The 72,089-nt window shown below is 35.4% G+C and overlaps 2 protein-coding genes across 4 annotated transcripts; one reads left to right on the top strand and one right to left on the bottom strand.

Annotated features, from left to right (window-relative positions):
- Positions 1-12,089: 12,089 nt before the first annotated feature.
- Positions 12,090-45,773, bottom strand: LOC142348397 (uncharacterized). Of its 3 annotated transcripts, none has more exons than XM_075399745.1 (7): positions 45,613-45,773; positions 45,032-45,273; positions 40,530-40,654; positions 40,259-40,387; positions 39,364-39,738; positions 18,460-18,628; positions 12,090-12,498 (listed from the first exon to the last, which is right to left on the bottom strand). In XM_075399745.1, the coding sequence occupies exons 2-7, from the start codon at positions 45,207-45,209 to the stop codon at positions 12,230-12,232; spliced, it is 1,245 nt and encodes a 414-aa protein (XP_075255860.1). In that variant the 5' UTR covers positions 45,210-45,273; positions 45,613-45,773; the 3' UTR covers positions 12,090-12,229. The 3 variants fall into 3 exon arrangements, with proteins under 3 accessions (XP_075255860.1, XP_075255870.1, XP_075255852.1); XM_075399755.1 differs by having other exon boundaries at positions 45,032-45,247; positions 45,609-45,773; XM_075399737.1 differs by having other exon boundaries at positions 12,091-12,498; positions 45,032-45,247.
- Positions 45,774-54,315: 8,542 nt separating this feature from the next.
- Positions 54,316-67,723, top strand: LOC142338200 (transient-receptor-potential-like protein). Its single transcript, XM_075387849.1, has 3 exons — positions 54,316-55,295; positions 59,015-59,556; positions 66,279-67,723. Exons 1-3 carry the CDS (start codon positions 54,526-54,528, stop codon positions 67,604-67,606), a joined length of 2,640 nt encoding a protein of 879 aa, XP_075243964.1. The 5' UTR covers positions 54,316-54,525; the 3' UTR covers positions 67,607-67,723.
- Positions 67,724-72,089: the final 4,366 nt, after the last annotated feature.

The following is a 72,089-nucleotide window of genomic DNA, read 5'->3' on the forward strand; positions in this document are numbered from 1 at the left end:
TACTTCAACGTAATCTCGATAGGGCGATTTTTTAACAGTTTTTAGTCTCGGATGAATTTTTTTCTATGCAAAATTTATTGGCAACCTTTATTGTTCCGACCCCAACTTTAGTGGGGAGGGAGGAACTATATACTCAAATGGGTTTTTTTGTATGTCAATTTTGGCCGATCGATATAATTATCGTAGAGAGTTGTGAGTGGTATCATTAGAAAACCAGTCCAGCGTAGAATATGGATTTAAAAAGATTTTTTTTCAATTTTCGTTTTTTATAGGGAGTTATCGAGGGTTAAAGTTTTGTGAATAACTGCTATTTTTATTCACATTTTCAGTATTTTTGACCATATTTTCGTCAATTTTGCTACAAAATGTTAAAATTGTTTACTGTAATATTATTGATTTCATCTCTAAAGATAGGGAAGGGTTGCTGAGTTGTTTGATCCGGGTTATTCGGCTAGAATTTTTAAGCTAAATTTTTCAAAAATCGGACTTTTTTCTAGAAAAATGGGACCAGATTTGCTTTTTTTTAGCCTACTTGCTTTAATTTTGCTGGAAGTAGACACCTTGAAACTGCGGCCGAATTCTTCTTAAGCTCAGAAAAGAGCTAGATGTAATCCCGCTGGCTTTAAGAGTTTTCCGGATCATTATTTTGCGAGTTTTTTGGAAAATTCAAACTCGATAATTACAAAAAAGCATTATTTATTTTTGACAAACTGAAAAATTTTGTTTAAAAACTGATCTATTTAGCAATCATTTGAACAGTTGACTTTTTTGTTAGGCCCGCAGCAATATCTGGGCTGATCTTGATCTCATTGTGGATCCCTACGATAAAAAGTTTTTTAGATTTAAATGGGGTGCGACCTTTTTTTCAAAACATTTCCGCTATGTAAATGTTTATGTAAATTACTGACAAGAATCTGAAATCAGGGCTCAATTAATGACAGATAATTATTACAAAAAAGATGTCGAATGAAATTATAACATGGTTTCAGAGTTAAGCTCATGGTTTTTATGGCTTTGACCAATTGTTTTCGTAAAATTTTTGAGTTTCGCTTGAGTTTTGCTTTCATTTGTTATACTTTTTGTAGCCAAATGACTTAGTGTCCCGAATCAAAGATGCCGTTAGCTTTTTAAGAGACATAAATGAACCTAGACAATTCTTTCAGTTGTTATCTAATATCTGTTATGACTTTGAATATTTGTTTTAAGAAAATATCGGTGAATTTTTGAACTTTGCCACTGTTTTACCTTTTTTCTCTCAACTTCGGGCGCAGCCTCAGTAAAAACAGGCAGAAACCTATTTTGTTTGAGTAATAAATTATTGTTGGAATTGGTTTTATATTCAACTAATGTTTTTCTTACCTTGATGCTACGCGTTTCAAAATAATTGTTATTTTTGAGCATAATCGCATTTTTTATGAGTGTATTTGGTTTCCTTTTCAAATTATCAAATTGTTGGAAAATCTATTTGAAGTAAAGCTTAGTAAGAAAAATGTACAGCTTTGGAAAAATGCGTATCTGTATTTGTTAATTGTTTTTGTTGAATAGTTAAAGCTTTTTGGGCTGAGACCAAGTTATCTCGCAAAATTTTATGGGTCTTTTGTTGTTTTTTTCTCTGTTTGTCTTTCTTGTTGTTTGTGTGCGCGAAATACCTGATAACGATAGTTCTCAATGGCTTCCCCAGGACGTATAAATCCACCTAGATAAAGACTTCAGTTTATAACTGTTTGTTTTAATGACTTTCAAATTAATGTTTTTTAAAAAATGTTTTTTTTTCACCTTTCTCCCTTTGCTTTCAATTTGGTCACCATGTAACTCAATCCCACTAAATAGAAGAATAAATTTCTTTTGGTGATTTTTATCCATTTTTGTCGCGCTTTGTTATACGTTGTAACTGATTGCTTCGACCATTTTTTTTTTCAAAAAAGTTTTCGAGATTTCAATAGTGTTCAATTTTTGGGTTTCTTTTTGTTGTCGTGTCTACATTGTCCTTTTATAGGGAAAACTGGTTGAAATTAGGAGGAGGAAAAAGAGATGATTTACAGTTTTTGCAGGTAACATCTTATAAGCATAGTGCCTTGAATAGTGTGATGTCGTAAAATTATTTGAAGTTTTGGCTTCCATGTGTTTGTTATGTATTTGTTTTGTGGGGTCGTGACGTGGTCTCATTATTAACAGGCCCAATTGGCTTCCTGAGGTATTGCAACTTAGTCCATCGGTTTTTGTTGAAATCTTAGATCTCTTATGACTTTAAGAAATATTTGTTTTCAAATCATTTTTGGGTTTTTGACCTTCGTCATTTTTTAAAACAGTTTTTCGGTCAAATTGAAGCTCAGCCTCTCACAGGTCACACAGGTCATAACCCGTTTGCAGTGCGCTATAAATAAACCTTCATAACGTTTTTAGCTTCAAACTTTTGTTTCTCGGCTTTGTTACTTCTTTTACTACGAGACTTCATAAAATACTACGAGACTTCATAAAATTCTCGAGATTCTGTTCTCTTTTTGGTTTATATCAATAACCGTGAGTCCCATTGGCTTTAAAATTTTGCGCAATTGAAGATTGGGTTGTGGCATGTCTCAATTGCTTCCTATGGAGATATAAATGAAACTTTCAGTAGTACCAGGTGATATCTAATGACATTAATAACTGTAAAGTTAATTGTTTTCAAAAATAGAAACGTATTTTTTAACTTTGCACCTCTTTGCTATTTTTTCTTTTTTTGTCGACCGGTTAACCGGTAGCACTGAGAACCGGTCCCATATCTTTTCTAATGAAATATAGGTTTAACTGTTTTGTTTGGGTTTTATCTGATGCGAGTTTGATTTAATGTTTTTTATTGTAGACATCGAATTGCGTTCGTAAATAATTTTTGTTTTTTAGTTTTTAGTGGTCTTTTGTAGTAGTTCTATTATAAAAAACTTTCATGGGCCCTCGAGCGTGGAATTATTGTATTCCTTTGGTTGTTTATTGAACGATATGTATGTTTTTAATCTCTTCATCATTTGGTAGCCAATTAAGTCAAGATTGTGGATGAGCGGGGTCGGAACATTATGTGCGTACGCACATTAACGAGCCTCCTTGTTCGGTTTAGATTGGACAGTGAAACATTATTCTTCTTTCTGACCGACACAACTTTTTCCACAAGAGTTCACATTTTGTTGACTGATATAGGTTGCTGTCATTCAGCAACTGTAATGTTTATGAACACAAATGAAACTTGTTTTAATTTAAAAAAGTACTAGGTGTCAACGGCTTTGTGCGTGGATGCTTTAATGATTTGCATATGGTCATCGATGTGAAACAGGAATAGAAACAACAGATCCCAGAATTTAAAACTGCTGCTCACTTAAGACGGAAACTCTCGAAACTACTGAGTAAAAGTAGTTTTTGATTACCTCTTATTATGTTAACCTGAATTTTACCTGAAAATTACACTACAATAAAAGTTCTAAAACAATTTTTATTTCAATGAGACAAGTGAGAAAGGATCAACGTGTATCATATGATTGATTCACTCATACAAACTCAACGCAGATAGTAACAATTGACGTTGGGATCGCGAAAATTAGGCTGATGAGTGGTAGAACTCGCCGAGAAGTGTTGCTTCTGGATTTTTTGGCTTGAGATCAAAAAATAGAATTTGATGAACATGTTTTAACCCAGCTTGTTATATATCAGGCTAACAAAGTTGCTACTTCAAGAGAGCTTTGGTGCAAAGGTAGCATGCCTGGCCGCGGTTCTGAAGATAGTAGGGTCGAATCGTCTAAGCACTAATTTGATAGCAGTGTATGAAGTTAGCTACCACAGCTCTGTTGTTACAAACAGAACTCAAATTTAATTCAAAGAAATTTTATTGAGAAACTCAACACTAGACCTTGACCGAGCTCTGAATAGCCAATGGAGGGGGGCCATTTTCAAACAAAAGTAAGTTCATAATTTGAAACCGTGAAAAAAAGTCATATGAACAACCTATCGTTCTTATCATGACCTGTTTTGGCTTTGACCACCAGGCCATTGGACCTTAAACTGTGTTGTACAAATTGCAAGATACCAAAATGCAGGCAGGAAATAATTTTTCTATACCAATACTTTATACTGGTATTTAACACAATATTTTTTTGCATTTTGTCTTGAAAACGAAAATCAGGTTTTGTTATTTAAATCGTAAAAGATGTCAAAGTAATTATTGTTCCGACCCCCACTTAAGTCGGGAGGGAGAAACTACATACTCAACTGGTTTTTTTTGTTCAGTCAATTTTGTCCGATCGATATATTCATCGTAGCGAATTGTCAGTGGTATCATTGAAAAGCCCGTCCCGCGTAGAGTATGAATTTAAAAAGATTTTTTCGATTTTCGTTTTTCACAGGGAATTATCGAGGTTTAAAGTTTTGTGAACATTTCTTTTTATTCACAATTTCAGAGTAATTTTTGCTAAAATTTGTCAAAATTTTGCTAATATAATTCAAAATAAGTTAAAATGTTTAACAGCAGAGTGTTGTTGTTACCGTTAGAGATAGAGAAGCGTTGCTGAATTGCTTGATTGAAGTTTTTTGGCTATAATTTTTGATAAAATTTCCAAAATTCAACTTTTTTCAACAAAAATGACACAAAATCTGTTTTTTGGTCCACTTTGTTAAAGTTTGCCAGACTTAATCAACTAGAAACCTTAAAACAGTTTCAATTAGGCGCCATATGAAAGTCTTCTGAAAACAAATTGCCGTTTTTTGCAGATTTAACTCGATAATTATACAAAATCCATCGTTCCTTTTTTTAATATTTGAAGAATTCCACCCAACAATTGGTCTAAATCACAAATACTTGGAACACTTGGTCGATTTGCTGGGCGCCTGACAAAATCAGGGCGAGGCTCGACAATACCATGGATTCTTAGAATCAGAGACATTTTGGTTTTTATTTTGTTGCTGCCTTTTTTCAAAATAATTTGCTTTTGTTTTTTTAATGTTAATTAATGACAATATATTTTATTCACGGCTCTGTTAATGACAGCTCCAATTTACCTAACTTTAAAGCCGAATGTAGATACAGTTTGTTTTCAGAGAACCAACGAGTTTTTATGGCTTTGAGGAGAGTTTTAGTAAAATTTATCTGAACTCTTCTCTTTTGCCTTCAATTGTTGTTCTTTTGGCAGTCTGATTTTTAAATTTAACCGCTCAAACAACTAAATTTCTTCCTCAAGAGGTGCAAATGAATCTTTTCTATTCATTTGGTTGTTAGCTAATGTTTCTTATGTTATTGAATGTATTTGTATTAAGGAAATTTCTGTGATTTTTTGAACTTGTCAATTTTTTAAATTATTTTAGTCAACATGTTGCTTATTCCCAGTAAGTACAGGTCAGCCTTTCCATAAAGAATTCAAAGCAATTTTGTGGCCGCTTGTTTTAACAGAAGGTTTTCTTGCTTTTGGTACTACGATTTTTCATACAAAATTGTCTGATTCTTGTGCATAATTTCCCATTTTTGCTGTTGTTTTTGTTTCTTTTGTAAATTATAACATTATCTAACAATCTAACTGAAAAAGTTTTACATTATTTGAAACTGAACATATTTTTGTGTTTTCATAACATAAGGTTTGAAGGGCTGCGACACAGTTCTCTTGCAGAAATTGGTAGAACTTTTTATTTTTGTCCTTTATTTGTTGTTAATTTTTGTCGTCATTTGACAAATATTGGGTAATTAAAGGTCTCAGTGGCCAACTGTAGATTAAAAAAATGAACTTAATACCTAATAATTTTAAATAGCTAATATTTGTTTCGACTTTCGAATTAAATTTCTAAAAAAAGAGTGATATTATTCTTCAACTTATCCCTTTTTGTTCTGGTTTGCGTTTTTTTCTTATTTTACAATGTTGTATCATTTTCGTAAATTAGCGTTATCATTTAGAGCTCCTTTTAATTTTTTGTTAAGTCAAACAATAGTTTTTCTGTTGTTTAAACGTTTTAAATGATGTCTTCAAGGTTTAGACAATTTGTTTCAGAAGAATTTTGTGAAGTTTAGATACTTTTCAGTTTTTGTGGTTCCTTTGGTTGTCATTTTGTGATAGTCGTCTTACAAAAAGACGTTATGATGGTCATAAAAGACGCAAGTGAAGATGTTATATCCTCTCGGTTAACATCCTAAATATTTAATAAACTTCAAAACTTCAAAACTGGTTTCGTAAAGTTGTTTGTGAAACTTATTTGTTCAGCTTGTATTTAATTTTAATTTATAGTCTTATGATTTAGTCTCATTAATAACAGTCGCAATCAATTTTCCGAGTAGTTGAAAGACAAACTGTCTACTCTTTCAGTCGAAAGGTTTTGGTGGCTATGAATTTTGAAAATATTTGTATTTAATAAAAAAAAGAGATAGATTTTTTGAGATCTGCCAATTTTATTTCTGTTAAATTGTAGCTAAGCATCTCTATATACAATTCACATCATTAATCTATTGAAAAACAATTTGTTCCTCATAACGGTTTTATTTTCCTCAAATGGTCTTTCTTCTTGGAACAACCAGTTTTCATAAAACCCACTTTCGTGATTTTTGCATATTTGCCCCTGTAGGTTTTTGTTCTCTTTTCACAGTATCACAATAATGGGCGTCATTTGATTTACAAATTTTGTTGCCTTTAAAAAAAGCAAACGACGATTTTTATTGTTTTTAGTGATCATCCTAATATTTAATTGATTGGGGGGACATCGTTTTCAATTTTTCGAGCAAATTTTTAGTTTTTGCCTGTATTTGTCGTTCTTTTGTGGTCGTATGACATATCCTGGATAATGAAACGCTTCCGTTGCTCTCTAGTGAAGTATAAAAGACTCTCGACTCTCTCAATGATTTCATTTAATGCTTAATGTTTCTAATCAATTCGAATTTAATTCTTTTTAAAAAAAAAGCAATGTTTTGGTAAACTTTGCCCCTTTTGCTCATTTCTAGTCGACTTGTCGCCAAGTCCCATTGAAGAAAAGTCCCATGTTTTGGTCCAAAAAAGTGCCAGTTAATCTTCTGAGTATAAATTTTATGTGATGCCATTTAGATTTGGTTATTAGTGGTTTTCAAAAAATGGACAAGAAGTTTTGGTCGTAATTAATATTTGTAACTATTTGGTTTTGATTGCCGTCTTTTCAGGTAGTCATATTTTGGTAGCCACAGGTTTCATAGGCCTTCTAGAGTAGATTGTTTTATTCTTTTAGTAGTTTGTTGAACGATATGTTGATATGTTAATTTTTTTATCTCTTCCTCATTTGGTCGACAATTAAGTGAAAAATGTAGATGAGCGGGGTCGGAACATAATGTGCAAACGCACATTACCGAGCCTCTTTGTTGCATTTTCACTTCAAATTGATTGAAAAAAAGTTAAAGTTCTATTCAAAACTTATTTCACGAAGCACTGAAAACTGTCTCTCGTTAACGTTTACAAATAAAAACGAAAAAGTAAGGCAGAAACCTTGTAAAGGATCAAAAGTTTACAAACACCTGAGTACTTTAATGTTTTTTTACTATCAGGAAAATTCAAAATCTGGCACACTGCAATAACAGTGAATTGAAACATAACCGACTTAACGTCGGAAGAATTGCTCTTGAACGACTAGTGGGAGCTCTAATCAATTGCAGCCTGCTTCAGTCGGGGGGGGGGGGGGGTAGCCTAAATGGGACAAAGAAGTTCTATAGTGGGCATCAAATAACCACATTAGAGGTTAACATTTACAACTAATAAGATTCAAAGTGAAAATTGGCACCAGTTTCAGCGCACTTTTCATTTGACTTTCAGTATTAAATTGCCACCAATTGAGTTCAGCTGCTTGAAATTGTGATTGAGAGAGAATTTTAGATCACGCGAAACACAAAAATTCAAAGGCGTAAAAGTCACTCGAAAAGTCAAAACAGTCGAGCGAAAAAAAGACAGAAAATTGCAGAAAAAAGACACACACGTTTACAATAATTGCTTCTCTACGAGAGCAATTAAAAACGTCTATACAACTAGCCAATAACTTTTTCACGACCTTTTAAATGATATCACTCCTCTAAGTCTCCACAAAAATCTCAATCTATCAAAATGTGGTTTTAAAAAGCCTGGCTAGCTTTAAATTCGTAATTCCCAAATAAAGCAGGAGAGTTCAAATTGAGGGTGGAATGGAAAATGAGAGTTTCAACTGCGTTCAAGAGCAATTAAAAATGCATACATCTTGATCTTCACAAAATGGAAGAAAACATCATATTATTGAAAAATATAATTTAAGTATAGAAAAATTGCCAATCCAGAAAATAAACATCAATCACAAAGCGCCAAATCAAACAAACTTAAGTTTCTATAATGCAGCGTTGCGGAACCACAAGGAAATAAACTACTCTGAAAAAGTCGCTCTTTAAAAAACATATTTCAGCTCCCTTTCTGAAATGTCCTTACATCTATCTATCTTGCCTTCCTTCAAAAATGTAATGTGGCATGAAAAAACCATTCTCTTTCCCTCCATCTCACCCTCTCTCATTTTCTCTCTGTCTGTATATTTCTCTTTCGCGTTTTTCGTCAAATTTGTTCAGAAATTTGACTTAAGCTCTTTGTTTTCATGTGCGGAGTTTCGGGTTTCAGTGACACTCGGACAAATTGATCGATAAAGAAAACGGTGTGCTCCTTTTCGTGGCGTAAAAACAATGCTTCAAAATAGTTCTAATTTTTTGAACAATAAAAATACCATCAGACTAATAGCCTTGCTATTGCCTCGTGACTATTTAACACATGATAAGTTTGCTTCTTCTCTTCTTCCCGATTGACTGAACATGGCTTATCTTTACCTGATATCAGCTCACACCTCTACTATTTCTCCCGCAAATTTGTGATCAACATTGCAAGAAGTTTTCCCATAATTAACCGGATAAATAAATCCCACATTCGGTTGTGACAGTTTCACCAAATCCCGGGCAGCTGTGATAGAGGAGGAAATGATAGAGCAGTGAAATAATTCGGGCGAAACGCTAGGGGCTTAAACTAATAGGGATGAAAGAGTGGGACACTGGTAAAGTTAGAGAATTAGGTGGGCACACTGAGCGGAAACGTAACTGGAATCAAACGTTTTCCCAATCACCTGATTTTTGATCCTGCCACCTTTAGTAGGGGAGGAACTATATGCTCAACTAGTTTTTGTGTTCAGTCAATTTTCGCCGATCCATCCATTACTCGAGTTGTGAGTGGTATTATTAGAAAGCCTGTTAAGGGTAGAGTATCATTTTTTTGTATTTTGCTTCTTCCGAGGTGCTACGGGGGTGCAAAATTTAATGAACGTAGCCTCAATTTTAATTTGTTCCTATTTATCTTAAATTTTGCTGGCATTTTTTGGATCAGTTCTGCTAAAAATATGATAAAATTATAATCAATATAGTCTTATTGGTTCTGAGTTAAAAAAAATAAGAGTTGCTGAATTATTTGAACCGACACTTTTGGTGAAAAATTGAACTAAATTTTTCGAAAATTCAGCATTCTCTCATTTTCAGTTCAAAAACGGCACTAAATAAGCTTCTTTAGGCAACATTGCTCAAACTGACTAGTAGAGTAGACATGAAAACTGCTGCACAATGTTTTCTTACTCAACTTTTGTACAATTTTACTTCCGGTTACAGAAAAAGTTTTTTGGAACCAGCAATATGGCGGCCTTTTGCTAATTTAAATCGATGCTTATCAAAAAAAAACTCATTTAAATTATGCATTTTATGATTTTTTTGGCCATTTTTTCCTACTCAACTATTTGGAAATATTAAGATTTAAACAGCGGCTCAGCTATTGCGAGACCAGTTTTGGTCTCATCTTTTATTTTTGCATTGAACAAGGATTTGTATTGTAATTTGGCTCTGTTCCTTTTCAAGTCATTTCGCTTCTTTTCTGTTCACAATTGCAAACTTCTCTATTTTCATGAAAAAACTTCACTACTTAGAGATCCTATTTATGTTCAAATTAGGCCCAATGAATGAACATAATGCTTTCTGAGTGAACCTCATGGTATTTATGATTTCAACCAAGTAATTTCGAACAAATTTTTAATGAGTTCTTAATGAGTTTTACCAGCAATTGTTGTTATTGTTATCATACGACAGTCTAAATAATAAGTGGTCTGAGTTGCTGTCTGAGGAAATATAGGAGAAACTACACAATGCTTTCTTTTAATTGCGAATGATTTGGCGGAACTGTATCTCAATAAATATCCCATATTCATCATCTATTTGTATGTTAAATTTTTTCTTGGTCAAAATAGTCCTAATAACATTTAGAATAATTCAATGTCTTTTTTTGTTCGCAATTGAATGTCAGAACCATTTTTGGTTCAATCATTGAATTTTTAATCTAAAATTTTGGGGACTGTAATGGGACGCTGTCTGTTTTAGGAATAATTATAGCTTTTTACTTTTTAAGTTAAGTACAGATCAGAATGATTTCGAATCCAAACTCATTTATCCACAAATTGATCTAACGTGCAAAAGAAAGTGTTCAAGGTCAACATACTTTAGAGTTTCGGTGAATTTGTTATGTTTTTTTGTTTTAACACCATGTTTGCCTAAACCTTTTCTGCATTTTTGAGTTTTGCTTGTAATTGTTATTAATTTTCAATCGACATAGTTTTTTCAATTGTCTCGCTAAGGAGAAGATAAATTGGCTGCTTTGTAGGCAGCTACAAGGTAATCTGTTTCACAGTTTTTTTTGTTACCTCTAAGCGCGGTGTCAGCTGAGAGAAAGATCAATTCTTCTTTCAATGGAAGCCAAATTAATCTGTTTTTGCTGATTTTTCTTTTAAATATTGGTTTTTGGCTCTGATACTATGTTTTTCAACTTCATTACCAATTTTTGGACAACTTCGTTTTTTGAGGATATTTTTGCGGTGTTATTATTTTATCACACTAAGGACAAGTCGCATATCACATTAATAAATTTGAAAAAAGCACGGAATTGGTTAAATCTAATGTATTTAGGGGAGATAATATTTTAACGGCTTCGACACTCATTTAATGCAAAATTTTGTTAACTCTATATTTTTGCTTTGTTCTTTTCGTAGTCGTATGACATTCTGGATCATGACAGGTCTCAATGACTTCATAAGGATGACAAAATGAAGCAATTTTATTTTTTTTACTGGTCAGTTAATGGTTTTCTTGACTTAACGATTGTCTTCATGAAGTAGAGACTTGTCGTTTAGTTTTTTAAGAAAATAGATAGCCTTTGAGTTTTGGCAAAGACTAATACTTTTTGTATTTGTTTTTGTTGTCTGTCTTGTCCTTTATTCTTGTTAATGCAGGAGTCATCGCCTCTCTAATTCGGCATTATTTATTTTTTCAAGAGGTTTACGTATTAAGCGATATTTTGAATGGACACACCAATTATTTTCGAACAATATACAAATTTTTGAAAGTTTTCTATCTCTTCGTCATTTGGTAGATAATTAAGTCAAAAATGTAGTTGAGTGGGGTCGGAACGTTATGTGAGAACGCACATTACCGAGCCTCCTTGTTGTTCTAAGTGCTCTTTTTTATGCTGACAATAAAAAGATTGACCAGGTTGAGTCACTTCCTTGTTCAAAAATTCTGTCAGTGGGGCAGTAAACAACAAATCCTGTTGCGACTATACATGTTTTTGGTCGCAGACACGACAATTAATGTCATGGCTAACCTATAACGTCAAAATTTGTGGTTGCTGATGCGTATCTACAAAAATTTATCAAAATATGTTTGAAAACAACTTCTGGATCCTTTTTCATCAGGTTTTTCTTTTTAAAAAATGTTAAATCACCTTTCCATTCGCCACCAGTTCTGTGTTTAATAGGAGATAATATAATTTGACAAGCATAGGCCCTGAATATAGGAAGCAAGACATGTGATTTCGTAAGCATATGCTTTCTTTGGACGTTTAATTTTTAAGATAAGTTGAAGTCATTAAAACTATAGCATTTCAATACCCACAAGCAAAGACAGTTTTTCCGACTATGAATTTTCTATTTAATCAGGTTTAAACGGAATCCGTCCAATGAAATCTTAGTTTTCACATTTAATTCTATAAATTTATAACATTTTGGAATCTTTTCTGTCAATGTCCTCTATTACGTTTGGCCACGTTTGAACTGATCGACCATCAAGTACATAATATTTGTTGGTGCATTATATGTACATTAATATTGGTTTGCAATTATTATGTGAGCTATGACGGTGATGGTCACTAACGGAAAAGATTCCATGATTCCATCAAGACATTTAGTTGTCTTGTTTTTGTCCTTGATCTTCACAATTATCCTCCAGTACATCTCTCAACCTGTTAAACTGTCTTTTCCCAATCAAGTAGTCTTGCAACACCAGCATTAGATTTCCATGCTGAGAGTTGAACAGTTTCATCTCTGACTGGTCCTGCTCAAGAGTCTTCTTCCTGCTTTCTCTAAAAGCCTTGTTCGCCTCATAAACATTGTCCTGTCTCTGTTCTAGTAAACGCTTCTGTCGTTCCAGGTCACGGATGTCTGTCTCAAGATCTGCTCAGCGTCAAAACAAATTTACATGACTAAACATCAGGTTTTATCAAAAATATAATCAAGATGAAATATAGTGCGGCAATACTTCCGAGCAGTTAATAATTCAAATTCAAGTATTAAAAAAGGATAAAACGCAAAATAATAAAAAATAGAAAATAAACGAGGCAAAACCAATTACTTATTTTTAGCGAGTTTAAAATGCACCTAAAAATATTTGCGCCGAAGTCAAATTATACATAAATTTGAACGTTGTTGCGAGCGCATGAACTTTAGCTCAACCCATGAAAAGACTGTACCTCGACTTGAACCAAGTGCTGGACTGTGTATCTATAGTCAAAGAGCCTTCCCCCCACCCCCCCCCCCCCACTAGAATTCCTAAACCTGGGAAGTATGATCATAAAAACCTTAGTACTGAGAAAAGTCTTATGGTAAGCTCAAATTCTAGAAAGAGCTGAATGATCCAGTAAGATCAGGAACCTTCTATTGCTCACAGACAACAAATGGAGAAAAATTTGTGATGAAAAAATCAAGATTATCACAATTGAAAGCGCGATCGTAACAACTCATCACAGTGTTGTGTCAACTCTAACTTTTCTGAAAATACTCAAACGGCTTTATCGGAATTTACTCTTTATGGCTATCCAATTTTTCGGAGATTTTTGTGTCAGAGTTTGTAGGAATTATTGATAGTTTTTTCAAAAAGGGCAAATTAAAAAATAGTCCATTTCATTTGTCGACTTAAATTGAACTAACTGATTAAGGTAAAAGAGAACTGCGAGCGTAAATACATATAGATTTCAAAATTGTAGCCCAGAAAGCATGGACAGTAGCTCAGAAGCCTCTTTAGCAAACTTATTGGACAGAAATGATAATAAACTCGGATAGTTTTAAAGATAGTGTAGATATACCCAATCAACTCCAGACGTTTTCTTGTAGACAACCGTATTCTATCAATGATTTAGTTCATTGCACCGTTATTGAAAAGGCGACAATGTTTTATAGCCAATGGTCTCCCTACACAATTGAGATGCAGAGCTAAACAAAATTTTGTCAAAAATAGCGACTGATATTAGATCAATCTAGTTGTTAAGAAATTTAATACAGCTCAAATTAAGAATTATGCTTTTCAAATCACTAGTCCTGTCTCGTTTGAATATCAGTGCGAATATCAGTGCGAATCGTTGTTAGTTTCGTCACACTGAGCAAAAATAGACAAAAAGTTGACAAAATTGAAATTGAAAAAATTGACAAAAAAAATCGACAAAATTGAAAAAATTGGCAAAAATAGACAAAAATTATCAGGGTTTGCTATATGCGCAAAAAATTTGATAACGGAAGAGATCCTCTATTGAGACTTAAGAATTTACCTGTAGAACTTTTTATTAAGAAAACTTCGCTTCAGTTTTTTAATTGATTAAGCACTACAAAGAAAGCACTGAAATATCCAAAAAAATTTTCAAGAATTTGGGAAAAAATTAGATAAGAGAAAACTATCGAAGTGTCCATTTATTGCCAAAAACTTTGTGTCAATGAAGAAACCGATCACAAATTAGAAAATTTTCTATAAAGTGTAAAGACGTACCAATAAAAAAAACCGGCAAGAAAAAACAAAAAAAAAACAAATTTAGGAGGGAGAAATTAATTAGACAACTGATTAAATTACATGAACATGTTCGAATAGATAGACAAGTACAAGGTGTCAGAACTTATCTCTACAAGTAATTTAAGGACCAAACTATTATATGTTTATAATTTGATCCCTAGAATATAAATGTTTAACCAACCTTTTTGTCATGGATATAAAATATTTGAATTTACATTTCATAGGTTTTAAAAAAGATGATTTATGTTTTTTAATGATGAGGTTGTGCACTCCTTCTTTAAATGTATTAGATGTTGAATATGGAATTTTAAATAATGCAACATTTTGACCGCAAGGGTCTTGCTTGTTATAAAAATTTGGTGAAGGGGGATAATTCTTCACCAAGTTATCTCAGAATGACATTTGAATGATAATTTTATATCATTTCCTTCACTTTATCACCAAAGTTAGACCATTTTACCCAAACAATTTAAATCAAAAGATTCTGTGAAGATAACGAGCGTTTTTTGGAGAGTTAAAACAAAAGATTTCAGTCTTTCGCCGTATTAATGCTACAAAAACAGATGGTCCGGGCAATAACTGTTTTTACCAAAAAAGTGATTAGAGGTTCAAAGTGTTTTGGTTTATACCATTAAAAGGAAAAATTTTTTAGATAAACTTGTATCAGCTCATGTGGAAACTGCCGGCTAATGCAAATCAAATGTTTTGTTTGAACAGCCGAGAGGAGGGCTGTAAAAAGGGGATTTTCTTTGTATGAGTGTGTTTGTGAGGGGGGCGTCGAAGGAGGGGTGTCAAACTCTTAAAAACTATCCTCACAGCATGAATTTGTCTCTCCTCGATAGTTTCGGCGAATCGCACAATTAGTAAATTAAAACGTAAAGCTCTGGGAGAACTCGCTGGAGATTTAATGCCCTCCGGGATTTACCCATTTGTCCGTTTTTGAAGACAAAAAGTTAAATGATCGGACAAAATAGACTATCAGACAAATAAAATGGTAGCACAAAAAAGTCGCATAAAAATGATTTAAACGACTAATATAGTCGGAAAAAACTTTGTTTGAGAACAATTAAAATCAACTAAAAGCTCAAATATAGCTCATATCTGTTATTGTAGAACATGCAAAAGATATTGAGTTATATTGAAACAACAAGAAGCCAAGGTAGCGGACTTCAAGAGAAAAATTTTGTTCTGCCATCTGAACATGCATTCTATGGAACATTTCTATGCATTTGGTTGGAGACAACAATTTGTTTGGAGATATCGTTTTGCAGGTCTGGAGATCTTTTTCAAATTGAAAAATTTGTTGTGTATTTTCCTTGTCAAAAGATCAATCATATGAAACAGAGCCGGCAGATTGCCGGAAAATATCCGCGATAGACGCTTGGAGATTAGCTGGAGATAGACATAGAGATTAAAGAGATTCGATAGACAGATCGACCACCACTCCTTTAAAAGACCACTAGACTTTTTGGGTCAGCTTTGGACTGTCATTTTTATGAGGCACATAATCTCTATAAGGAGAAAGCCCTAATAGGGCTTTGCAACATTAGGATTTTTTCCGTTTGGCCCCCTCAGCTTAGTTGGAGCATATTAATTGCACCCCTCAGATGCACGTGCAATATTTTTTACATAATGACTTACTATGTAATGGCACGTGTTTTGTAACTGGGGGGCGCATAACGTACTGGGGGCACAAACGGAGAAGATCGCAAAATTAATATTCAAAATCAAGACTCTAATAGTCAAGAATGAGGGCATATATGTTTGGCACTACATAAATGGACACTATTAACCTTTAACAAGTAAATTTATATAAAATTTACCGTTCCATAAGTGAGTTCAGAAGTCATTTCTTTGAGTGAGGAAAATCATTGAAAAAGTCAATTCCAAGAAGTCAGGGTAAGACGAAACAAAAATCTGTTAGACGAAGTAAAAAAAAACACGTACAATTCAAAAAATTTGCGTTGACTAAGCAGAAAACTAGACCAAAAACGACTATGAATGGATTGAAAAACCATTTAGAAAAAAATCCGATCCAAAAAATTGAAAAAAGTAAAAATCAAAGTGAAATAGCCGCATGTGAACAAAAAACCACTAGCGAGAAAGCGAATTTCTGTTCAAACACCGTTTTATTACTCAATTTTAAAATTAGAGCACAACTTATTAACGCCGCAAAACCACTCGCTTTTTTGCTCCACTTCCTGTTTCGGTATGAACAAAATCAGTACTCCAATTTGACTTCAAATATCATGAAAATGTGCGAACAGGTCCTAAAAAAACATAGCCGGAAGAATTCCGGAAACGACTCGAAGGAGTAAATTGCCCATACTTATGACTAAACAATTAGAACGACTATTTTGAATACTGAACCTCCAGAAATGATACAAAAAATTTGAGGAACATTTTGAACATTCAAAAACAAATTGAACAAAAAAAATAGAAAAACCTAATGAGTTTTCTTATGAGTACAAGGAAACATAAAGCCGAATAAAATTCCTTTGCAATTAGATTAACTAAAAGCTCACATAACAATAGGCAAGTCATAATAAGCTAAGAAACTTGTCTAAGATTGCAAAAGGAAAAACTGCAAAACAATATGATGAAAAATGGTTTAAAACTTTTCAATTTTTCTGTCAACTTCCCTAAGAAAAAAATGATTCCTACACAGAAAACCTTAGTCAATTGGTATCTGAATATTTCATAAGTAACAAGCTTCTATTCAAATCACACTTAAAGCTTTTAAACAAAAAAAAAACAGGCAAAAAATTGTTAAATTTCGTCTAAAAATCAGAAAAACTGATCAAAAACCTCCAAATTAGCATCAAACTCAAATTACTACTTGAATCCTTCAATTCCTATCGAAACAAGCCTAAAACTAATAAAGTATCGTAACCAAACCTGATAACCATCAAAAGTTGCAAAAAACTGCTTTTAAAAGCCGTACGTGAACAAAAAAAATTTCGCTCGATTCGAGAAAAATTTTTCACTCATCAATTTTTCGCTCTCTCAAAAATAGCGGTATAAACAAAAACCACTCTCCTTTTGCTCCGCTCTTCATTTTTGTTCAGCACCAAAATCACTTCAAACTTTTTCACGCGTTTCATTTCCTGCTTCAAAAATCACTCCAATAAAATTGATTAAAAAAAAGGACTTCTCCAATGCTCCTCTTCGAGTCGTAATAAAAAAGGACAGCGCCCCAATACAATTCAAATTCTTTGAATTGCAAAAAACTCTCGGGCGACATTAGCAGGTAACTTTCTAAGTGTTGTTCATAAAGAATATATATACAAATAGACTTGACTCAATTGGTGTAACTTTGAGTCATTTTTCTCTATTTCATTTAGAGGGTGAAGGGTCATTTTTCAAAAATTTATTTTGCTTGTTATTTTTACAAAAAAATAGCAAAAAAATGAAAATGGTTTCAAATTTCTCAATTTTTCTGTCAATTTTCCTAAGAAAAAAAATTATACCAAGAAAGCTTTAATCAATTGGCATCTGAATACTCCTTAAGTAACAAGCTTCTAATCCCACTTAAAATTCCACTTAAAGCATTAAAACAAAAAGAAAACAGGCAAAAAATTTTTAAATATCATCTAAAAATCAGCAGAAACTGATCAAAAACCTCCAAATTAGCATCAAACTCAAATTAACTGGTTGAAACATTCAATTCCTATCAAAACAAGCCTTATACTAATACAATATCATAATCAGACCTCATAACCATCAAAAGTTGCAAGAAAAACTGCTTTTAAAAAGCCGCACGTGAACAAAAAAATTTCGCTCGCTTAGAGAAAATTTTTTCACACATCAGTTTCTCGCTCTCTCAAAAATAGAGGTATGAACAAAAACCACTCTCTTTTCGCTCCACTTTTCATTCAGCTTCAAAATCACTCCAAATTTTTTCACGCGTTTCATTTCCCTCTTCAAATATCACTCCAATAAAATTGATTTAAAAAAAAGGACTTCTCCAATACTCCTCTTCGAGTCGTAAAAAGATAGCGCCCCAATACAATTAAAATTCTTTGAATTGTAAAAAAAAATTAGGAGCGCTATACTAGCCGCCTGGAATTGAGGACGCGGCTATTAAAAATTAACAAAGACAAAGTCGAGTTGAGGGGGGTATAATTTCCATACCTTAATAGCATGGTCGCGCACACTACTAAAGTCGACCCATTATCTTTCAATAGGTCACGCACGGTATATTCATACCCAATATCGGTCGACCTATTAGTAGTGACACGTCTCTTCATAGGCCGACCTCTCAAATAGGGTTTGCATCGATAATTGTATAGATTGAAGGAGAGAGAACAAACACTTCATTATTGTGTACTGCTGTACACACGTGGCCTAAAGCTAACCTTTGATTTGGAGTGCTAGTTCCTTCGTATCACTGTCAATCTGCTGTGCCTTCTCGTTTCCCAGACATTCTGCCGCGTGGAGGGAACATTTGAGGATGTCAATACTTCCCTCAGCCTCCTGTCTAACTCTCCCCAGAAGCAGACCACGTTCCGGCATGTCTACAGTCACCTATATGTGAAACGTTTCCATTTTAGTACTTGTTTATTTCTGAATCTTAAACTGATTCAGGTCAACTTTTGGCACTTCCCTTAGCGATGAGTGATAAGCTAATTTTCGAACGTAATAAAGAGGTGTTTTTGCACAAGTGGTTTGATGAGAGGTTAGGTTTGCGCCATTTGTTGAAATGGTCCTGTCGGAGGGGGGTTTGAGAAATGTCAGTTTGGGTGATGCATATTTTCCGATGGCAAACACTAGGTAGGAAAACTGGGAGGGGGTCGAGTTGGATTATGGGTATGTGGTAGAAAGAGGGTCCGCTAGGTTGAGGGTGGAGAGGGTAGCATTGGATGGGATGAAAATTTGCAAGACTCTGGCAAAATTGAAACTTCTTAAACTGAACTTTTAACTTTGAAAATACTAGCGTTTACAAACATAGTAAGCTAAACTCTGCATATATTGATGTCTAACTTAAGATTAAAGTAAGTCTGCATTCAAAAAGAAACAGGAGCAACATTTGCAGCAGACACATGTTACTATGACACAGGTTACTTTGACTATGATAAAGTGAATGGGAAAAATGTTGCAGTCGTCAAACACGTAAGCTGTTCGAGAGGTAGGTCACAATTTGGCAATGACTTCAGAGCATTAATGTAGCCTTGCTTAGAAAAGTCACGCGCAAGCTTAAAAATGCCTGCATCCACAGCGCCAGATTCGAGAAAGCCACTTTTTATTATATGCAGTACCAGATTTCAAATATTACAAGTTTTTTTTTCCAAGCGAGGATATTCTGACATACATCTCAAACCGCTACGTGACTCTAATCGAATACCATGTTTTCTCGAATCTTAATTAGTTCTATGTTCTTTCTATGTTCATTTGCTTTTGCCTTAACGTTGCGAAAAAAGTTGCTCGATCTCGACTTACACATTGAATTAAACAATGTTCCGATAGACTGTTTCAGCTACAACATGCATAGTTTTTTGAACAGTTCTGGCTGCCATATCAGCTTTAAATAACTAAGCTGACGAATGCTTGGATACACACTGGAGAGATTATGTAAGATTTTATCTCAGAATGAGAGATTAACAGTTTAAAATTGAAGTTAAATTGTTCAACCAAAAATATTTAAATGGAAAACTTCCCTCAATTTTGGTCAACTTCATAGCTTAGTTAGTAAACACCAATATTTTTCTTTATACATTGATAGGATAAACGTTAGATTTTTTGTAAAAAAATTCAATAAAAAATTATCGAGCAAACAGTTGGAATTATTGATTCCCATAGTGATGATAACTCAATCGACAAATTTGACAAACTTTTTATGTGGAAGGAAATGTTTGAACCTCATTATATTCTCACTTTAAAACAACTTATCAAAAATGGTTTATCAAGCTGCGGTGCACTTGAGCAGTGCACCGGTGACTTAGAATAATTTTTTGAATCATAAATGTGGTAGCCATTATGGGGTGATAATTTTTTAGACAAAATTTTTCACTTTTTTGCTTAGATCTATTTCACTAATACAGTGGTCCCTGTTTTTTCCAGACAAGTTAGGAGATAGAGTAAAAAATTTCCATCAGTAAACTGGATGTTACGATATTTATAGCATAGAACCAATTTGGGAGTAACTTTCAAAATTGGAGGAAAAAGTTGATTCTTTTTTTATTAATCATACGTTATGGTACGACCACCAATAATTGTTTCCTAGAAGACACAAAAATGCAATCAGAAACAAATTGCCATCATGCCCATAAGATTGTCAGTGAGGGCTTGGCAATACCTCTTCTTTCCGCCCTCAAAGATGAGGGTTGTTTACTGCTTTTGTTTGCTTCGCAGTGTTGTTTGTTTCGTATCTGTGGCGTGATAGCCGCGAGGTAAGGTATATGGTCCAATGATTGAGAGTTCAATCCCCTGCCTCCGTGAACCTGTCTATGTGAGGATGAGCTCTTACTTAACCATAGCTTCAGGTTGACTATAGCCTGACCAATGCTGGCTGCAATGATGGTACCACGTGAAAGTTTCAGACGCAAAAAAGTGTCTATCGTCGCCAAAAAGAGCCATGCTGCTCAAAAAATAATCAGTTTGAAATGTGGGGAATAATAAGAAAAAGGGCAGCTGAGAACAGACCACTGTAGGCCTAATGCTGTTCGCTGCGATTACGCAGAAGCCACAATTATTATTATAAATTAATTAATTATCTACTGATATCAGACAAATCAAAACAAAATATAACTGGTCAACGTCATTTGAATTGCTCTCAAGTGACGGGCGGTGAGGGGTTGGCTAGTCACTAGCTTAACCTAAGCAAGTCTATCTTCATTGGTCGGGGAGAAGATGAGATGAGGTTGAGGGGAAAGAATTGCCCTATTAAATAATTGCTCTGCTGCTGTTGGAGAACTGGGCCCTGGGAAAACACATAGACCTCAGGTCTTACCAGTCAGTTTATCCAGTGTCTCAAAACAAAAAGTCACGAAAACTGTTGGTCAGATAAAAAAAAATGATCAGAGGAAGAATCGGCTGTGCAAAAACTGCATTGAAAGGAACAAAAGGACGGATAATTCGATAAAGGATTTCAACCTAATGCTACCTAGAATCCGGAATAAACGATTTAACTTCTTCATTTGTAAAAGTCAATTGGAAATGGTAGAAGAAAGTTTTTAGGAAAAATTTCTAATACAAGGACTAATGAATGAAGATTGGCTTTTTTGCTTGGGATAGCTATGCACCAGAGAATGTATAACTTTTATAACGAAATAGGAACTTTTACACAATCGATTCTTCAAATCTGACGTCAATGAAACTTGTAAATCAATCCAATCGTGTACACATAACATTAAGTGAACATTAAGGGAATATTTTTTTCCGCTTTCCAACAGTTGATTGCTTTTATACATGAGTTAAATCAGCCAATAACAGACTGCAGAGATAAGATTTCTGTCGAATGAGATGGTTGTGCTGTTATAGGGCTGTTCTTATTGTATCATAATATTTTGATTTTCTGGAACACAACTTATGGAACACAATTTTGTGTTCATAAATTACAAAGAAGACCGTAATTGACAAGATGCGGATTTTGTTAAACAAATCTGCAATTTGGTCTGCTAGACAATAGTTGTGATATAGATTGCGGAGAACTTTAGTTAAAAAAGAACACCAAGACTGAACACAAAAAAGATGAATGGGACTTTGATTTCATACTTTAAACTTATTTTTAAATCAAAATTTTACACGACAATGTCTTTCAAGAAATATAGCTTCATAAAAATTCAGTTTAATTGAGCTATGTTGAGTTAAGAGTTCACTTTTTCAATTTGATTGAGGCAAATAGTACACGATCAAAAATTTATCAAACGGTTGACCTACAAAATGATATCAAAGAGAGTAACGAATGACCCTAAGCACACAAATTCAGCGGCAAAGTAGAAGAAGTTAGTAAGAAAATGCTTTTTGACTTCTTGAAATGTGTACAAATGATCGCAACAAAAAAAGAAAGACGAATTAAAAAAAACAAAGCATGACAAAGAATTTTCGTTGACTAAACAGAAAACTCAGAAAACTAGTTCCAGAACGAGGTATGAATGGATTGGGAAAACCATTTAGAAAACAATCTGATCCAAAAAATCGAAAAAACAGTAAAAATCAAAGTGAAATTGCAGCATGTGAATAAAAAACCACTAGCGAGAAAGTGAACAGATCTTAAAAAAAAATAGCCGGAAGAATTCCGGAAACAACTCGAAGGAGAAAATCGCCCATAATTATGACTAAACAATTAGAACAACAACTGTTAACCCGGCCCTCCTCAAATGCCATCAAAAACTTAAGGAAGAATAGAAACGGCTTTGAAAAACAAATTGAACAAAAAAAACTAGAAAAACTTAAGTTTTTTTAACTTGAGTTTTTTTAATAGTACAAGGAAACATCAAGTCGAATATAATTCCTTTGCAATTAGTGCAATGAAAAGCTTGCAAAACAAAGGGCAAGTCATAATAGGCTAGGAATATTGTCTAAGATTAAAAAAAGAAAAACTGCAAAAAAACATGAAAAGTGGTTTAAAGTTTCTCAATTTTTCTGTCAATTTTCCTAAGAAAAAAATGATTTTTACCAAGAAAGCTTTAGTCAATTGGTATCTGAATACTCCTTAAGTAACAAGCTTCTAATCAAATCCCACGTAAAGCTTTAGAACAAAAGAACAGGCAAAAAATCATTAAATTTTTAAATTTCGTCTGAAAAACAGCAAAAACTGATCAAAAACCTCCAAACTAGCATCAAACTCATATTAACTAGTTGAAACCTTCAATTCCTATCAAAACAAGCCTAACACGAATCCAATATCATAATCAGGCCTCATATTCATCAAAAGTTGTTAAAACTGCTTTTAAAAAGCCCCACGTGAACAAAAAAATTTCGCTCGCTTAGAGAAAATTTTTTCACACATCAGTTTCTCGCTCTCTCAAAAATAGAGGTATGAACAAAAACCACTCTTTTTTCGCTCCACTTTTCATTTTTGTTCAGCTTCAAAATCACTCCAAATTTTTTCACGCGTTTCATTTCCCGCTTCAAAAATCACTCCAATAAAATTGATTTAAAAAAAGGACTTCTCCAATACTCCTCTTCGAGTCGTAATAAAAAAGGATAGCGCCCCAATACAATTCAAATTCTGTGAATTGCAATAAACTCTCGGGCGACATTAGCAGGTAACTTTCTAATTGTTGTTTATAAAGATATATACAAATAGACTTGACTCAATTGGTGTAACTTTGAGTCATTTTTCTCTATTTCATCTAGAGGGTGAAGGGTCATTTTTCAAAAACTTATTTTGCTTGTTATTTTTACAAGCATCAAAAATCAATATTATAGAAATCGACTTCAGAATTTGCTTGTCATCAGTCAAAAAAAGGAACGACCCATTTTTGAAAAACAAAAATTGAAAAACATAGCCGGAAGAATTCCGGAAACGACTCGAAGGGAGAAAATTGGTCATACTTATGAGTAAACAACTAGAACAACAATTTTGAACCTTGACCCTCCAAAAATGCCATAAAAATTTACGGAAGAATAGAAACGGACTTCAAAAACAAATTGAACAAAAAACTTAAGTTTTTTTATTTTGAGGTTTTTTTTTAACAGTACAAGAAAACATAAAGCCGAATCAAATTCTTTTGGAATTGGAGCATTGAAAAGCTCGCAAAATAATGAGCAAGTCATTTTGCAAGTCATAATAGGCTAGGAAACGTTTGTAAGATTAAAAAAAGATAAACTGCAAAAAAAATATGAAAATGGTTTCAAATTTCTCAATTTTTCTGTCAATTTTCCTAAGAAAAAAAATTATACCAAGAAAGGTTTAATCAATTGGCATCTCAATACTCCTTAAGTAACAAGCTTCTAATCCCACTTAAAATTCCACTTAAAGCATTAAAACAAAAAGAAAACAGGCAAAAAATTATAAAATATCATCTAAAAATCAGCAAAAACTGATCAAAAACCTCCAAATTAGCATCAAACTCAAATTAACTGGTTGAAACATTCAATTCCGATCAAAACAAGCATTATACTAATACAATATCATAATCAGACCTCATAACCATCAAAAGTTGCAAAAAAACTGCTTTTAAAAAGCCGCACGTGAACAAAAAAGTTTCGCTCGCTTAGAGAAAATTTTTTCACACATCAGTTTCTCGCTCTCTCAAAAATAGAGGTATGAACAAAAACCACTCTCTTTTCGCTCCACTTTTCATTTTTGTTCAGCTTCAAAATCACTCCAAATTTTTTCACGCGTTTCATTTCCCGCTTCAAAAATCACTCCAATAAAATTGATTTAAAAAAAGGACTTCTCCAATACTCCTCTTCGAGTCGTAAAAAGACAGCGCCCCAATGCAATTCAAATTCTTTGAAATGTAAAAACATCAGGACAAATCCTGAAATGCAGTGCAAAAAATCTTATGAGCTGAACATCAGCTTCTTTTCTGCAACAACAAAATTAATGTGAGCTTACATGCGAACGAAAAGACAGAAAAAAAGGGAAAGAAACGCAAGGGCCTCACACCGAAAGAATTGCTATCGAAGTCTAGTGGAGCTCTGATCTAATTGAATTGCAGCATAGTTCAGTCGGAGCTGAAGGGAGATGAAGTAGCGTGGAGTAACTTGTTCACAAAAAGAACCCATTTTTGGAAATGTATAGTATTGAAGAAAGGAAAATAATTATCTCTGCATTGTAAACATTATTTAGATCAATTCAAGCCTGATTAGCAACCGTTGGAGGATGCTGCGATTGAACTACAGTTTTGAATAGCCATTTTAAAAAAATCTAAGTATTTTTTAATAATTTTTGAAATTTCATATTTTCATTTATAAGAAATTAGATATTTTTTGCGTTGTTTCTGTTAGCAAATAACCTGAATTTAAACAAGGCTTTCCTCTGTTGAACTTGAGTCGTTCATTTAAAGCAACCATTGTTAGCATGAACAAGAACAATGCTAATTTGAAGTGAATGTGCCATTTTATGATTGTCTAAAAGCTTAAAAAATAAATAAAAAACCAAGTGAAGTCGAACGAGCGCTGAGACGCAAAACCCGAAATAGCATTATTGTTTCATGACAACAAATGGTAATAAGAATTATACGCTATCAACTGACAACAAGACATATAATCGCTAATACCTCATTAGGAAGACAATTGGGAATGTCATTAGCGAGGCCAAGTAGGAAATCAAATTGAACATAAATATGAGCAAAAATCTAAATTAATAAAATCTTTTAAACACAAAGAGTGTGTGCGTCATCAAGTCCCTTAACTATGAATTCAAACCGGTAATTGTTTCTCACACATGGTACACAAGCAACCGTTGGGACTGTCATAACTACGACAAAGTAGTATGGCAACATAAACAAACCTGTGAGCACGTTTTATTACATCTGTTATTTGTGAATAACAGGCAAAAAATGAAAATTAGAAGTCCAATTGTCGCACATTTCTCCTAGAAAAGCAAAAACCAGCTGTGGTGGCTTAGCTCACTAATTCGATAACTAAATTGAGTGGCGCTACAATGCCATTTCAGGCATTAAAGCTAGAATAGCATGATAAGCGAAATTTAATGATACATTCTATCGAAGCCATAGAAATTTGTTCACTTTGTTCAACATTTATAATTAGCAGCTATTATTACAACGCAATCGCCATACATGAGGTTAAACTGAAACTCAAACTCGAACTAAGCTATTATTGCCACGTATTCAAGTGTTGACAATCAAACAAATTGAGCTCAAATGGAGCAAGAGATAGCCAACTTCGTAAGCTAGATTCGATGAATCCTGCAATATTCTTATCAATTCAGAGAATGCGGGCACCGTATGAGATATCTCAAACCCCAATCGCAGTATATTCAGAGAATCTTAAAACATAGTGATCTACAATCAATCAGAGATGCAGTTTTGACATGTACGGCAGAATAAATAGAGCATGAAAAACTACCAAAATTCAGTTGAAATTCGTTAATTTTGTCCTATTTTATTTGACATACCGTCCATATTGAAGCACACTTTCCTGAGCGGTAAAATATTTGTTATAGTGTTTTGTTTCTTTAGATCATTTTAGTGATTTTACAGTTTTAACTAAACTTGGACTTGTTGAACAGGGAATTAATTTTGAATTTCCCCAAAACTTTCTTTCTGAGGAACAAAGTTCCTAAGTAAGAGAAACTTTGTGCTAAACACGAGGTCAGTTGCTCTTACTGGTTTTAACGAAGCCTACTATAGTTCAACATTGGTGTTATTGAAACCAATAGAGAGACTTCCTAACTTTGAAGTTAGAAAATTATTACCACTTTTGTCAGATTTGCAACTGGTAAGAGAGCCCGTTTAATAGCTGCTATCTGAAGCAGGTTGAAATTTTGCATAGTTATAGCTACCGACCAAATTATAGGGCTACAGTTTGTACGAACGGGATTTCCTAAGCTCCTAAATATATTGAGTTATGAACAGAAACTCAACAAAAATTTGATTGTTTCAATTCGAATTATTTTGTTATTCTAATAGAAATAGGTTCGTTATACAGCAAAGCTGAGCAATTAGTTATTAAAGTTAATAGAGCTAAAAATAATGCAAAGGTAATCTACAGTATAGCGGATAATAGAGTTCACAAAAGTTAAATGCAAAAGCACAAAATCCGGACAGATTTGAAACTGCTGAAACGAACTGGGCGGTGTAAAGTTTTCCTTGTCTTCGATAGGAGAGCAGCCGTTACATTTGGTCCGCTGACCCGGGCAGTGGAATGCAAACTGCTGTCCAGTCTGATGAAGAGATTTCCAAAGGCACCCCCAAGGAGAATCAAACAAATCAACAGCGCAACGCCAGTGAGGCAGAGCGAAAATTGTGAGTGCAATTCACAAGAGACGTTGAAGAATTAATCTTGCTTAAAAGGAATAAGCAATGCCAAATCAAATAGCAACCAAGCAATCGAAGCACAACCCGTAGAGAGGAACTTCAATCAAGAGCTCAAAGATACGACAAAAAAGATTTAGTAAAAGAAGTTAAAACTAAAACAGGGATTGGCTAAAAAAACAATTGAAGATTCAGATCGACCCTGAAAACTAAATGTCCACTACCTACAGACTGTTCACCTTCTAGAGGAAAAAATACCCAAGCAACTGCAGCGTCGAAACAAACTTCTGCCCTACCAAGCAAATTTTGTTGAAGAACATATGAAAGAGGCAAAGAAGTGCAAGGCAATATTGAGCTATAATTGGCTTGCATACATAAGCAAAGTCCCGCAACCAACAATGAATGCAGAGGAAAGCAACGCAATTCAAGCAGTGAACGACACCGAGAGTAACAGCAACTACCCAGCCGACAATCCAGTTGCACAAACAGTGCAGAGTGGAGCAACAGCAAGTGGCCTAGAGACGGAGAATGTTTCGGAAAAATCTTCAGCAAGCAAAGGCGCGAGGTAAGGATGATGAAATTTCATATCTAATTCGAAATCAAGATGAGACTAGAGCAGGCACGGTTCGAGCCGAGGAGGCTAGAGCTGGAAATTAAAATGGGGGAATTAGAAACCAAGCATCACCTACTGGGGGAAGAGCATGAGCTAGAGCGCAAAGTGAAGAGAACAGCATTACAGAAAGATGCTGTTTGTTTCCAGACAACTAGTGCTCGAAACAAGTCACCCTTCAACTGGACGCCAAAGACAAGAGAGGTCTCCGACTGGGCCAGTAGGATCGACCAACTTCTAACACCAGATCGATCATCAGCTCGCTTCGAATTAACCCTTGAAATGAACAGTCATAGTCACTTCTCAAGATATTGAAGTTCACGAGACCGTTCCTCGAGTGTTGAAGACCCAAAAATTTCCCCCAAAGCCGGTCAAGGATACAGAATTGGCCATTCAGGTAGCAGTAATCTACCAAAGCTGAAATTGAACAACTTCGACGGAACACCTCTCGAATGGCCGGATTCGTTAAGTATGTTCATTGCTACAGTGGACCAACGCTCACTACCAGACTCAGAGAAGATGAGCCACCTGACTGTACTGACAGGCAAGTTAAGGTCAGCAAAATCTGGAATGGGCTGTTCTGGACAGTTCTATGGTGCTGCATGGAACATTCTGTAGAGGAAATTTGGAAGGACTCATGTGATCAATGATGCACAGCTGGAGAGTCTTCGCAAGGCTAGTCATGTGAAACCTCACAGCTCAACAAGTCTGATCATTTTCTCAGTTACTGTTTCAATTTTTAAGAATGTGCTCAAAGAGTACACGCAGATTGGTGATCTGCAATCAAGCTCGACACTCTATGGCAGCAGACAAACTACCTCATGTTCTCAAAGAGAAGTGGTGGGTCTATGTTGATGATAACGATGAAGATTGGACTGATCTGATTACGTTCAAAAAATGGTTATCTAGGAGAGCATTCGTGCACGAAGGGTTTCCAGCTTTCAAGGGAGAGCGAAGAGAAGAAGACCAAAGAAGTCCAAATAGAGACACGTGTTTCTCGAAAGCATTGAACTTCAGTGCTAGTTCGAACGTGAAAGAAAGCAAGCAAATGCAAAATGATCATTGTCGGCTCGCTGATGGCGCTCAAGTTTTTAACTGTCCACTATTCATGAGTGTGAACGACCTGTACGCGGCAGTGAGGAATCAACGCTTATGTTATGGATCTCTAGGCAAGGGACACGCAGTCAAAAACTGTAAAGTCAATGCGTGGGGCATCAATGGATGCATCAAGAAGCACAACAAATTGCTAAACTCAGAAAACCAATTGGACGAGGGCACTCACGCGGTTAACTTAAGCGGAGCAACAGTCAACCAGAGTAACGAAGTTACAAGCTTTTTTCAGATAATTCCTGCCTCAATACAAAACGGTGGCAACAGGCGTAACACCTATGTTTTTGTCGATAGCGGATCAACAGTTTCATTCATCGATCAAAGTATACAAGAAAAGTTACAAGCCCAAGACACCAATTTGACGCTCAACATAACTGGCAAACACGACACAAAGGACCTGTAGACAGATAACGTTCCTCTCAAAATAAAGGGACTACACTCAAAGATGCATTCAATGGAAGCGTTTGCACACCCATCAATTTTCTTGGGAAACACAAACTACACCTACAACAAGCTGAAGTAAATCTTCAATCACTTGAGTGTTCTACCCAACAAAAGCTTTAACATGATGGAAGTTGGCATCATCCTTTTTCAAGATGCTTATGAGCTACAACGCCCATTGGACTACAATATAGGAACATGATGTGAACTTTTTGCCGTTCTAACAGAACTAGGATGGGTGGTCAGTGGACTCATGACGGGCAAAAGAAGACAAAATGTTTGTCACTTCGCCTTCACAGAAGATGTGAAAGCGGTCAAGAATATCCAAAACTGGTGGGACATTGAAACCTTTGCTTCCAAAATAAACGTCGTCAGTCAGTCAAAGAAGAAGCTGCAGGCACAAAAGATGCTAGAGAGCCTGGCAGATTAGGGCGTGTTTGCAATGTTGCATCAAAGTACGAAGAATTATGCCAAAATGACAAGCTACAAGCAGGACGTGATCTGCTACCTGGGTTGATTGGAACAATATTCAGATTCCGTGAAGGACCAATAGCCCTGAAAGCTGACATTGAATCAATGTTCCTACAAGTGAAAGTTCCCAAACAGAATAGAAGTTGCATTAGGCTCTCATGGCGTCCAAGGACTAACAAACTTGTTCAGATATACGAATATCAACGTCAATTAATTGGAGCTAACAGTTCTCCATCTTGTGCAAACTACTTTCTCCAGCGAGTGGGACTGAAGAACGAAGAAGAGTATCCAATTGCAGCAAAGGTAATACAAAATAGCTTCTACATAGACGATTTCATCAAATTGGTAGAAAACCGGGAGTAATCATTTGAAGTCTTCAATCAACTACAACCTCTTCTCTCAAAACAAGGATCTGAACACAAGAAATGGAAAATCAACAGCGATGCAGATATCAGAGCAATCCCAGAAGGCTTGAAGTCAATCAGCAACAAGAAACAAGTCGAACCTAATATAGAAGGTTATTCAGAGCTAGGACTACAATGGACTGTTGCTAATGATAGTCTTCAAGTATGTAGAGGTGCAAACAACGAAATTGAAGCACCCATAACCCTGAGGAAGATTTTGTCAATGGTTTCTTTAGTATTCGACCCGATTGGATTGTTTGCGACGTTCAGTGTCCACATGAGATGACTCCTAAAAAGCATCTGAATTAGGAATGGACAACATTGAGTTAGCAAAGTGGAGCCTGGTGAAGAAGAAGAGTTCCTGAGATAGAAAAAAAACTTCCAATTGTAGCTGAAACGAGCATTGATAGAAGATACTTCAATAGAGAGAGGGATAAAACAGAACTAAATGTGTTTGCTGACGCATCTGAAGACACGATGTGTGCAATGCTTAACTACGACCTCAACCAAAGCAGTAGTTAGCGAATTTAGCATTTGAAACTGCAAAATGCAGAGTGTCACCGATGAGGCATCTCTCAATACCAGGACTGCAATTTCCAGCGACAGCAATGGTAGTACAGTTGACGAAACAGATAGACAGGGAATACGATATGAAGCTACAATGTTGCAACTATTGGTCAGATGCAGGTCAGTATTGCAGTGAACACACAGCTCCCATTGTAAACATCATGTTTGTTGCCATTCGAGCGGCTGAGATATTTGTCAAAACTGACGTTTCACAGTGGAAACAAGTGAGCTGTATCAGAAACCCAGCGGATATTGGCACGAGAGCGTTGAACATTGAAGAGATCAGGAGGGGTGAGTGGCTCACTTGAAATACCAAAAAGCAGCAAAGCTTACAATTTTCACCTTTTCTGGATGAGGAAGGACTTATTTGTGCCAAAGACAGAATAGACAAAAGTCAATTGGACTTCAACCCAAAGCATCCAATATTGCTACGATGGAACAATCACACAAGAACAACCAACAAGAGGGTAAACAGCTTCTAAAAAAATTGTTCAGCAGATGTGCATACGAAAAAACTACGATCAATTAAGAACAAGTCAGTTAACTGCAGAAAGAGCAGAGCACAAAAGATGATACCAGCAATGGTAAATCTACCCAAAGAGCGTCTATGCTTCAACAGCCTCTAAAATTGTTGGAGTTGATTAATTTGCAGCTTTCATTGTGATGATTGAGCGATGATACGAAAGGCGTTGGTGTTGTCTGTTCAGATGTCTAATTTTGAGAGCGGTACATATGGAAGTGGTACCCGAATTAGAAACAGATAGCTGTCTCAATGCAATTATGAGACTTATCGCATGATGAGGCAAACGAGTACAATCATAAGTGACAACGGAACAAATTTTGTTGGATCTGAACAATAGTTTGCAGAGTATGTTGCGGCATCGAACAGAGAAGGGATCGAAGAACATCTAATTCAACGAGGAATCAGATGGAAGCTCAACCCACCCGCAGCACCTCACTTTAGAGGAGTATGGGAACGTTCGGTCAGAAGTTGCAGAAAAGCAACGATTAATGCCGTTTTGAGGAACAGATCAGTCACCCAGGATGTTCTTTCAACAACGATGTGTTTTGTAGAGCAGACGTTGAAAACAAGACCGTTGACTACTGTCAGTCAAGATATTAATGACTTAGAAGCATTGAACCCCAATCAGTTCTTGCCCGGCAACAAGAACGTTTCCTTATGCTATCTACCATGGGCAGAAAAATTTGTGGATCTTAGAAGGCTCTTCCGACAAACTCAAGAATATGCAAATCTCATATGGGACAAACTTTGTAAAGAATATCTGCCAATTCCGAATAACCGGCTAAAATGGCGATCTACGATGAACCAAGCCCATAAAGAAGGCGATCTCGTTTAGTTGATCGTAGACAGCAACAAACCTGGATATAACAATCTGTGTCGAGATACGGAGACCATCGATGGGTCTGACGGTGTGATTCGATCAGCGATAGATCTAGCGAACGCCTGAGTGGACAAGAGACCAGTAGTGATACTCGCCCCAGTACTACTTGGAAAAGATGTTATCGCTATGGAACACAGGGCCGGCGATGTGGTGGCTGTGCTTACTAATTCAACAACCAAATTGAATGCCACTTCAAGGCCATTTCAAGCATTAAAGCTAGAGTAGCATGAAAAGCGAAATTTAAGAACACATACTATCGAAGCAATACGGATTTGTTCACTTTGTTCAACATTTATATTTAGCAACTATTAATAGAACGCAATCGCCATACATGAAGTTAAAATGAAACTCACACTCGAAAAACGCAATTATTGGCACGTATTCAAGTGTTCACAATCACACAAATTGACTTCAAATGGAGCAAGAGATAGCCAACTTGGTAAACCAGATTCGATAAATTTGCAATTCACCTACAAATTCAGAGAGTGCAGGGCACCGTATAGGTTATCCCGAACCTCAAACGCAGTGTATTGAGAGAATCTTACGATATAGTGATCTAAAAGCAATCAGAGATGCAATTTGGACTTGTACGGCAGTGTAAATAAAGGTTGAAAGACTACCAAAAGTCAGTTGAAACCCGTTAATTTTGTCTTACTAAATTGACATACAGTGCGTATTGAAGCACTCTTCGTTGAGCGGTAAAATTATTTGTTATCGCGTCCTAATTCTATATATTATATTTTTGATTGTACATTTTTTACTTAACGTGGACTTATTGGAAAGAGAATTAACTTTAATAATCTCATAACCTTCTCTCTGAGGAGCAAAGTTCCAAAGTAAGAGAAATTTTGTGCAAAGCTGCACATAGACAGTTGCTCTTACCGGCTTTAACGAAGCCTACTCTAGGTCAACATTGGTGTCATTGAAACCAATAGCGAGACTTGCTAACTTTGAAGTTAGAAAATTATTATTTTTTATCTGATTTTTGACTGTTATGAAAGCCTGTTTAATAAATGCTAACTGAAGCAGGTGGAAACTTTGCATAGTTACAAGCCAAATTATTGGGCTACAATTTGTAGGAACGGGATTTCCTAAACTCGTTTTTTAATTTCAATTATTAACAGAAACTCAACAAAAATTGAATTTTTCAACTTGAATTATTTTGTTATTCTAAGAGAAACAAGTTTGTTATAAAGTGAAGCTTAGCAATTGATTATTGAAGTTAAAAGAGCAACAAGTAATGCAACGGTAATCTACAGTATAGCGGATAAAACAGTTCACAAATTTAACTGCTAAAGACAATATCCGGACAGATTAGAAACCGCTGAAACAAACTGGGCGGTGTAAAGTTTTCCTGGTCTTTGATAGGAGAGCAGCCGTTACACCACCCACAAAAACACCAACTTCTCTATTTCTTCATTTTTAAAGCGATAGAAAATTCACATTGACATCAAAAAATGTAAGGAAATGTTCATTAAAAAGGCAGCACCACAATACCATACAGGTCCTTAGGATTGAAATTAAGAGCCACAATGAGACAAAATAATAGCCTCGCTATCGCTGAATGCTTGTTGAAAATGTATGATACAAGTCTGCATTTGAATTTATTTTTCTGATACAAGTCTGCAATTTACAGAATTGGTGTCTATCCAAAGAACAGGCTTTCACTCACAAACATAACCTAAAAACTGCCGGAAAATAGTCGCGATAGACGCTTGGGGCCTTCCATGAATTGAAACAACTAAAGAGATTAGATAGACAGATCGACCACCAGTCCTTTAATAGACCACTAGAGTTTTTGGGTTCGCTTTGGACTGTCATTTTTTTAAGACTCATAAGCTCGATAAGGAGAAATCCCTAATAGGGCTCTTCAAAATTAGGATCTTTTCCGTTTGTGCCCCCTCAGCTTAGTGGGCGCATTTTATTTGCACCCCTCAGATGCACGTGCAATATTGTTTACATAATGACTTACTATGTAATGGCACGTAATCTGTAACTGAGGTGCGCATAACGTACTGGGGCACAAATGGAGAAGATCACAAAATCAATATTCGAAATCAAAAGTTCAAGACTCTAATTATCAAGAATTAGGGCATAATTGTTTGGCACTACTTAGATGCACACTATTGACCTTTAACAAGTAAATGTTCACACAATTTAAAGTTCTGTAAGTGAGTTCAGAAGTCATTTTTTTGAGTGAGGTAAGTCATTGAAAAAGTCAATTCCAAGAAGTCAGGGTAAGACGAAACAAAAATCAGGGTTAGACGAAGTAAAAAACATAGCAGGACAAGTCCTGAAATACATTTCAAAGAATTGAATGAAAATTTCAGACGTACTCTACCTGACCAGCAGATCAATTGAACAATGCCTGCCAGAACACAAAAATCATCAAAAAAATTGAGAAACTAAAAAGAATCAAAACTAAAGAAAAACTCATTGCTAAAACTCTTGAAGCTTTTAAACCTAAGGCAAATTTTTTCCCCTTTAATAACACCTATTTCAAAAATATGATCAAAACCAATTTTTGTATTTGATATCAGTCCAGTATTATATCTGCAAGACCTGAAAAATATTCATTAGCCCTTGAAGCTCGATTAACTCGAAAATGGCCAAAAAAACTTAAGAAAAAAAAGAAATCAATTGCAAATTATAAGGAAATGTTGCTGAAAAACGTGATATAAATATCTTAGAATCATTTCTGTGTCTCTAGAGGCTATCCAGTAACCCAATTGCAAGCTTTAAAAAACTAGTTGGCTCATAGATCGATTGACAATAATTTTTAGAAAAAATTTCAAACTTCAAAAAATAGAAATTCGTTCTATTAAAATGTTGAAAGCCAATCAATTGCCCCGTAGCAACTATTTAATGACATACTGTCAAACCCTGGATGAGGTTAACTGGCCACTGAGGTAAGAAAAAAACAAATAAAACTTGATAAAATTCCAAATTCTATCAAAAAAACTTTTATAAGTCGAAAGGTTAAATTGTTGAAAACAAATCCATTGAAACTGAAAACCATGCAGTAACTTTTCATCGGATGGTGGAATAGGTTTTCTTGCACTTGAGAATGGACGAATATCAAAAACTGTCAAAAACTATAGGAAACCTTATAAAAGTTGCAGATCTTATCAAAAAAATTCTAAACTTCGAGATTTCGAGACATTAAAAAGTTAAAAAGCATTCCATTGTTAGTAGAAACTATAAATTGCCCTATTAACAAACCTCAAAGGAGACTGACTGGTCCCTAAAACTGGAAAAACTCAAAAAATGACAAAAAACCTGAAAAAATTGCAAAAATTTGTATCAGTTTGTGTTTGTAGTACCATGACATATAACTCATAAAATGATCATAACAAGCCATTTTGTCTCGCAAAAGGCTTTCAACAACTTTTAAAAACTTCAACCTAAGGTTAATCAAACAAAAAACTCAAAAAAAATCACGAAAAACATGAAAAATTGCACCATTTTGAGCCGAAAAACTCCTAAAAACGACCTTTTAACCTTAAAGTAAGGCCATCCCAGCAGCTGCACCACTATAAGCTCTTGAGGGACTACTAAAGCCCACTTTGGGCCTCTAATGAATCTTAATGCCCGCTGGGCTTTACCTGTTTATCCCGTTTTGAAAGATCATAGTCATTGAAAAATGTGTGAACACATCTCAAAAAACAAATACAGCGCACAAGTACAATTCAAATTCTTTGAATTGTAAAAAAAAAAATTAGGAGCGCTAAAATAGCCGCCTGGAATTGAGGACGCGGCTATTTATCAACGAATGTGTCATTACAAGTAAGGAATCGTATGAAAATTGACCAAATAACAAGAAAAAAGAAGATTAAAAGAGTGTGAACTTTATAACCAAACATTTTTTCCCAAGCATAATTACATTTCGCATAAAATGGGACCGTATATTTGGCGTATTAACGATCTGTTCATATTCAATTATGTTTAAGTGAACTGTTTTAACATACCCGGCAGATTGCCGGAAAATAGCCGCCATTGATTCCAATAAGCATGATTGGGATTGAAAGAATAGAAGATATTGAAAAAAAAAGATTTTTGTACAAGAACATTTTTAAGTCCTATTTATTTTGATGGCATTTCGTAGTTGAACATAACGTTCTTCTGTTTCTTAGAGAGAGGCTACAGGGGCCACTATCCATACCAATAAGCATTAGAGATGGTAACTAAGACTTATAGGAACGACGTTCAAATAGCGAGCATCTAAAATTGGGCATTATGGGTTTATTCCGTTTCTACTTCTGACTTCAATTTTTTATACTGACTCTGTTCATTTTGAATTGCTTTGTTGAGCAACTGATGTTCACAATCACTTTTAGCAGAACGAGAGAAGAGAGAAACTAGCCTAGAGAAGTCAAAAAGATATCACGCAAAATGTTGAAAAAGCGGCAAAATGAGGTAAAGCGAAACATCTTTTTTATTCGACGAAGTAAAAAAACAAAGCCGGAAGAACTTCGGAAACGACTCGAAGCGAAAATCCATTTAAACGCCATCAAACTACTCATCAAACAAAACGTGCCTTCACTAATTTATGATTATTTTCAAACAAAGTCATGAAACAAAAAAGTAAAAACAATAAAATCAAATCTGCTAAAATATAAAAAATCTGATCAATTTTTGTTATAAATTGAGATCCCGAAAAAACTATCTCTGCCAAAATAACTTCATCAAAACAACTAGTATTTTAAAAACCACTTATGTGAAATTTGAAAAAATACTATTGGCTAAAACTATGAAAAAAAAACTCTTAAAAACAACTTTCACTGAAAAACTGGAAAAAGTTACTATAATTTTTAATTTTTCAAAAACAAGAAAATCCAAAGCAAAAATCCCTTTAACCAATCGGGTATGCAGATGCTAGCAAAACAATAGGCAAGTCATAATAGGCAAAGAAAATTAGCTAAAAAAAGAAGAAAAAAAGAAAAACTGCAAAAAATTAAGAAAAATAGTTCCAAATTTCGCCATTTTTTTGTCATATTTCTCAACAAAAAATGATTCTTACCCACAAAACGGTAACCAATTGTTATCATAAAATTGCTTAAGTAGAACAGGTTTCTTCAATACGAATTTGAGCCAGTAAAACAAAATAATCGTCAAAAAAACGCAAAAATTAGCCCGAAAATCAGCAAAATACATTAAAAACCTCCGACTTATCATAACATTCATATTAATTTCCAGAAACCTTCAAACCATTACCGAAACCAGCCTAAAATTAAAATCATAACCAAACCTCTTAACCAATATAAATGAAAAAACTGCTTTAAAATGCCGCACGTGAACTAAAACATAACCGACTAACGTCGGGCGAATTGCTCTCAAACGACCGGCGGGCGGTTGTCAGCACCTAGCCACTGTTTAGTGAGGTTAGCTTTCGCTTGATTGAAGAGGCGTGAGGCTAGGGTAATAGACGATATTATCACGCCACATAACAGCCGCTGAAGTCAACAAAAAAGTTAAGGAGAGAGAGAGAGAGAGAGAGTGCTAGGTAAAACGTGAGCGAGAAAGAGAAGGAAAGAAACGCCAACCAACACACACACAGAGAGAGAAAGAGAGAGAGAGAGAGCTAGAATTTTTTTCCATGAGATTCTAGCCTTGTTAGTAACTAAATCACAAAAAAAACTGAAAGTGCAAAATTCAGAAGAAAACTTTTTACACATTTCGCAGTGACGAAAATGTTCAAAGAACATTTTTTTTGCCTCTGGATTTTTGTCATGTAACCCATCTGCAAGACTTAAAAAGCTTCTTTGGCCAGTATTAATCGTTAAACTCAAAAAAGGACTCAAAAACTGCAAATAAAATGACAAAAATTTCAAAAAATTTGAAAAAATCATAAGTTTTATTAAAAAAACGATAAAATTTAAGATAATAAAAAATTTAAAACTATTCTATCGCAATAAAAATTGTTCAGTAACCTATTATCAAAGCTTATACGTGGTTTCTTTGGGGCTGGAAGAACTTAAATAATGACATATTCTGAAAAATTTGAAAAAAAAATTCAAGTTTTATCCAACAATTGCTAAAAATCGTGATGTTCAAATGTTGAAAAACATTCTATTACCACTAGAAACTATGCAGTAACGTATTATCAAACCTTTCAGGAGATTGTGTGAACCCTGAGGCTGAAAAATCTTGAATAATGAAAATAAATGTCAAAAAATTTAAAATATAGCAATTTTTGTCAAAAAAAATGCTAAAATTCGTGATGTTTAAATCTTGAAAATGATTCCATTACTTCTAGAAACTACATAGTAACCTATTATTAAACCCTCGAGGAAGTTCCTTGGCTCTTGAGGCTGGATAAACCTAAAAAACGACAAAAACTTTCAAAAACATTGAAAAAATTTGCAAAATTTATCAAAAAAATGCAAAAAACTCGCAGTGTTGAAATGTTGAAACCATTCTATTACCACTAGAAACTATTCAATAACCTATTATCAAATCCTAGAGTAGATTCCTTGACACCTAGGGCTGCTAGGTCTGAAAAAACTTAAAAAACTGACAAAAATTTTCAAAAATCTTGAAAAAAAAGGTGAAAATTAGTATAAATTTGCGTTTTTAGCTAGCGGTTGTCCGTCAGTAGCTAGCCACGGGTGGGGGGAGGGTGCACGGGGGTGCCGATGGGGGTGGCGACAGTCGGGTGGGGAGGTGGGGGGCAACAGTGCGGTGGGGGGGCAATAGTGGGGGGGTCAGCAGTAGGGGGGGTGGGGGGGGGGGGTCTTCAACCTCTGAGAACCGCTGTTCACACCATAAGTATAAGACTCCAAAACTGTTTGAGCTGAAACAGAGCTAAAAGGCTCTAAGAGCACTTAATGCCCGCTGGGCGCTACCTGTTTATCCCGTTTTTGAGGACGAAAAGTCAAAAGCGTCAGACGAAAAATTGGTCAAGCGAAAAATCGCATAAAAAAAAGACCGACAGGACTAATATAATTGCTACAAACTTCGTTTGAGAGCAATTAAAAATTTCGCTCGCTCAGAGAAAATTTTTTCACACATCAATTTCTCGCTCTCTCAAACACAGCGGTATGAACAAAAACCACTCTCCTTTCGCTCCGCTCTTCACTTTTGTTCAGCGCCCAAATCACTCCAAATTTTTTCACGCGTTTCATTTCCCGCTTCAAAAATCACTCCAATAAAATTGATTAAAAAAAAGGGCTTCTCCAATACTCCTCTTCGAGTCGTAAAAAATAGGAGCGTTATAATAGCCGGCTGAGAAGATGAGGGCGGCTATTAAAAAAAATAGGAGCGCTATAATACCCGGCTGAGAAGATGAGGGCGGCTATTAAAAATACAGTAATAAAAACAACTATATTCAGACTTCAAAAACTTAGACTTCTTTGATCTGTTTTACCTGACGTATAATCTCGCTAAACATGTCACTGAACACGTGACGTCTGGTGGGACAGAATCCTCCAATTCTGGCTCCTGTTTCATCTAGAACGGTGTTCAGTCTCTCCAACATGTCCTGCATTTTCACTCTTCGCGGCACATGACGTGACGCAATTGTTACGTAATCAGAGTCGAGGATTGAACGAGTTGATCTTGTCGAGTCGTAATTGCTTCCTCGTTCGCTTCCCTTTTTGGGCTGATGATTTCGAGTTACGATTGGGGGCAGTACTTGGTCAAGTGGATTGATAAGCTGGAACTTCTCGTCAGTCAAAGGAACCAAAGCTCTCTCTTGAAACTCGCCAGGTAGACGTTTCACTACCACGTTTGGAACTAACTCCTATATATTAAAAATACAATCACTCATTTGTTTCCCCAGATGAGCTCGCGATTCATTCTCTGATTCACATTAATTTTAGATTATTTCCGTCTGCTGTGAGATGACTTCCTAATAAATCTTTAGCCACTTCTTAGTTCTCTATAAAGTTCATTTATTTTATTCAGTTCGAACAAATTTTTTGGTGCACAATCGGCATTACGTTTCCATGAATGTTTGACCAGACAGTTTTTGTATACCCATTCGAGAAATAATTGTTAAGTAATGAAAAAATTTTTGGCAAATTCAGCGTTGAAATATTTCTTTCCTCACTCACCGCAATTTTTATACCCAACTCACTACTTTTATTACATTTTCTGGGGCTGAAATTTGCCGGCCACTTGGCATAGTTGACAGTATTCGAAGATTCAGTATTAGAAGAACGCGATCTGGAGGTTGAAGCAAAAAAATAAGTAGTTTCTTTTATCTCATTTCAAAAACTACTCGAAGATTTGCTCAGCAAAAAAAACGCATTTGATATAACCTGCAGGGCATCCAAAGGCACAACTTGTTCTTCCGTTTGAAGGAACTTTGCCTTGTTCACACCCACTGAGGCAGAAGGGGCAACAGTTGGGCTGTTGGGTACTTCATTCAATTCTCCACCAATTGGTAACTGAAACAGAGGTCATGAATCTGATCAAATGAACTTTGTATAATTATAAAATGGATAAGGACCGCGTTAATTTGTGACACTTAATTCAATATTTTCCTATCAACTATTTTCCCATTAGGAAGATATATGAGCGTATACTGACTGGTTCGATCTCTTGGACTGAAGGCAAGTTGGGAACTGTGGAACTACAACTGACTTTTGCTCCTGCTGCAGTGACCCTCAGAGATGGAGAGTGGGTGCTGTGCGGGTCACGTGATAAATTATGTCCTATTTGAAATGTAATATGATCATAAATTGTTTCCCCTTTGAATTAAATCAACGCATATATCAAATCCCAATCAATTAAAACGGGGAGAACTCTATTGGATACACAAGTGATCCGTTTTCAAGTGTCTCAACAATTGTTGGAAAAATTCAGTACCGTATGGATCTGGTTCTCAACATTTAGCTAACCACTAAATGTGTAATTTTTACTTATTGATTGGAGCGAAGCTCTGAATGACAAACATAACCTACTCACTTCGGGCGAATTGCTCTCAAACTACCGGTGAGAGGATAGCTTCGGTAGTAGCCAGCTTGGGCTTAGGCTTAGGAACCCAGGTTGAGGTCACAGACGAAAAACCGATATATCCAGACCGTCCCTGACAGAAAATGTCTATGTCCAAACTTTTGTGCGTTCACCAGACTTTTGTGCCTTTATGTCCAGACTTTTGCGTGAGGAGTGAGCGCGCGGGGGAAGAGCGTGCAGTGAGATAGGAAGTATACGAGCGAGGGGGAGAATGGGTAGAGGAGGGGGGGTCTTAACCGCCAAAATTTGTCATTTACAGTAAAATATTATGAGCTCCCAGCAGTTTCGATGAATTGTGCACTTCTAGACTTTTTTGAGGACAAACTGTTCAAAGCATCAGAAAAATCAGAAATAAATGTTGTTTGCGACCAATTGAAATCTCCCCTTTAACAAGCACTAACTGATATCTTTCCTAAAAGTTCAACTCATGGCTGTTGATTAGAAAACTTTTAAGATAGTTTTGCAACCATTTTTTTTTTTGGAAAATTAGATTTATATTTTTGTAAAGACGCGCTCTTCTTTTCTGCAGATATCGGACGGAAATCGGTTTGTATGATCATGTTTTCCTCTCAACACTGGAAAATGTTACTCTCGCTTCTAAGAAGGGTAGGTTTTACCATCGCCGAGCGAAAAGACGATACAGAGATACTGCAACTTCTGCTAGTGGGTTACTATTAAATTTGTTTTTCAGTTAATTAAAAAACCATTGCACCAATTGAGTGAGGGAAATGCTGATTACTTGAGAAAATTTTTTTTCTCAAGCAGACGCCTTTTCTGAGGTGTTTATATTTGAAATTGGTGATATTTCTTGTCGATTTCACATTGAGTTCATTTCACACTCTTTTAAAAAAATGTTTAACATAAACCCACTAATATCGGAAGAATTGCTCTCTAACGACAGACGGGTGGGGAAATATTTGAACCCACAAGGATTCGAACCACTGATCTCCACCTCCATAACCAGATGCACTGCTAACTCGGCTACCAGTCCCTTTTCCCCCCTTTTACGTGCTTTGCTGCAATCGATTTTATATTAGCAAAAATCTTTAGTTAGAACAATAGAGATCAACCAAAAATGAAGAACGAAAATTAGAAAAAGTCACTTGATAAGTCAAATAGTGTTTTAGGAGAAGAAAAGCAAAATGATCAAGCAAAAAAATTGCATGAAAAAAGACCAACACGTTTACAATAATTGCCATGATTTTTGTTGAAGAGCAATTAATAACATAACCGACTAACGTCGGGCGAATTGCTCTCAAACGACCGGCGAGCGGTTGGCTTCGTCAGTAGCTAGCCACGGTTTATTGAACCCAGCGCTAGCTTGATTCGACTCTTCAACTTTTAGGTTTCTAGCTTTGTTAGCAAACAAATCAAATAGAAAACAATTAAAAAATTTGCAAATTATTGCAAAAATTGAAAAAGCTTCCAGATTTCGCAGTGAAAATATTCACAACTTTTTTTTCCTTCCTGAATTATGTCAAGTAACCCATCTGCAAGACTTGAAAAACTTCATTGGCCAGTAATGAAAGTTAAACACAGAAAAGGACAAAAACACTCAAAAATTTTGAAAACAATCACAATTTTTAACTAAATCTTGCTAGCATTCAAGACATTAAAATCTTCAAAACCATTTCATTGTCTCAAGAGACCATCCAGCATTACTATTTCAAGCTTTAACTAGTTTTACTGGCTCAAAAACATACATAAACTTGGACATAATAATTTTTCGAAAAGTTAAAATTAATTTTATCAAAAAAGTGCTAAAGCTGGAGTCATTAAAATATTGATAAAAATTCCATGAATCTAGAAACTATGCGACAGATTTTCAAGAAGCCTTGGAGGAGGTCCCTAGGACACTGATGCCGGAAAAAAATGATAAAAGAGTAAAAAAGACTAAAAAAAAACTTGAAAAATTGCAAATAATTTTAAAAATTGCTGATCTTAAAATCTTGAAAACCCTCCGTTACATCCAGAAGCTATGCAGTAACCTCAACTCAAACTCTAGAGGAGGTTTTGTGGCCATTGAGGTTGGAGAAACCAAGATTTTGACAAAAAAATTCAAAAAACTAAAAAAATTAGAAAATGCAAAAAAAACTGCTAAAGTTTGTGATAAAAATTGTAACTAATCCATGGCCAACAAACATTTTTCATCAACTCATTATCAAACCCTAACGGAGATTTTCTGTTGGGCTGAAAAACCTGAATAAATGACAATAATGACAAATAAACTGATAATAGCGATAATAAACTGACAATAAATGTTAAAAAAAAATTAAAAATTGCAATTTTTTTTTTAAAAAAGCTGAAATTCGTGGTGTTGAAATCTGGAAAAACAGTTCATTACATTTAAAAAATATACAGTAACTACCTTTGACCCGTAGAGGAGGTTTCTCGAGTCTTGAGGCTGGAGAAAACTAAAAACCAACAAAAACTTGAAAGAAATGCAAATTTTATCAAAATAAATTGATAAAATTTGTCAAATTAAAAAATTGAAAGCTATTCCATGGCAAAAAAATTGTTTCAGTAACTTATTTTCAAACCCTTAAGGACGTTTTCTGGCCCCTGCATCGGGAAAGAAGTATATAATTAGAAATAAATGTCAAAAATTTTGAAAAAAAAATTTTGAAAAAAAATTTTGAAATAAATGTCACGTTTTGTCATAAAAAGGCTAAAATTTGGGTTGTTAAAATGTTGAAACCATTCCACTACCATGCAACGTAATATGCTCCTCGAAACTACGCAGTAACGTAATATAAAACCCGTGCTCCTCGAAACTATGCAGTAACGTAATATAAAACCCTAGAGGAGTATTCTTGACACCTAGGGTTGAAAAAACACAAAAAATGACAAAAATTTTCAAAAAACTTGTGAAAATTAGTATAAAATGGCGTGTTTTTAGCGATTGATTGTTCGTCAGTAGCCACGGGAGGCGGGTGGGTGGGGGGATACTTCGGGGGTCTGATGGGGAGGGGGTGGGCAACAGTGGGCTGGGGGGGGGGCAACAGCGAGGTGAGGTGGGGCTGAGGGCAATAGGGGGGGGGGGGGGGGGGGGGGGTCAACAGTGGGGTGTCGTCAACCTCTAAGAACCGCCCTTCACAACCTAAGTATAAGTCTCCAAAACAGTTTGAGCTGAAAAGCTCTAAGAGCAGTTAATGCCCGCTGGGCGCTACCTGTTTATCCCGTTTTTGAGGACGAAAAGTCAAAAGCGTCAGACGAAAAATCGGTCAAGCCAAAAATATAATTGCTACAAACTTCGTTTGAGAGCAATTAAACAGCTCTAGTAATGACAGCCTCATGCCACTGAAAAAAGAAAGAGGCAAAGCTGTGCGTTATAACTCTCAAAATCACATTTGAAAAACACATTAAGTCTTCTAAGAGAAATTGCAAGTTTCTCTCATGTTTAACGCCTGAGATGCAGATGCATTACATTAAAAAAAGAAGATTTGCTCGAAAATATATACTCGGCATATTGCTGTTTTATGCGTGTACTTTACGCACAATTATTAAGATCAAGAAAGTAAGTGAGCGCAAAAAAAGTGTGATCCGCTCAAATTTTGTTATATGTGTCGCTAGTTTTCGTGTTCGAATACTAGCGACAAGTCTAATCGATTCTAATCCTTTGATCTTGTCACTATTTTCCGCACGTTTAATGTCGGCGGCTCTCAAAATGACGTAGAGCTAATAATCATTCATCAGAAGGAATGATTGCCCACAAATATAGAATATTTGAAGTTTCGATAATAATCATATTCGTACTACGTTATCTTGCTTGATTCTACTTACTGTCTCGCTTTCCGCTTGCTCGGTTTTTTTCGTTTTCTAGGTCTGAGCAAGTCAACGTACAATAATAACTAGTCTTGCAAGTCTTGGCCTAGACTTGGACACCATTTGCAAGTTGATTCCCAAGTCAAAACCAACTTTTCAGAAAATCTGGAGTAAATATTGAACTTCGAAAAGTTCCGTAAAGCGACACATTATCGGGATTAAATTTCAGACACTTTCTCGGGGTGGTTCTAAACCAATAAAAAATGGTTCAAAACAGGTCTTGAAACAGTTTTGATTAACGCAATACAGACCATGCGAGGAATCGTGTACCACTGGTGCCAGCTGTTGTGGTTGATGATCTTGTTGTTCAGCATCACTATCAGAGCCTCCTGTCGCACCCGAGTGCCCTTCACCCAATTGTTTGCTGGACCTCCAGCTGTCAACAGCCACATCTTCACTGCTGTTTGTTGACCAAGTTTGTCTACTCATATCTGTTATTGTACTTCATTTACTTGCTGCACTGAGCGCTGACAATCCAAAGCAAGTTAGCGATCTGTAGTTTTTTTGATGTAAAAAAAAACAAAATGCTAACTTTTTGAAAATAATTTTGCTCCAGTGTTCCCGCACGCTAGTACTCTTACCTGCATCTAATCTAGAGAGAAAATGCAAAATGCAACGGTTTTGTAGTCCCAATGTCGGCTCATTCCTATTTACAATGGGGCATCTGGTAAGCTAAGGTTGCGGATTACCTTAATTTATTAGGGAGACAGGACCAATGGGGCAGGGAACCAAAAATGTGAAAATAGTATTCGACATGTGATCGCCTGTTGGGGTATAATATCACGTCAAGATTATACTTTTATTTCACAAAAAATATTGGTTGCTAACTTACTTTTGACGTTCACTGTATAATCAGAGCATAAACTTTGACAGTTTGAATTGTTTTTATTCCAAGATCTTGTGAGATTCAAGTGGATGAGACCATAAGACACTAGGGTATATTTTTGAACAAAATCTTAGTCGCCCGAGGGAGTTAGTCGCCCGAGGGAGTTAGTGCCCTGGCACAAGGGTGATTGGCCCCGAGTGCTGGGCACGAGGCCCGATGGGAACTACGATTTTGTTTTAACGGATTTAGAGAAGCAAAGGGTACAAAAGTGTTGAGTTTCATCTGAAATTAAAGTTATGAAGACAATTTTGTAGATTAGTGAAAGAAAAGTGTTCTTCTTAAAAATACACAGGAGTTGAGTCTAAGTTACTTTGTTATACGTCGTTAAGTCTAAGTTCAATCATTCAAATTAAGCTCTCTTCCTCGAAATTTAATTGACCGATGAAATCGTACCCTGCGGTTTCCAAATACAAAATAGTTCGAGAATACTTCTGCGTGTATAAATTGATTAAAGTACAAGGGCGAGGCGATTTAAACCAATAGGGCTTTAATCAATGAGACACAAAAAAAAGAAACAATTTAGACCACTTATAATAATTTAGAAATTAAAGTTACTGTGACTAAGTTTACGAATAGTTATTTGTAATAGCAAGAAAGCACTTGATTGAAAGTGTTTTGCGGAAACGATAAATAAATCTCGAAACATAAATTTAAAAAATATATATTCGCCTTAGGGGGACTGGTATTAATGTTGTTACGTATTTAGGGAATCAGAGAGTATAAACTATTTTTTGCTTGTGTTAAAATTTTGAAAAACTGTCAAAAGTGAGATTTTGTTAGTTAGAGTGTTATAAGTAGGGGCAACAAGTAAAGAAAAACACTCAAATTGATGAGGGCAAATAAGTAGGTGCACGAAGGTTAAACATAAATTTCGAGGCAAATAAATGAAGGCAGGAAACTTAAACATCTGCGCTGTAGAAACAAATTCCGTGTCTTTCCGATTATTGACCCGCACCGAAATTACAGTCCCCATTACGGTATAAGTAACATGATTTGGTTGGGGGTCGGGCAATACGTTATTTGACCACTATTTTGGGGGCTATGATAGGGAATCACCTCAGACTTCTACTGCATTTGTGCTTTCCACGTCAGTTTCTAAGGTTAAATCACAAGCTAATCGACTATATTCAATTCATCAGTGCCTTATAGAACATAGGGCAAAAATAGAGAAAAAAATCAGTCGCTGAAATCTGAGGGAGGAGATAGATCTTGAATTTATCCAACTTAGCAGATAAATCTTGAGTTATTTGGTAAAAACTCACGTGAAGCAGCACGTTTTATATAAAAGCGTGCTTCAAAAGAATTTTTTAAGAAAATTTTTTGGCCCAAACTCAGCGGCCCAGTCAGCTGTCAGCTAAGTTAGGGCCTAGAAAAAAATCTGGTCTTTGCTACTTTTGCGACCGTCCCCCTCTCAAATAAGTGGTCATATAACGTATAGCCACACATACTGTAAATACACTACAACGAGAGTTTCGTGAGGGAGTATTATGGGAAAAACCAAAAGCGGTTTCAAGCACAATTCGACAGATAAAGGGTTATCAAAATATTCTCTAATTTGCATATACTGAAGAAAAAAATTGATAGTTTTCACTTTTCGTTCTCTGAGAAATTTAAAATTTAATTTGTAGTCCCCTCGGTACTTATATTCAGCACACGGACGCTTGAGCCCTCGTGTCAGGGCACCAAGTCCCTCAACCGATAAGACTTTTGTTCTAACACATACGCACATCTTGAATATCTTCTTGGTTCGATTTCCCAAACATTTCAGAATTTCGTTCAGGAAAGCAGAGGGAGCAGTTAGAGCCAGAGGAGTTTGTGATCAGAGCTGGAGGAAATGCGGTAGAAATTACCGATTTTTTTCTGTTATATTTACAACACAAATTTGCTGTTTATTGAGGTGTTCAAAGATAAAAGTGAGTTACTTAGGATACTAAAAAGACACAAGAACCCAATCTTACTTCTCTTTGCAGCAAAAAATAAAACCTCCGAAGCTTAAAGAATCTGAATCCTTTGCACAACTCACGATGTCTTATAATAATGTGGTAATGAGTGCGAAATTTCGAAAAAAATTAAACGTCATTTCTTGAGAGATAACAAATCGAATTTAACTTTTTAGCTCAGCTAAATTGTTGCTTCTTTCCTCAGCAAAGTTGAGTTCTAAAATTAAATGAGCTTGAGATAACAAGATAAATTCATCTCTGAATTAAAAATGAGTGAAGAGTTTTTGATGTCGATTTGCGCTCTGACTGAAGTCTTCTTCTCCTACCTATAAAAATCAATTATAAAGCGCAATTTCTTTCAACACCAAATAGTTTTATAGCTAGATATTTAAAATGGTTGATTGCTTTAGTTAAAAAAAACGAATGATTCTTTCTGTTGAGCCCAATTGACTTATAACATGCTTGAACGGAAGAACTGATGGTGATTTTTTATGCATTTTGGCCTACCTTCATACATAGCTTCCTCTTGCATACCAAGACAATTTTTCAACAATATTTATGTTTTTGATAGTCGCACTCATGGTAGCAAATCAAGTTCTATATATAAATTACAAATCGCGCCATTGGCACACAAGTTATGGACAAAACAGTAAATCCGTTACTATAAATGATATAGGACATTCTGATTTCTTCGAAGAAATTAACAAATATAAAGATTAACATTGGGAATAGGTTAGGGGAATGGAAATCGGGAATTGAAAGGGCTTGAGAGGACGGAAATGTGTGTGGTGGGAGGAAAATGTGTGTGCGGGAGAGAAAGTTTAAGGGCACTTGGTTCCTTTACACTCCTGTCAACAAACAGTCAACAATTGAGATGAAAATGTAATCTCAATAAAATTTAGCACTGAGGTTTTCTATTCAGATTTTGAGTTCTTGTTTGTCTTTAAATTAACTTGTTTCAGTGACTTGACAATCGTTAGAATACACGGATTAGGTTCACTGCTGCTCTTTGGTCTATTCCTGTAGCCGTCCGGATGTCGAAGCTCCTTGATATTCCATCTGAACCTCTGAGCATGATTCTGAGGGTGAAGTTTCTGAGCACCCATACAATGCCACTTTTATCTAACTCATCTTTTGATATTTGCCGCTTCCTTCTCTTGTTGAGCTCAGGAACATATTCCTTTAGCAGCCTCCTCCAGTAGTGATCCGTCAACTTGGAATCCTAAGTGGAGAACCACTGGTTGTTGTTCACAATAAGTTTTAAATACATGTATATCACTAGGTTAAGTTGCTAAACGGTTGTATTGTTTTTTCATGGTTCCGTTTGCAAAACGGTTTGATGTTTCGGGTTCCATGCTGTTAGAAACCGAAGGAGAAATCTCAACCTGGATTATCGTATGCAGAAATATAGAATTAATCTTACCAAATAAAGTCAGGTGGAGTTTATTCAAAGTATCAAGGTTACTGAAACGAAATAAGATAGTTTTTGCTGGGAATTTAAACAATTTATCCATGCGATGTGATTTGAGACAATAGATGGTACTTATCCGATGTTGAGCCCCCAACATCATATGCTCATTGAAGCTAACAAAATTTGGTCAGGGATTGGACTCGCATGTTAATTACTAAATTTAATGCTTTTGCCATCAAAACAATATAAATCAACATCTAAGTCAACTAATCAGATTTTGCGTGTAGATATCTTATGGCTCGCCTGTAAATTTTCTCTGAAGATTATTGTAAAAAATTTGGGTTTTTCCCATTATAGCTCCCAGCTTAGTGGCCAGATAACCTAAAGCCCCCCAATCATGGTAATTATACCATAATGGGGGGGGGGCTATAATTTCATGGGGGGGCTATAATGGGAAAGACCCAAAAAATTGTTATTCGCTTATCTTAACAAAAAGTCCTGATTTGGGTAATAATATTTTATTCGGGCTGCAAAAACTCATAACATCAACAGATTTTGGACCCAGCGGTTTTATAATTCACAGAAAAATATTGCAAAACAAAGCAATTTTGATTTTCACGCGTTTACTCGCTAAAAATACTATACAAAAGGCTTGAACTACAAGGTATCTGAGCTAACAGGCTAGCCCAAGCTCTTGCCCAATGAAGCTGGCAACAACAAGAAGAATTTCCACAAAGTGACTGAGGATGCACATGAGAAATCGGTTGCTGAAATTAAAGACAAAATTATCAAAAACATTTGCCCTCTGGCGTGATTTGTAGACGCAACAACGCTCTTGGCGATGTGACTTGACTGTGCGTGAGACCATGTCTTTGCACAAATCTACAAAAATGACTTTGTTTTCAAAATGGGCATCAACATGAGGCATCTGAGGATTTGAACAGTCTCTTCATCAGAACAGAGCAGATGTCCCCAAAAGCTACAAGATAGAAAAGACGCCTCAGAGACTCTCTTCGTTGCGTTGTACTAGTCTTCAACAGTCTACCAATGAGGTAAAGAAGCTTTGTCCTAGGGGATAAATTCAGCCTACAACCAAACATCAAAGAGCTAAAAAAGTTTGCCGAACATAGGAGCACAGCAGCAAAGACGCACAAGGAACATAGTGGTTCATTAGCGCTGGCAGCTAAGCGTAAGCTTCAGAGGAGACCCATGAAAGGACACTGGTAATTTTGTGTTCAGTCCCACAACAACGCGTTGCAATGGACTTCATGAGCAGGGATACAGTACACGGCAGAAGGAAAGCAAATGTAACAGTAACAGAGAACAAGACAAGCGTGAGTGATAGGCAAGGGGTCCAACATTCAATAGACCAGAATGGGTGAACCTGGCAACTCTTTTCCATTACGTTAGATGATAGCTGGATTTTAGGTACACTGTGGCTGCACTAATCACATGTTGAAGAAGGACGTGTTTACTTAATTGTGATTGGTGTCCATTCAATCACTGGTCACATATCCAAGCAAAAAACAGAAAAAGGTCGGCAGAGCCAGCGTGAGGATAAGCATTCGTGTGAGCAGGGGAGAACATTACAGAATGGTTGCGCTCTGCAACTCTGAAATTTTTTTTAATGCGCGTAGCGTGGTCAAATTTAACGAGCAAAAAAAAAATAAGATGCTAAAGGAAATTCCATAAGGGAACTCTTATAAAAATTATTCGATTGAACACTCTTATTTATTGGCACTGTAGTGCTCAAGAGTTTAAAATGGTGTCGAACTACCTGACAATAGACCATGCAAGGAAGTAGTAAAGACAACTAGGTCATTTTTGTTAGACGGGTGATGCCAGGCATGCAGAAAATGACGGTTTGGGACTCAAAACCCAACTTGCGCAATATATGCTCTTTCCCAAAGTTCGAAAGACTACAATTCGAAAAGCGGCAAAGACTCAAGCAGAGGAGATGAGAGTGTTCACAAATTTGATGAGTTTCTTTACTGTAGAACGCTATTATTAAACGTGTTTGCAAACAACCTTATATAATTTGAGTTTTCTGAGGGACTGAAGGCAAAACATAAAGCACTGTTCGGTCTGAAACTGCCCATTCCCTGCTCGCCAACCCATTCAACTTCAAAAACTTCTAAGCAACAGAGGTCTTAACACGTACTATTTAAATACAGTTACTCTCCAAAAGACTACCATGTCCAAGACGCCACCACAGAATGGGCTTGCTGAGAGTTAAAGGGTCTTTCCCATTATAGCCCCCCATTAAATTATAGCCCCTCCATTATGGTATAATTACCATGATTGGGGGGGGGGCTATAGGTTATCTGACCACTAAGCTGGGGGGGGGGGGCTATAATGGGAAAGACCCGAGTTAAAACATGACATTACTGGCGATGGCCAGAGGATTCTACATTGATTCGAAACCTCCCAAGGTGATGGGTGAGAGCAGCCAATGTCGGTTCAGCCAAGATCGGAAAATTGATTTTAAAACGAGTAGAAAAAAGATGCTCAGGAGAGAAGAAGCGGGGCCCGAAGGGTAATTTCCTATACGTAATTGATAACTTTTTCTCTGCACAGTCTTCATGAAGTCGAGTGGGAGATGACATCAGCAAGCTTCAACCCAAAGAACTTTGCCAAAAATTGTGGGTTACACTAGTGATTACCGGGGATAACAAGCGCGCATACCCATTGACCTCAGAGTGATGGCTGATCCATATGTGATCTTCAAGGAACTTAGGTTGGAATAACATTTGAAAGCACAGGAACAATTGTGCTGTTAGAAAAAAAGTGCAGAAATTTTGGAATTCTGGCAACCAGAGACAGAAGAACGAAAACAAGAGGCAGGGCACGTAGATAGCAATAACAAAGATGTGGCATGACGTTGAGATCATAGGCGTACAGCAAAAACAACATTCAGGTGTAAGAGCTCAGTTTTGACCAAAATGCACTAAGCGAAGGACCTATTGCAATCAGTAGTAGTCTAGAAGTCTCGTTATTAATGAATGATAGTGACCCAGTTGACGTCTAGCTGGCGGAGAGTGTTACCTTCATCGATCAGGCGCAGCAGCAAAGCAATTGGAGACAGCTGAGGCCGGACGACAAACACATGAAAAAAAAACATTCAGATGTTTTTTGGAAGACAATAAGCTAAAGGGGATCACCTCTTGCTATGATTGATGCCTTTCTTATGGAACCCAAATCAAATTATGAAGCTAAGCAAAAATATGAGTAGGACCAAAGACAACTGTCAATAAAGGATGATCCCACCGCATTGTTAGATAACGGAACTCGGGTTGTAGTGATATCACTCGACAACAAGAAGTCAATTGAGCGCTAATGGGTTTAAGAGTGCAAACGTGGACCCAGTGACTAACTTGATAAGTTTAAATCACTCGTTTAGGCAAACTGATTCTTACAAATGAAAACATTTCACTATAGTACTTCTTTTTCTCTAACATTTAATCCGGACATATTAAGGTTTCTATTGAAGATTTCAGCGATGCAATGCGATGCTCAATGTAAATACAGCATTTTAGCGTTCGCCTTTTGAAGAAAAAAGTGATCATAAAAAAGGCCAAAATTTTGTGAATTTAGGCAGAGACGGGAAAATGTCGACTAGTTAAATCAATTTATGATTTGATGCAGACTGGTAAAACCTTGTTCAAGGATTTGGCTTAAGTTCTCTTTAATAGTTACAAGGAGTCTTCAGCAGCGTAAACAAACATCGTTAGTTTACAAGAGCAGAGAAATAGGGTCGCCGCTTTTCTCAGGGTGGAGGACATGTCACCAACATGAGAAACCGGACAGTGTTCTGGATATCAAGATTGCGCTACAAGGTGTTTTCCACATGAGAGACGCAAACTTTTCTCTGGGCCTGAGAATCAGATGTGAGGAAGGCAAGATCCTTACTGACTACAATTACTACAAAACAGGTTTCAAATGATTGATTGCAAGCCCTCGCTTACTCTAGCTAAGTTTAAAAAAGATACTAGCAGCAAAAAAAAGGAGACAAAGAAGTGGATCTGAGAATCTACAAAACCTATTTGGATCGTTACTTTATTATGCCAAACATACAAAATCATACACACTGCCAGAATAAACGGTTTTTCCATACACATAACTGCATCCACACATTTATACCCGAAAATGTAGAAGCTGACTAATTCCATATCCCCAATGTTGGTCATAGTTGAGAGTTACTTATACAAAATTTCTAGTTTTGATTTAAAAGGGGATATTAAGCATGATGGTCTGGAATTGTAAGGGACATGAAATCAACAACAATTTATAGCTTCACACTGAAAGGACTTTGCCCTTTAATTAGCCGTGGAATCAAGAAGCAGGCAACCGTTGTTGTATCTTCATCAAATGCAGAGTACTGGAATACCAGGTCAAGGCACCAACGGTTCAGGAAGCACTGTGCCTCAAAGCAAGGTTTTGTAATTTAGCAGAAGCATTCCATAGCAGTTGGGGAGACAATCAGGATTCTATCTAATTTTGCTAAACCCGGTCACGCACAAGAGGAGCAAGCAGTTAGACAAATATTGGAGACAAGACACACGATTTCCGTTCTCTGTATCCCCGCTGAAAAGATAGAAGCTGACACCCTTAACAAATCCTTACCCCTCTTGAAAGTAGCAACAAATAGAGCATTTTTGACACATTTCTGACGTTTAAAATTTATGCAATTAAATCGAGTCTGAATGAATGTTGGAAACCGACTTAAAAACAGAAAATCAGAATCTGGCTCATAAAATTTGTAAAGATGGTTTTATCAAGATAATGTCGGTCGCAGCTGTAAACAATATTTTTTTATTCGCTCATTCTTTAAAAACTTAATTTCCAACTTAGTTAAAAACACTTTTATTCTAGCTGCGGTATTCATAACCTAACACGTGCCAAAACTGTGCTAGGATATACGAAATACGTTGTCTTATCTTATACATTTGTCCAAAATATAGAAAATGAGGACCCATTTAATTGCTTCCATTTGTAAGGGATTTTATCTAATATTTTTTCAGTGTCATGATAGTTGTTGTCAATCTTTGATAAATAAATTTTAAAAAAAGCTTTGAAAAATCTTAAAAAGTTGTTCAAGCATCGAAGAGCTAAACATTTTGATTCTTGGCTAGATATTGAAGATAATAATTAATGATTACTATCTCTCAAATTCGTCCACACTTTGATTTTGAGAACAGTACACAGACCAAATAACCTCAATTGAACAGACATTTAAAGGTACACGTATGGCCAGCAGCCTTGAGCTAACGTCATCGAAAGTTATACATACAGCAGATATAGCCCCATGACTGCACTTATCACTGTTCATATTTATACTCATGCAAAAATGCATTACATGTAGTATACAACAAGAATGCAAAAAACTTTGGTCGTTATTTTTGGTTTGTGTTTCAATTTTTCAATTTATCAAATCGATTTTTTGTATTGGTTGTGTTAGTTAGCACTGACTAGTTTTCACTTCGTTAGCTCATTAATTTACCAGTAAAAATGGCTTCAAAAGCTGCGAATCGTTACAATCAGTCTCAAAACACCGAGAATCAACTCAGAATTGACGCTGGAAATCCAGAAAAAATCATCCGAACAAAAATTCTGGAATGCTTTAAGAACGAGAAAACACCTGAAGCTTTGGAACGGTCCATCAAAACAGCAAAATCTGTTGATCCAAAATTCAATCTTGAATTTAGAGACGAATTCGGACACACATTACTGGGACTGGCTGTAAAGCTCCATTCAATGCCATGTATTGAGCTGTTGATTCAAAAATATGACTTTTACATAAAAGATGAAATGATAATGGCAGTCGAAATCAACTTCAAAGAAGCGGTGGAATACTTCATAAACCACGATCCAGAGGTTGTCAACCGACCGGTCCTAACTGGTACTATTTACAGACCTGGTGTGTCTCCCGTAATGATTGCGTCATCAAACGAGAATGAACAAATGTTGAAATATCTGTTTTCACGTGGTGCTGTTCCCCTAAAAGTACCAGTGTACAATCCCCGTGAGTCGAGAATTATCATTCGTTTCGATGCCATTTTGCAGACCATTTCAGCTCTGTCAGTTCCCGTGTATTTGTGTGTAATGAATGAAGATCCAATTATGGTGGCATTTAAAATTTCTGAGGCATGTGATCACATTGCCTCGTATTCTGACGTGGCTCACAAGGATGTGGTTGCGATTCGAGACAGTTGTGAGAAGTTTGCAGCTGATTTTATCAAACACGTCACCACGTTCGAGGAGTTGCTGCTCATTTTAAGGTAACATTAAGGGTTGAAAATAACAAGGCGGCTCGGTAATGTGCGATGGCACATAAGGTTCCGACCCCGCCCATCCACAAATTTGGCATAATTGTCTACCAAATGAGGAACAGATAGAAGAACCCAAAAATTATTTTTTGCGATTCCCAAACAAGCCCAAGTCTTTTTCAAAAAATTCTGTATCAACGATAAGATAGCCTCCAAAGCAAATAACTCAGTGGAGTAAAAGTTGATGCATTAGATTGCTGTAATATGTCAATATTAAGAAAGCGAGTCAAGACGAAAAGCAAAATCAAACAACAACAACAACAAACATTAATTACATCAAAAAATTTATGTCCCTCTTAAAAACTAAATTTAATAACAAAATCAACATACCGTCAGATAAACCCAAAACTAAACAAAAATAACTTATAAATCCCCAGAAAACATATGCGACCAGTCCATAAAAAGGTTTGGTAACAATTATACAAGAAAGAACAAAAACAGTAAAGTAAAAAAATTAACTTATTTTTTTGAAACAGTTAACTTCAAAGTAATAAATACCATTAGGAATCAATTAATATTACCACAAATTTACGATTTCCACTACTTCTATAGAAGGGCATTAGGACCTGTCCTTATTCATTTTTTAAAGCGGCTAAAAAGAACAACAAAGAACAAACAAAATTTCAATTGAAACTTGCCAGAAAACGCTGTCAAAACCGTCAAGCCAATTTTTGGCACTCAAAATACACTTGATTGCGCCTTCTTCAAACAGCTATAATTTAGTACGTGGCTATTCATTAGTAAGACTAGGTAACAAGCAGACAAAAAAGCGAAGTGCTAAAGTATGTAATTTTTTTTTCGAAACAAAATTACATTTAATGTCATGAAAGGCATTAATAACAAATAGAGCTATTTAAATAGGATCGTTTATTCAAAAAAAACCCTCGAGACCTGTAATTATCCAGAATATTTCTTGCATCTACGAAAAGAACGTCAAATATGACAAAAATCACATTAGTTTACTTTTTTTTGTGAAAAACCGGTGTCGAAGCCAGTAAGGTCATAACAAATTCTTTAAAAGATTTTGGGACACCAATCCCTCTTATTCCTTTGACACCCATAATGTTATATTTGACCTGTAGTTAACTAACGAGATTAGGTAACAAAAAGAAACATAAAAAGAACAAAATTGCGAAGTTGAAAAAATTTTTTTTTTTAATTTTGGAAAACGATTGTTTTGATCGTCATGAAAGCCATCAGCTATCTACTAATATCAGAATATCGGTTCTTCTACTCTTCTATGAAAAGCCAATGAAAGCTATCACTACACAGGAAATTTCATACGACCGAAATGACAAAGTATAAATGACAGTTAGAGACAAAATTAAAAAATTCAATTGATTTCATCAAGAAAGAGGCGTCGAGGCCGTTAAAACGATGATGTATATCTTTCAGAATCTTAATATGTTCAATTGTGTCTTATTCTGATTGCCAATGAGGTGACATGAGAACCGTCAAAAATGCGATAATGTGACAAAATTAGAAAACGTGAAAAACTGGCAAATATCAAAACAAAAAAAATCTGAAATCTTGTGGTATCAAAGCCAGAAAACAATAATTTCAGGCTTAAAACTGCAACTGAGAATAAATGTTAAATAAGTAGAAAGAAGAAGCGGTCGTTTTTTGCTGACATTAAGCTGGAAATTGTACAAATTAAGAAAAAGAGTAGAGAAAAAGTTAATTAAGCCATTATTTATTGAAAGGTCAATAATTTTTAAAAAAAGAAACGACCATAAATTTTCAATTAAAAAACTTAATGCATTAGCTTGGAGCTGCTTAACAAGCAAATTGGTTGGACCTATCACTCCTGAGCTTTGATTTGATATATTCTGTTTTTTATTATTAAAAAATGTCTTTTTTTAAAAAAAAAAAAGACCGACTGATTAAAACCCGATTTTTTTTGGATTGTAACAGTCCTAGAATGGCCAAAAACAAGCCCTAATAAAACTTTTTGTCCCTTAGGAATAACTGATTTTTCGAATGTTGTAGATATAGATAATTTGTTAGTTGAAAACTCAAAATAAATTCTGCATTTTTGATAATCAACGAGTAAAGTTGGCAAAAAACGGCAAGGTTTTAACTACAGTGCACTCTCAGCGGACTCTGAAGTAGAAATAGCCCCCCTCTGAGTCTACAAAGATTTTTTGAGTGTTGTTTGGGGATGTACTGTCGGCAAATTTAATCAAAGTGGACTAAATTAGCTTATTTCGTGCTGTTTTTGATGAAAAAGTCTAAATTTTGAAATGTTTATCCAGATTTTTTGACCAAAAAAATTAAATCAAACAATCAACAATGCTTGTTCGTCTTCAAAAATAAAATCAACGACACTATTCTTAAAAATTATAACAAATTTTAGCAAAATTGACGAAAATTTAGGCAAAAATTCCGGAAAATGTGAATAAAAACAACGTGAATTCACTCTTCTTTTCTCAGAATTTTAAACCTCGATAACTCTCTGTAGAAATCGAAAATTAAAAAAATCTTTTTAATTCCATATTCTACGCTGGATGAGCTTTCTAATGATACCAGTCTCAACTCTCTACGATGAATATATCGTGCGGCGAAAATTCACGGAACAAAAAAAAAACCCCAGTTGAGTATATAGTTCCTCCCCCCTCAAGAGGGTCGGAACAAGTATTGAAATCTCACATTATGATGGGAGTTTCTACTTTTTCTAGCACAGATAACCAGGGTCGAAAAGTCATTTGAAAATAATGTAACGAGAAAATAATGTAATGAGAAAATAATGTAATGAGAAAATGTAATTAACATTTTTTTTTTATTTTGCATACTTTCGTGTCTTGCACTTTATAACACGTACAGCTTTGGAGCATCGAGCAATCATAAAATCTTTGGAATAGAGTGCTTCTCATTTGACGAAAGTCAGGAAATCAGAATTTATCAAGAAAAATTTTGTGTTGTTTCCAAATGCGCCTTAATTTTGATAGCTGTTTAAACTGATCCCAGTGAAATGGGGAACTCTGGCGAAGCTCAAAATATCTGACCATTATCTTGAGGGCAAAAATTATCTTGACCATTATCTTGGGGGCAATTTTCTGTAACACTTTGGTAAGATCTTGGCAAAATCTTATAAAGACATGTCAAAGAAAATTTTTCGGCGCAGCTTGCTAAGATCTCGATAAGTCTTGGTAGATGAACAGTTTGTGAAGCAAGGAATATTTTGGCTGTTCTATATGTTGTTACGCAAAGAAATTTATCAACTTCGCTGTATTCTTAAATTTATCAATTGAATGTAAAGAGTCGCATTTAGTAGTACTAAATCTATGTTATTTTTGGCTTGATATAAAATGAAGATGAAGATAATATTAACTCAGGCTAGTCACCGTAACTTTGAGTTCAGTTTGTGGATTTAGTCTGTTCCAACTCTCCCCCGCCACCCACATGTTTTAATGACCCCCCCCCCCCACCCACTGAAAAATAATGTTTTGTTATATAGCACGCTTCTATCTATGTAAAATATATAGTGCATGCACCAGGGGAGGGGGGAGGGGGTAGAAGTTATATACCCACTAAGCTGGGTTGGGGAGGAAGGGGATAGACAAGATAATGGATCTCAGACTGCCCATCCCCCTGCACACTTGCAGATGGCCTAATCAGAGGGAATTCAATTGACGAAGAATTGAAAAATGACTGTAAAAATTGTTTTCCAGTCAGATGACGACAGAAGACGAGAACATAGTAGCTCCTGGAGAGCCCTGGGAAAGGCTGGAATACGCCATGATGAAGAACCACAGCAAATTTGTAGCCAACAGCAGTGTCCAGAAACTGATCAAGAAAAAGTTCTACGAAGGACCAATCGCCCTTAAGGACTTCGAGTCATCGCATATAATCAAGCGGTTAATTTTCATGTCATTTCTGGCTTTGCTTACTCCAGTTTGGTTATTCTTCAACCTATTCTTTCCCGAAAGTGAATCACCGACAGGGAAGTTAATTAAGAACTTTCTCAACATGCCTTTCATGAGATTTATAGTTCAGATTGTTTTCTATCTAATGTTGGTGTTCTTAAGTTTGTTGACAAGTACACATTGGGAGGTCAGTCCGGAGAGAGAAATTGACAACGCTGCGCAGAACATCCTATGTTTTGTGGAAGTTATTGAGATACCAGATCGTGGATGTTTGTTTGGTCGATGGGATGAGGAATCGGCCTTGTTCTTCTGGAACGACCCGTATCAGTATTTGGATTACCTCATAGGCGCTGTTTCAAAGTCCATGTTTTTAGTTTTGCATTTTGTAAGCATTTTTTCTCAGATTACGAGCCTAGATTAAGTAATGGTTACGTCCCGGGTTGACCACCATAAACCTTTCTTGGCAACCATATCCAAGCCATATATGGAGTTTATGGTAACTTGGCAACCATATAGATGACCATGCAAAAAAATCAACATTGCTCAAAAAGCTCTTAAAACACCCATACAATGCACTCTGAGTGGAGAAAAACTCATCAAGACACTTGAAAAAAAATTGAAGTTCATGGTGTCTTGGGAACCATATCCAAGACCACACACATTTATGGTGCCATATAAGACCATAAAAGTCAAAGTCAAAAAATACAAAAAAAATTACAGAGAACAGCTTAATTAACATCTTCTGACTACATTAAGCGTTCAAAAAAAGCAAATTAGGTTAGTTCGATTTTTTATTTCTTGGCGACCATATTCAAGACCATAAATATTTATGGTCTTGCATATGGTTGCCAAGAAATCCATGACTTTTGAGATTTCTTAAGGAGTGTCTAAAAAGCTTGAAAAATGGCAGTACGTAACACGTTTTTGGTAGCAGAAGGCATATGTTTACTTCAGCACTATGTGGAGTTCTCAAAAAAAATTATAGAATAAAAGATACGAAACGACTTTAAAATTTAGCACAAATACATTGTTTGTAGAGCCAAAATCAGTAGTAAAAATAACAACCACTACTGCTTGAAGTCACTGAGAACCCGCGAAGTATATTGAGACCCTCGAAACGGTTCGAGATGTTAAGTCAGAATTTCGAAGGGATTTCAGCAGAGTCACGAAACCATACTTAACACACGAAATGTGCACGGTTAAGTAGGAACTTCTGGTATTTTAACTTCTGGCACTGCAGACATTTGGCATTTTAAAATGTGCACGTGAGTGTTTTAATTAAAATTAGGCATTTTCCGTTGTTACTGAAGAAGTTACTTAAAATATCAAGAATCGAACATATATTCCAGTTGTTTCCTAAGTGCTTTGAACTAATTATTCTCAGCACTTCCTACGGTTGGGTCTATATACTCAAAGTATTATTGACCAATCAACTCCTCTAGCTGATCTCTAAATTTCATTACAAGATCTGAGTGCCAATTTTAGAAATAAAACCGAATAAATACTAATTGCATGATGCTCCTAATTTCTTTTTTTTCTATCTGTTATTAATGCAGTCAGTAAAAAAAATGCTGACGAAGCCACAAAGTTTCCATCAAGGCTACGTAAAATGGAAATCTCTTTGAACACCTTCTTCGCTGCCTGAATCTTATGCAGTACGCTAGCCTTGTTCTTCAGCATTTTGTTTATCAATTACTTCCACAAAAAATAGTCCTAAGTGCAAATAGGATTTGCGTTTTTAAAGATATGAAGATTACAGTCTTCAAAATGCGGTTTTTAAAAAAACCACAGAAAAAATGACTTAATCTTAGATAGAGGAAAAAACACCACGGTTTCGGGGAAAAAACCCACGGAAAAACACTTAATTTCAGATAGGAAAAAAACCCCAAGGAAATGAAACCACACGGAAAAAAACTCCACTTGAATTTAGCGAGCTGAGCATTTACCGCCTTTTGGCCATGCCTCGCGGACCATGGCCATGCCTTAGCGGCCCGTCGGACTTGATGAAACTATCACAACAAAACAAATTTTCACGACCTTAACTGAAATTTAAAATGGGTGTTTATTTCCGTGGGGGTTTATTTCTTTGACGATTTTTTTCCTTGGGGGTTTATTTCCTATCTAAAATTATGTAGGGGTTTTTTCCGAAGGGTGTATTTCCTAGACCTCTGAATATGATAGTCAATGATATTTTGCTGGGTTGTTTTATCTTCCAAATTTTTACATTCATATCAGCTTAGATCTTTCAACAAGAAGACAGCAGTACCTTGTTTAAAATAGATTAAGAAAGTAGAAACTATGAAAATCTGGAAATTCATTTGAACCAGCAAGCAATCTGTCAAAATTTGTGCGATTTTGAAGACTGTTGTTTACCGACTAAAATTTTTTAGCCAATTTTAAGCAATTTACACTGCTTGTCAATTAAATGACTTCTTTATTGTGGAGTATCTTAACACAGAAAATGCTAAATGAGTGTGCACCTATGCTCAACGGCAAAGGTGTGTTAGCACCCCTAATTTTACGAAATAAAAATTCGATTTTTGAGGCATTTTTACTCCAACATATAATCAATTTTCAAATACAATTTTTACAGCGCTGATCAACTAGACTAGCCCTATCCTCTACCTATGAAATTCGAATAGAACACAACGTTCACTTACCAGAAATTCCAACGCGAAATAGATAAAATTCATGCCAGTTTCAAAGTGAAAAAAACTTGTCACAAGGTCTTAATTTATTCACATCCTTTTTCTCTAATTGTTGACGCAAAAGCAAACTTAGGTATAGTTGAACAGAGCTGAAACAATAACCTGTTGTGTGACAATTTTTTCTCTACTAAAAAACTTGGACGAAATTGATCAACTTTACATTGGGATTTCTGGTAAGTGAACGTTGCGTTTTTTTTTAATTCCATCGGTAGGCGAAAAGACTAGTATAGGGGATCAATTGTGTTAGAATTGTTTTCGGAATGTTATTTTAAGTTGGTTAAAGTTGCCACAAAAATTGAATCTCTGCTTCGTAAAAGTAGGAGGTGCTAACTTGTTTTTGCCGTTCAGTATAATAAATTGTAATTAATCATTGCTGGGTTGTTGACTGATATACTTGAACAACGCAGCCCCTTTTCAATTTTAAAATTCAGTTACTGTATTGGTTGACGTAACTAGGTGACACATTGATGCTACCTGCTTAGTACCAGACCGGATCTCTAAAAACGTTCCAGTTGACGGGTAGAAATTTATTGGCTAAAGAAGTGATTAATCAGTTACAAATATACCGAGTGATCAAGTCTTTTTGCACCATTTAAGCTAATTTTTGCACCATTCAATTTTAAATACTCTTAATGTAATTTTGATCAATAATATGTCAGACAATCTAGAGGGGTGGGTCACCAAAACATGCAAAAATAAAATCTTGGTCTTATGTATGTTTTGCGAATAACATGACAAACAAACATTGCGCCCCGGCTAACAGAAATAATGGCTGATTTTCTCTAGTTTTTATAAGTGTTGCTTTATGTTCCTTCAAGCTGTTTTTTGCCAGTGTGGCAGACAAAACTTCTTAAATTTTTTGAACTCAAGCCTGATCTTATTTACTCGTGAAAACATCACAACCAAGCAGATTATCACGACCATAACTGAAATTTAAAATGGGGGTTTTCTCTTTGGGTGTATATTGCCTATCTAAAATTATATGCGGCTTTTCCGAGGGGTATAATTCCTAGACCTCTGAAAATTATAAATAATGACAGCTTCAAAATATGATATTTTGCTGGTTTCTTTTATCTGAAACATTTCTACATTAGCTTAGGTCTTTCAACAAGAAGTTAGCAGCTCCTTGTTTAAACTAGATTAAAAGAGTAAAAACTATAAAAATTTAGAACTTCAGTTGATCCAGCAAGCAATCTGTCAAAATTAGTGCGGTTTACAGATTGCTGTTTACCATTTGAAAATTTTTTGCCATATACACTGCTTGTCAATTAAATGCTACTTCCTCTTCGTGGAGTATCTTAACACCGAAGATGCTAAATGAGAGTGCACTTATGCTCAACCGCAAAAGTATGTTAGCACCCCTATTTTTAACAAATAGAAGTTCGTTTTTAGAGGCATTTTTACTCCAAATTAAAAACAATTTTCTAATATAATTTTTACAACATTGATCACCTAGACTAGCCCAATCCTCTACCTACGCAAAAGCAAACTTAGGTATAGTTGAACAGAGCTGAAACAATAACCCGTCGTGTGACAATTGTTTCTCTACTAAAAGCTTGGACGAAATTGATCGACTTTACATTGGGATTTCTTGTAAGTGAACGTTGCGTTTTTTTTTGAATTCCATCGGTAGGCGAAAGGACTAGTGTAGGGGATCAATGGTGTTAGAATTGTTTTCAGAATGTGACTTCAAGTTGGTTAAAGTTGCCACAAAAACTGAATCTCTGCTTCGTAAAAATAGGAGGTGCTAACTTGTTTTTGCCGTTCAGTATATGAAATTGCAATTAATCATTGCTGGGTTGTTGACTGATATACTGGAACAACGCAGCCCCTTTTCAATTTAAAAATTCAGTTACTGCATTGGTTTACGTAACTAGGTGACACATTGATGCTACCTTCGTAGTACCAGACCGGATCTCTAAAAACGTTCCAGTTGACGGGTAAAAATTTATTGGCTAAAGAAATGATTAATCAGTTACAAATAAACCGAGTGATCAAGTCTTTTTGCACCATTTAAGCTATTTTTTGCACCATTCAATTTATAAATACCCTGAATGTAATTTTGATCTATAAGATGTCAGACGATCTAGATGGGTGGGTCATCACAACATGCAAAAATAAAGTTTTGGTCTAATGTATGTTTTGCGAATAACAAGACAAAGAATCAAGGCGTCCCGGCTAACAGAAAAAACGGCTGATTTTTTCTAGTTTTTCTAATTGTTGCCTTGTGTTCCTTCAAGCTGTTTATTGCCAGTTTGGCAGACAAAACTTCTTATTTTTTTGAAATTAAGCCTGATCTTTTTAACTCATGAAACCATCACAACCGAGCGAATTATCATGACCATAACTGAAACTTAAAATGGGTTTTTTTTCCTTGGGGGTTTATTGCCTATCTAAAATCATGTGCGGTTTTTCCGAGGGGTATATTTTCTAGACCTCTGAAAACTATAGTTAATGATAGCTTCAAAGTTTGATATTTTGCTGGGTTCTTTTATCTGCCAAATTTTCTTTGCCAATTTTGAGCCATTTACACTGCTTGTCAATTAAATGATACTTCCTCTTCGTCGAGTATCTTGACACCGAAAATGCTAAATGAGGGTGCACTTATGCTCAACGGCAAAAGTATGCTCGCACCCCTAATTTTACCAAATCAAAATTTGATTTTTGAGGCATTTTTACTCCAACTTAAAATCAATTTTTGAACACATTTTTTACAGCACTGATCAACTAGACTAGGCCTATGCTCTGCCGATGAAATTCGCACAGAACACAACGTTCACTTACCAAAATTCCAAATGCAAAGTAGATAAAACTCATCCAAAGTTCAGAGCAAAAAGAAAGTTGTCACAAGGTCTCAGCTTATACACATCTTTTTTCTCTCTAATGTTTAACGCAAGAGCAAATTTAGGCATAGTTGAACAACAGTGAACCGATAAGACGTCTTGTGACAAGTTTTTTTCTGCTAAAAAACGCAGATGAAGTTGACCAACTCTACATTGGGATTTCTGGTAAGTGAACCTTGCGTTTTCTCGAGAGGACTAGTGTAGTGGATCAATGGTGTTGGAATTGTTTTCAAAACGTGATTTAAAACTGTCCTTACGTTGCCATTAAAATTGAATTTCTACTTCGTAAAAATAGGGGGTGGTAACTTATTTTTGCCGTTCAGTATCTGAAATTAGTCACCGCTGGTTTGCTGAAAGATAAAATGAGCCCTTTTTCAATCATTTAAATTCAGTTAACTGCATTGATTGACGTAATCAGATGACACAGTGCTGCTACCTTCTTAGTACCAGACCGAATCTCTAAAAAAGTTTCAGTTGACGGGTAACAAAATTTTATTCGCTAAATAAATACGGAATTAGTTACAAATAAACAGAATTGTCAAGCCTTTTTGCACCATTTAAGCTAATTTTTGTGCACCATTCAAGTTATAATAACTCTAAATATAATTTTGATCTATGAGATGTCAGGCAAGCTAGATGATGGGTCACCAGAACATGCAAAAATAAAATTTTGGTCTAATGTATGTTTTGCAAATGACAAGACAAACAAACATGGCGTCCCGGCTAACAGAAAAATTGCCTGATTTTCTCTATTTTTCTAAGTGTTGCCTTATGTTCCTTCAAGCTGTTTTTTGCCATTTTGGCAGAGCAAAACTTCTAAAATTTTTTTGAACTCAAGCATGATCTAATTTAGTGAAGTTGATCTGGTTTTTCAGGAATTTTTTGGGATACTTGTCGAATAAAATTTTTGTTTAATGTTGCTTTTGCTGCTCAAAATTGCATAATGAAACTGAAGGAGTTAAAAAAAGTGGAAAAGTTCATAATGTACACAATCGGTTGGTTTTGAGTTATCTGGTCTCAGTTATTTACAGGAGGCGTTGTTAGAATGAAATATTCAATAGCAAAACCACGAAAAATCTGCTTGCTCATTATTTTCTTGAACTACAGAACTTCGAGAGCGGGACACTGTATACAACTCCCGCTTTGATATTGCTTCATTTCATGTTGGTCTTCTCATACATACTACAGAATATTAATGATGGTTTATTTCAAAAAATTGGTGAAAAAACGGCTCAGAAAAAACTGGTGAAAAAATGGCTCAGAAAAACTGGTGAAAAAATGGCTCAGAAAAAACTAGTATTTGATGATAAAAATTCACTGCACTGCAACTTCATATACTGTTTTTCTTGCTTTGCTCGTATTGGGAGAAGACGGTTCTTAGTATCTATTTTATATTTCGGTTTAGTGTGTAAACAGACACTTTCGTTTTTAAAGTTGAAGAAGAGTTTGAATAGGTTGATATTATAGGAGTACATGGTTATAACTGAAGTTATTAATAATTGAAACAGCTCCTTATAGATGCGGTTCTGGGAATTTTCTCAATAACTTTTACCAATAATTGGATTACATATTTAAGCGATGCTCTTATTTTTATCTGGACTGTGGGCAATATCCTAAGCGAAGTCCGAGATATCTGGGCTCTAGGAATGAAGCTTTATTGCTCCGATTGGGTAAACAGACTTAACATTCTGCTTAATTTTACGTTCCTAATGGACATGTTGGTGAAATATACATTTATCATTAAAAGTGGGGGCTATGAGACCCCAGGATTGCGGACCGAACAATTTGCTCATCCTTACGATTTTGCCGACTCAATGCGAAGTTTGGGATTTCTGTTCCTGCTGTTTAAACTGTTTAAATTAGCCAGAATGACCGATTTAATTGGAAGGCCGCAGTACTTTCTAGGAAAAGCAATTACCGCTGGTTTTAGGTTTTATTTGATAGTTTTTTGTACGTTACTTGCGGTAACAGTTTCAGTAAACGGGCTTATTCACCGCAGCTACGCAGAATTTCAGCAGACATGCGCACAGGAGCGACCTCGAAGGCGTGGAGAAGGTTTTTCCACCTGTACTCTTCGACAAATTATCCCAAGCAGCCGAGAAGAAATGGAAGATTATCAGAATTGGGGCAAAGTTTTGATGGAGTTCTTATTCACAATGTTTAACCCGGATAGTAGGTTGATCAGAAACTTCCCAGAGTACATTACCCCACAAGAATGGGCTCTTGTTTGTTTGTACGTTGTTTATGCTTTCTTTCTTGTGGTGGTTGGGTTGAATTTATTAAAATCTCTGATCATATTTGCGGTGCTGGATTCACTTAAACACGAAGATGAAATGTTTCTGTTCAGAAGAACCATGCATTATTTCAAGTTCATTTCGGGGCACGAAACCATGCCTTCACCTTTTAATGTTTTACCAAGCATACGACGAATTTCAATTTGGTTACGTTTGAAAAACGAGCCGGAAGCGCAACTTTTTACAGAAAAGCAGCTAAACGACGTAGTAAAACTTCGTCAAATAATTTTGCGGTTGAAAAACAGTTACTTACGTGAACATAAAAAGTCTTCACGCAAAGGTCACGTGACACCAGATAATTTAGAAGCGTTCAAAAACAGCGTAAATGCAAAATGCTTGAAATTGGTTTACAATGTTTCAGGTCTTCAGAAAAAAGCTGAAGAACTTGTAGAGTTGAACACGAGGAAGAAAAAGATCGCAAATAAAACTACAAATGAAAACGGTGAACTTGAAGAGATAGTTGAAAGCAACCCCTTTTTACTGCGATATAAAAATCGAATGTACAACTTCCTGAAACCAACAGGGCTGTCAGCGTTTATCAAAAAGAAATGAACTTCTGCTTATAACTTAAAACAATGAGTTTTTCACCGTTTTGAGGAAGAAAACTATCACACTTTCAAAAAAACGGAAATTTTGTTAATTTTGTAAAATAAATTCTTCATATCTTTCCTTTTTAGTGTGAAACAAGTGATAAATTCAACACCGGTCAAACAGCACAACAACTATTTCCAGTATTAAATACCTATGTTTAACATTCGTAATTAATAACTATACTAAGTTGAGGTATTTTATTTTGAGTCTTGGTCACATGAGTAAGTCTTATAATTCATAATTTTTTTTAGCTTGCTGATTTCTAATGCTAGAAAAAAATTTTGCGAAGAAAAAAATTTTCATGTCGAAAATAATTGGTAATTGTCCAATAAAAAAGCGCCAAACCTATTTAAGATTTGAATTTCAGGTTTGGCACCACCATTAAACCTCTGCAATTCAACAATTGGATTCGGTGTGCTTTCTTTAGTAACGATGGAGTCCCAGATGATATCGTTAGAGTTTAACTTTTCCCCGAATGGTGCCACATCAGAGTTAAAACAGCGAAGATCGGTTTGAGTTGTAATGTATTCCAAGAGTGAATCCGATTTTGCATTGTCCGTTTCGAATCTTGGGCTCTAAATAGAGAGCAATAAAATTGTTTAAGTTTTTTTCGAAGTGAATATTGACGCTGAATCATTTGTCTTAAAAACAAACATGTTTCCGCACAAAAAAAAATTTGCTTTTGTATGCCCTGCCTTACTGTGGATGTGGCGGAGAAGTTTGTTTTTGCCCTGTCAGCTGTCGAGGACAGGAAGTACGAAAAGTACGCTCAAAAATGTAGCGAAGTTGGAATTCAATTAATTCCCGTGGCCTTCGAGTTTTTTCTGGGGTTTTCAATGACAATCCATAAAAACCTCAAACGAATCGCCATTTTGGCTGATAACGAAATTTGCAGCCCGATGTGCTATCTTTAATTAGCCATATCAATATAAAATTTTGGCTGACAAAGCATTTATTTTGCAAATAAAAAAATAAAACTGGTTGAGATTGTAAGCCTTGATTCGTCACTGAAACTGTTTTGGATGTTTGTAATACTGAAATACATTGGCTTGAAATAGGTCAACGAAGAAAAAAGTTGAAGTAATGAAAAGTCTGTCGACAATTTATCAATTGTGATCAAACGCAATAACTGTTACAGTTAAATTTGGATCTGCAGTGTTTTTGACAATTACAATTAATATTAGATTGATCTTTAAAAAACCATTTGGATGCTAGATGGCCGAATTGTCATGCCTCAAAAAACGCAAAAACATATCGACTGTTTCAACGTTTCTCTAGAAATGGCGGCAAATTTATTTGAGGCTGATTTCTACTCCAGGTGAATTCAGAAATTGTATACGCATCCAAGAAAAATAAAATAAGAAGCATATGATAGCTCTTGAGATGCAGATTTAAATGCACAATTTTCAACTCTTTTGGCAATTTTGACGTCGTAGACTACAGCTATACTGATGCCTGTGACACTGCTGCGGGTGTACATCAGGAGGCTCAATGCTGATGTAATTTTTTGACCAACAATTGTTTTCATTTATATTTCCCCTAATATTACATACTGGGCCAAATCCATTTTTCGATTATTCTTAAGAAGTGAGCATAGGTGTTTCATGAGCTCATATTTTGAGCTCAATAAAAACTATGATATGACTGACTAATGAAGGTTGTTGCAATCAGTTAACGAATTGTTCTAAAAGGAATTTGAAGTAAAACTGAGTTATTACGATTGAAAGCAGCATTAACTGGTAAAGTAGGAAAGATTTTGACACAAAAGCTGCAATCTCTTTTCTTTTCTTCGGTGTTTTCTTATGGCGCATTGTCTTTCAATTGAAAACTGTTTACGAAAAAAGTGCTGGTTGTTGTTGGAGAGAATTTATGTTTATAAAAAAAAACATAAAGCGAAAAACGCAAAAAAAAAGATCTAGATTAACTAGAAAAATTAAGAACTTGTTTTTTTTGTTTTATCAAGAAAAAGAGTTGTAATTCCTTTTGTTTTGTGATTGAGGGCGTTATTTTTTTCGATTGTTGTTTCATTGTTGAAATTTCTGTCGCTATCCAATTTTTCATGAAATACTGACATGTTTATCAAAAAATTATACACAATTTTATATCATTGTAACCAAGAACCAAAATGGTTAACGAACATTAATACCAGGACCATTTGAAGCACTGCAGGCGAAATAAGCGTTAGTATAGAAATAGTCTTTTTTTTCGATAACAGTTAGCGTCAATACTTAAGTGGACAAAGGAGTTTTTTATAGATTGCAAGGTCATGCCAGAAGGAATACGTTGGCAATCATACAAAGAGCATGTATGACTTCTTGGTGATCATACAATGATTATTTATGAATCCTTCGGTTTCAAAGTAGGTTAATCAAGCATGCGCAAATTGAATTTATGATGAAATCAAAAAACTTCAAACCTGCTAGCTATTTTTTGTCCTTAATTTATTAGGAATTGAAAACTCTCGGCCGATGGTGTTTACATGTCCTCCAGAAATTAGGTTGAAGCTTTCTACGCAACGCAGAGTACTAGGCGAGCGCTCTTGTGTTTTGTCCGAACAATTTTCTTTTGTTAGGTCAGTTTTGATGGTTTCCAATTTCGGTGTGTTTATTGACTTTAACTTATCAGTGAAAAAAAAATCGTGAATGGAGAAAGCAATTGAAGTTTATTGTCTTTAAAAATATGTTTTTTGTATATAAAACACGTAAATAAGTGATACAGATCTCTTTGAAAAATGTTGATAAAAATTGCCGAAAAATTTATATTAAACGACAATTTAAATTTGCACTATAACTGCGTAGAAAAGTACTAGAAAAATCATCATGAGTTTTTTTATTGTTGTTAAAAGCGTTTTTTTTATCAACGTTAAATACTGACAAATGAAACCTTTAACAGAGTTCGGTCGCATCAAACTTCTTCAAAGACTGATCAGAAGTTTTCATGATAATAAGGACATCACAGCGGTTGTTAAGTTTCCCTGTTTCTCAAACGGGTTTTGAAAAACATAAATATGCAGCAAAAACATGACACTAGTATGCCTTCAGTTTGCTAAAAAAAACAATTAAATAGTTAATATTGAGTAACAAGCACGAACCAACAAAACTGTGCAGTGATTGGGCGGGAAATATGTTACTGAACTTCGCATTGTTCAAAACATTAACAATTAAAAATAGTAGATATGTGCACAAATGATTTAATATTCAGCAATAAAGTAGAAAGATGAATACTCAATAAATATAAAAAGATGTGAAAGCCGACAAAATTATCGTTGCCGTCTTCTGTTTGCTAATGGTAACTCTACGCTCGCATTATTCGCACACTGTATAGCCCGAGCATTAATAAGTTCCTCAAACTTTTAATGTATTAAAATAACAAGTTTAGAGAAGCACGCAACGCCAAGTTGAGTCCCTATTTGTCGACATATTTCGTAAAATAAATATAAAAACACGGAGTACGCTTCAACATAACTTAGACTATTACGTCAAAACTACACCGACATTCTGACGTGTATTTGAAACATTCTAGGGATAATCTAATTGGTCAGTTCTGATGTAATTTTTCGGCCAACAATTGTTTTCATTTATATTTCCCTTAATATTACATACTGGGCCAGATCCATTTTTCGATTTTTCTTAAGAAGTGAGCATAGGTGTTGCATGAGCTCATGTTTTGAGCTCAATAAAAACTATGATATGACTAATGAAGGTTGTTGCTATCAATTAGCAAAACGAATTGTTCTAAAAGGGATTTGAAGTAAAACTGAGTTATTTTGATTGAAGGCAGCATTAATTGGTAAAGTAGGAAAGATTTTGACACAAAAGCTGCAGTCTTTTTTCTTTTCTTCTGTGTTTTCTTATGGCGCATTGTCTTTCAATTGAAAACCGTTTACGAAAAAAGTGCTGGTTGTTGTTGGAGAGAATTTATGTTTATAAAGAAAAAAACATAAAGCGGAAAACGCAAAAAAAGATCTAGATTAACTAGAAAAATTGCGAACTTGTTTTTTTTGTTTTATCAAGAAAAAGAGTTGTTCTTCCTTTTGTTTTGTGATTGAGGGCGTTATTTTTTTCGATTGTTGTTTCATTTTTGAAATTTCTGTCGGTATCCAATTTTTCATGAAATACTGACATGTTTATGAGAAAAATTTACACAATTTTATATCATTGTAACCAAGAACCAAAATGGTTAACGAACATTATTACCAGGACCAATTGAAGCACTTCAGGCGAAATAAGCGTTAGTAAAGAAATATTTTTTTCGATAACAGTTAGCGTCAATACTTATCAAGTTATTCTTCGCTGAAACAATGTCACCGAATTGTACGAGTTGCCCGATTTCACCCTTCATAATGAGAATTTGGGAAAATTTTTGTACAATTATATATTTATTTGCGAAGAAATTTCGGCAAAATCGATATTAAAAAGAACTGGTCATCGTTTTTATGCGGAGC

The sequence above is a fragment of the Convolutriloba macropyga genome, chromosome 1, assembly GCF_964194025.1.
Source record: "Convolutriloba macropyga chromosome 1, txConMacr16.3, whole genome shotgun sequence".
Lineage (NCBI taxonomy): Eukaryota > Metazoa > Xenacoelomorpha > Acoela > Convolutidae > Convolutriloba > Convolutriloba macropyga.

Excerpts from the sequence above, each read along its gene's own strand:
- LOC142348397 (XM_075399745.1), bottom strand. The coding sequence starts at position 45,209 with ATGAGTAGACAAACTTGGTCAACAAACAGCAGTGAAGATGTGGCTGTT. Across the intron at positions 40,655-45,031 it reads GGTACACGATTCCTCGCATG|GACATAATTTATCACGTGAC; the intron begins GTCTGTATTGCG and ends CATTTCAAATAG. Across the intron at positions 12,499-18,459 it reads ACTAGCACTCCAAATCAAAG|ATCTTGAGACAGACATCCGT; the intron begins GTTAGCTTTAGG and ends GACGCTGAGCAG.
- LOC142338200 (XM_075387849.1), top strand. The coding sequence starts at position 54,526 with ATGGCTTCAAAAGCTGCGAATCGTTACAATCAGTCTCAAAACACCGAG. Across the intron at positions 55,296-59,014 it reads GAGTTGCTGCTCATTTTAAG|TCAGATGACGACAGAAGACG; the intron begins GTAACATTAAGG and ends ATTGTTTTCCAG. Across the intron at positions 59,557-66,278 it reads GTATTTGGATTACCTCATAG|ATGCGGTTCTGGGAATTTTC; the intron begins GCGCTGTTTCAA and ends AGCTCCTTATAG.